Source organism: Cheilinus undulatus, linkage group 8 (genome assembly GCF_018320785.1).
Source record: "Cheilinus undulatus linkage group 8, ASM1832078v1, whole genome shotgun sequence".
In the NCBI taxonomy this organism is placed as follows: Eukaryota; Metazoa; Chordata; class Actinopteri; order Labriformes; family Labridae; genus Cheilinus; species Cheilinus undulatus.
The window spans coordinates 819799-891887 of record NC_054872.1 but is presented as its reverse complement, the minus strand read 5'-3'; the positions used below and the strand labels follow the sequence as shown (position 1 = coordinate 891887).

Here is a 72089-nt window from a genome sequence, read left to right as displayed (position 1 = left end):
TCTCCAGCTTCCTCTCTACTGGTCCTCAAAGTTGTTGCTGAAGGATCAGGTTCAGGTCAGAATTCACCATTTCCCACAGCTTCTTGTCAGCAGCACTGGGCCACTACACACAGTCTGATCTTTCTCAGCAGTCACTGTACAGGTCCAGGTCCAGGTCATCAGATTCCAAAGCACACAGGATAAGGTGTTGATACCCTTTGTGCAACATGAACAAAAAGTTCACTGGAGAATGCATGACATGTAGAAGAAGCTTGGGGGGTGTTGAAATTTTGGGATGCAAGACAATGCTAAACATCCATCACAACAGCATGGCTTCACAGGAGAAGAGTCCGGGTCCTGAACTGGTCTGCCTGCAGTCCAGACCTTTCACCGATAGAAAACATTTGGAGCATCAGAAAAGAAAAACAATCCAGCAAAGAAGACCCAGAACTGCTGAGCAGCTAGAATCCAACATTAGACAAGAATGGGACAACATTCCTCTGCTATGTTAACAGACTGTTGTTAAAAGATGAGAGGATGCTACATGGCCTCGTCCCTTCTTTTTAAGAATATATATATATATATATATATATATATATATAAAATTAAATAATTTATGAGATCTGACCATCATTGACTTATTTACACCATAACATTTTACAGAGACCCAACTTTTTTGGAATCAGGTTTGTTTGTTTAACTCATCCGTGTATTTGTCTGCTCTCCACAATGATGGCTGTTGTAATAACGCTCCCCTGATGGAGGTGTTGTCTTCCAGGCATCTCTACAGCTGTGGATCTGCAGAGAAGGGTCATTGGAGGTCGAACATGTGACCACTCCACACGCCAGTATCACGTGAGGCTGAGAGGAATCAATGGGAGCGCCAACTCCCTGTGTGGTGGCTCACTGATCAGTGACAGCTGGATCCTTACCGCCGCTCACTGCCGGAAGCCGTGAGAAATTACCATCTAAGTTATCCACCTTATTCCTAGCTCCCATGATGCTTTGCATGAAATGTGGGCACAACTTCTGGTCCTTCTGTCTAAACAGGACGTTTCATTGAAACAAGATGCTAAAAGTGATTATTAGAGCAATTTTGAGATTAAAATATGTAAACTTTGTCTGTTACACCTCAAACAGGATAATGTTATTATTTCTCTGCCCTCTACTAGAGAGGACGATGTGAAGAAATGACCTCAGATAACCCAGACTAGCATATTTAGCTAGCTTTATTAGCTTCTCATCAGTACAGAAACAGTAGATCATGTTTTGTTATTATTTCAGTCACTAATTCCTCTTAGAATGTGGAAATTATGTCGATATTACTATCCATGCCCTCAGTTTGGTAGAACTCAGATTTTGTATTAAGAATGAATGACAAGTGAATTTATGTAGAACCACAACCCTGAGGCATTTAGACAGACAACATAACGTTTAAAGGAGACATATTTTACCTTTTTAATACAAGTTTATATTGTTCTCAGAGGTCCCCAAAACATGCCTGTGAAGTTTGTTGCTGAAAAACACTCCAGTATAGGATTTTGGTACGTTTAAAACCCCCTCTATTTCAGCCCCTCTCAGAATGAGCCGTTTCTGTGTCTGTGGCTTTAAATGATAATTAGCTGTCTGACTCCACCCCTGACCACACCCCTCTCAGGAAATGGATGCAGTACTCCTGGTACTACAGACACTTTTATCCAAACCAATCCTCAAACCATCAACCTCCCAGACTGTAGTCAGCAGGATAACCCATCGAGCTATCCAGCATCTCAGCTGGTAGTTGAGAGGATCAGTAGAGGAGGGCAGAACTTTCCTCCAGGTGGGGGAGGGCCAACCAAACCTGGAGGCGGGTGCTTACACTCCTGGTGAGGTCACCAGTAGCTAAATCTGAGAACAGCTTGTTTTAGCACACATTTTTTGAAAGGTGGAGAAAGAGAGGGGGAGAGGGAATGGATTTTTCTGGTATTTGAGGGGATTGTGGACAGGTCAGAGACACATATTTGTGTTAGAAAAGCCTAAAAAGGTGATTTTTGCATAATATGTCCCCTTTAAAACACTGTTACTGAAGACAAATATTTAACTTTGTACTGTTACTAGAACCACAAACAGAGCAACGGGTAAAATCTCATCTATAACTTAGACCTGATAATAAGAACAAAAAAGAAGCAGAACTTACTGCAGTAAATACCTTATATTGCCAAAAGTATTCGCTCACTTGCCTTGACTCGCATATGACTTTAAGTGATATCCCATTCTTAATCCATAAGGTTTAACATGACATGGGTCCACCCTTTGCAGCTATAACAGCTTCAACTCTTCTGGGAAGGCTTTCCACAAGGTTTAGGAGTGTGTTTATGGGAATGTTTGACCATTCTTTCAGAAGCACATTTGTGAGCTCACACACTGATGTTGGACGAGAAGGCCTGGCTCTCAGTCTCCGCTCTAATTCATCCCAAAGGTGTTCTATGGGGTTGAGGTCAGGACTCTGTGCAGGCCAGAAAAGTTGATCCACACCAAACTCTCTCCTCCATGTCTTTATGGACCTTGCTTTGTGCACAGTCATGTTGGAACAGGAAGGGGCCATCCCCAAACTGTTCCCACAAAGTTGGGAGCATGGAATTGTCCAAAATCTCTTGGTATGCTGAAGCATTCAGAGTTCCTTTGACTGGAACTAAGGGGCCAAGCCCAGCTCCTGAAAAACAAGCCCACACCATAATCCCCCCTCCACCAAACTTTACACTTGGCACAACGCAGTCAGACAAGTACTGTTCTCCTGGCAACCACCAAACCCAGACTGGTCCATCAGATTGCCAGATAGAGAAGTGTGATTTGTCACTCCAGAGAAGGTGTCTCCACTGCTCTAGAGTCCAGTGGCGGCGTGCTTTACGCCACTGCATCCCATGCTTTGCATTGCACTTGGTGATGTGTGGCTTGGATGCAGCTGCTCGGCCATGGAAACCCATTCATGAAGCTTTCTATCACTGTTCTTGAGCTAATCTGAAGGCCACATGAAGTTTGGAGGTCTGTAGCCATTGACTCTGCAAAAAGTTGGCCACCTCTGCACACTATGACCTCAGCATCCGCTGACCCCGCTCTGTCATTTTATGTGGCCTAACACTTGGTGGCTGAGTTGCTGTTGTTCCCAGTGGCTTCCACTTTGTTATAATACCACTGACAGTTGACTGTGGAATATTTAGGAGTGAGGAAATTTCACCACTGGACTTGTTGCACAGGTGGCAACAAATGGTACAATTCCTCTCACAAAAGTAAGAGCAAATTCTTAAAAACTGAACATTTAATCCTAATCTGGACACAGGCTGTCCTATGACATGAGAGGTCAGCATGTTTAGTGTTGGTGCAGCGCTAAAAGTCATCAATACTCCACACAGAGTTCATGCACAGATGTCAGGGAGATTCAGAGAGAATGGACACAGAAGAACGACTGTAGGGCTCAGAAATAATAATAATAATAATAACCTTTATTTGTGTAGCACCTTTAAAAACAGAGGTTTACAAAGTGTTTTGACAATAAGCAGAACCATAATTACGAAAAACCATCATAACACAAACAGCAAAACACAACAAGAAAGCCAAAACCCCAACAACAGAGGGACCTATAAAAAAAACTCAGCCAGCATGATGAAAACCCAGCAGAACTTTCAAAACACGAAAAGTTAGACGACATCATGAAATCCCAGATATTTAAGGTTCCAGAATAAAAGTAAAGACCAAGTATTAAAACCCAGAGCCACCTAGACCAGTCCAGGCAACACAGGAACCAACAACATGAAAAGAGCTAAGGACCAGAAATGTAAAAGGATTTAAAATATTAGGAAGAGACGGAAAGGAATCTAAATCAAAACTGTAAGAAGTAAATAAAAACAATTAAAATGTGTAGAGATTAATGAGTCATAATACAGAAATTAAAATGCTAGACAGTGCTAGATATTTATCATTATAATAATCATAATAATGATATTTGTCAGGTAAAGTGAATATAACAGCAAAAGGAGGAGGACACGCGGGGCTCTAAAAACCAAATAGGAGGAGTGGAGATATTGCAATAAGGATCAAACTAAGCATCAAACCAGGCTTTAAGGTCAAATTTGATGGAGAAGATATAAAAGAGAAAGCTGACAAAAAGAGGGAAGACGACATCAAAAAAAGCAAGCCTAAAAATTAGTTTTAAGAAGTGACTTGGAAGATGTCACTTATTCAGCATCCTCAGGCAGGTCATTCCAAAGTCGAGGTGCCCTGAAAGAGAAGACTCTGTCACCTTAGTCTAAAGCCTCGACTTTGGAATGACCAGGAGGCCCCCTGGCCCCCTGGCCCCCCGTGCTTAAAAGTCAAGTTTTTACCTAGTAGGAGAGGGTTTGTAGCTCTATGAGCAGTACGATAGTGCAGCAGTCCAGAACAGATCTCTGTGGGATCCTCCTTTCTCTCTCTGGACTCAGTGAACTGAGCCCAGGTCAGATGAAATAAGGATCAGATCAGATTTTGTCCACACATTGCTGTTTTAAAGCCATAAACAGCCATGCTAATGTACATATTAGGGCTGTCAATAGATTAAAAATTGTATTCGCGATTAATCTCACAAATTCTATAGTTTTGTTTAATCGCAAATTAATCACACTTTTTTTTATCTATTCTAAATGTACCTTACAGTACTATTTCTCAAGATTTAAATACCCTTATCAACACAAATGGACAAAAATGCTTTCTTTATGCAAATGTTTGTTCATGTCAACAACCCAAAACAACAACAGATAAAGTCCAGAAAATTCTCTAGTCTGAGCTCAAAGATACTGAACGCTGCAAAAATATGCTGAGAGCATAACATGGTAAACTCAAGCCACAACAGATGGAGCTACTGACCTTAATGTAACATTACTGAATAATACCACAATGTAGAGTCAAACTTTAGACTTCTAGAAGTTAACTCCTCTGTTTTCAGCAGCTGAACACTAAACAACAGATCTCATCATCACACAAGGACATAAAGAAGTCAAGTCTCTGCTGAGAGCTCAGCAGTAAGGCACAGACACATCTATTGGTGTTTCACTGTTCTGATGTGAGTAAGGTGGACACATCTGCCCTGCTCAGGAGAAAAAGCAAGTCATTACTTAAAAAATGTCTGCTATTATTTATCATATTTTTACTTTCAAACTAAAAAAATGTCCAAATGTAAAATAAATGCCGACAGTAAGAATATTCTTACTGTCTGACTGTCATCAGTCCAGTAGATTTACTGGAATAATGTCAGTAAACACACATGTGAAGCTGCTTTTCAAAACTCATGAACACACAAAGTAAAAGAAGTCTCAGTGGAGAACTTTTAAGGTGTACTAAGAGGACTTAACCATCTCTTCATTCTTCAGATCATAGAAGAGCTACAGATTTAATCTAAAACCATTTTTGTCTTCCTAAATAAAGGAGAGCCACAGTCTAATAATGCTTTCAGCTTCTATTCTGATACTCTACAGAGCTCATTCACTAACCTCTGCTCTCCTGTCACACACCAGCCTCTGCTGCTCTGTCTCCTCCTCCTCCTCATGATGCAGCTGTACATTCACCAGCATCAGACAATCTCCTACAGGGACTGCAGAGTCTTTGACAGTTTTGCAGCATCTTGATTGACTGTTATTTAAATTTGGCGTTTATTCACAGTTCCAGTCGATCTTTTTAGTAAGTTTCGTTTTTTTCCGAATACTTTCATTTTCAAGCAGGAGCTGCGTGGGGATGAGAGCGGACCTTTAGGAGACGTGATCAGACCAGTCAACAGTCAATAGTGCAGCTGTGGAGCCGGTTCATGGCAGATATAATAGCCTGAATAAATGAATAAATCATTCTGGCCCAAAAGTGTGTTGGCACACCGGGAAATGCCCAGTATGCAGGATAGCGAGTCCATCCCTGCAGAGTTGTCTGAGTGTCTCCATTGTAAACAAATCCAGCATGGTGAGGGGGGCGGCTCTCTGCATTAGCGGTGTGCATGGCTAGCGAGTGGTGTGTGCTATAGAAGACTCTACGAACTTCCTGTAACTCCGTTCATGTCAACAGTAGGAGAAAATAACTTCAGTCTTATCTGACACAATCTGAAAGCTGAACCTGTCATTCAGAAGTCTCTGTCCTTTATCCATTTCTACTTGCTTGTACCGCATCACGACAGCGCCACTTCCTGGTCTGGCAAACTACAGCGTCCTTCAGTTTCATTCTGCACCTCAGGAAAAAGTCATATGGACTTTATATAAAGGATGAATAACTTTTCAGATGTCTGCCCGTCTGTACACTTTGGAGAAAAGCGTTTAAGAACTACGGCAGCTCCTAAGTTTCACCTGTTGAGACGGCGGAGCTAAAGTTTAGCTAAGATGCTAATACCAAGCGCAGCACAGCAGACCCGAACATAAACATTTTTCTGAGTTAAAACTCGGAGAAGTCTTCAGTTATCACAACTGTCCCTTTATTCACAGCATTTAGAACCGTAACATGTTGTTAGGAGTGATTGATTTGGTGACATAATCAATACATCTGAGCCCACTGATGTGATATTAAATGGAGAGGACTTCACTGAGCTGGAGATCAGCTGTTCTCCAGTGAATTAATTCAAAAATGAAAACAATCAAGAACGATCAGATACACAGAGAAAGGAAATAACCATGTTGTTGCAACATATAGACTGAAAATTCACATTAAGAGGAATTATGAAAGGAAAAAAAGTATAGAAAGCCATTTTAATTTGACTGCTTTTAATATTATTTTAACCCCTTGTTCTCCTGCACTAGCAGACACACAGCTCTGTCTACCCAAACCTCCTTGTGACTTTAAATTTGTTTTAATTTGTGCTTCTTGGGAAATCTTGATATGTAGTTTGTACTGTTATTGGGATTAATAATGCTAAAGAAGTTACAAGTACAGAATGACAAACATGTACCAGTAAAAACTCATTTTAATATTCATCTCCCAATTTAATGTCAAAGTCAGACACCTGGGCACCTGGGTGTGCCTCTCTACTTTATCCTGCTCTCAGCATTGCAGCTGCAATAACCCTAACAGCACCTGCACTGACAGCAGATGTTGAGAGGCTATTTTCTGCACTCAAGATTGTAAGATATGATTGAGAACACTATCACAATTCATGTCTACACAGAATATTGCAAAGTTTATAATGCATGAACTTTTTTTTTAAAGATAAACACACTCCTGCACAACAGACTTAAGGAGAGGCACCTGGATGTATGCTGTAATGTGGCCATTGATGGTCCAAACCAGAAGTCTTTGAATTAAAAGACTGTCTCAGGAGGTTCTACAAAATGAAACCAAGGAGGACAAAATGTTCTGCCACTGGCTGTGCCTTGTGCAAGTAAATGGTGGTTAAGCTGCCATGTAACCAAACTAAAATGTTAAACAAAGCACATAAAAATAGATGAATATGCTTTAGAATAATACTTGCAATTTTTTTTAATTCATGTAATTACAACTCCTAAAACAGACTGCTAGTAAAACACTTGTTTGAGCCAGTTGAAGGCACGGTACACGTGCACCTGTGAGCCCACTATCAGGTACCACCACCTCATTTTAAGTCAGGAAAAACCCTGATTCCAGTCTTGTAAATCTGGCATCAGTGGGTCCTGAAAATGTTAAAAATCTGGAAAAAAAGCCTATATGATGAAAGGACAGCATATTTATACCTGACCTGTTTGTCGCTCATCACCTCTTTGACAAAGATTCACTAGGGGGATAAGTTGGCAAATGTGACTGAACTTAACAGCATGACATGAAAGCATTTGAGCTTCCAGAGAATGATTTTAGGAACATGGCCCCAGAGGGATTATATCGCATTAAACTGAAAGTCCTGCAGGAGTCTAGCAGAATAATCTAGTCTGTCTCTCTGTCTCTCTGGTTTAGGACTATGATTGCCTTTGTAGGTGTGCATCCAGGTCCTCCAGTCCCAATAAATGGAGAAAGAATCATGGAATACGAGGTCTATAATGATTCCAGTGGAAGACGACATGACCTCATGATGCTGAGGTTACCCAACCCCTCCCTGAACATTACACCTGTACCCCTCCCTACCAACCAGGAGTGTTTAAACCGAGCTCACCTGTGAGATTTAAACCCTCCTCCTCCTCCTGATCTTAAAGTTTAACCCTTCAGAAACCTGAAGCAACACTATCACACCAAAATAAGCATACATCTTCTTTTCTTTTTCATTATGTTTCAGACAATCCATTCAGGTTGCAGGTCACGCCGCCACGACTATGGGTCCAAATAATCTAAGAGGTGAGAGGAATCTTATTCCTTTTATTGTAACAACAGTGCTGTTTAGCTGTTATCAGATGGCACCACATTATTCACCTCCAAATCAACCACATGAGAAATGTACAAAAACATTCCCTTTTAGTCTAAGGAATATTTCTAATATTTCTGTCAGTATAAATGCACTGACATACACTTACAGTTGAAATGCCCATCCATTTCCTCATGTTATGCGGGGCCTTGGACCCGTTGGCAACAGGCTTAGCAAGTCAGCCCAGACATTATTCCTGGGTCTACCCCAAAATCTGCTCCCAGTTTAGTTCACAGGATGGCCAGGAGACCTCCTGAACTCCTCAAATTGCTCCTTTCAAGACATCAAAGCATGTCAGAGCTCAAAGATGTCTGAGCTTCTCACTCAGTCTTTAAGGCTGAGCCCAGGCACCCTACTGAGGAAGCTCATTTTGGCCGCTTTAACCTGCGATCTTATTTGCTTATTAGCCAGAGCTCATGACAGTAGGGGAGAGTCAGTCTTCTGATTCAGCTCTGTCTTCACCACAGTGGTTCAGTAGAACATCTGCTGCTGCACCAATCTGCCCGTCAGTCTAGTTCTACCCTGAGTCGTGAACAAGACCCTGAGATACTTGAACTCCTTCATGTGGTGGAAAGACTCACACCCCACTGGGAGGGAGCAATCCACCATTTTCCAGCAGAGGACCATGGCTCAGTACTTGGAGGTGCTGACCCTCATCCTGACCTCTTAGCTACAAACCACTCCAATGCTTGCTGGAGGTTCCCAGCTGAAGGACAGAACATCATCTGCAAAAAGCAGGGATGAAATTCTGAGGTCACCCTACCAAAAACCCTCCTCCTCTTGGATCTAGTCCATTGAAATCACAAACAGAATAGAGATCAGGGGCAGCCCTGGTGGAGGCCATCATGCACCAGGAATAAGTCAGACTGTGCCTAGGATGTAGGCACGGCTCTCAGTACGGTTAAAAAGGGACCAGAAGGCTTGGAGCAATGACCCCGGGGCCCCATATTCCCACAGTACCTCCCACTTGACCCTCCTAGGGAAACAACTGTAAGCCTTCACTAAGTCCACAGAACACATGTAGACTGGATGAGCAAACTCCCATGATCCCTCAAGAAGTCCTACAGGAGGTCCACTGTCCCACGGCCTGGATGGAACCCGCACTGGTTCTCCTGTATCCGAGGTTCGACAGACAACTGTAGGCTCCTTTCCAACACCCTAAAGTAAACTTTACCAGGGAGGCTAAGGAGTGTGATACCTTACTAATTTGAGCACACCCTCCTTTTTAAAAAGGTGGACCCCCTTTTTCAGCATCTCAGGTTGGATTCCTTCTACAACTGGTGCTTGCCACTGGGGAGGCTTTCGGACCACCTCAGACAAGGATATAAAAAGGTCTTCCATGGATTTACAGACTCTGCATCCTCCTTGAAGGACATGTTGGCTGGGTTTAGGTGTTCCTCAAAGTGGTCCTTGCACTGGCCAACGATGTCCCTAGTCCAAGTCAGCAGTTCTCTGCTCCTACTTTTCTTTTACTTTTCCAACTTTTAGGCCAACTGAAAGTCCTTCTCCGTAGCCTCCCTGAACTCATCCTACAACAAAGATTTTCCTTTCATGATCACTGAAGCTGCAGCGCTCTAGAGGGCCCCTGGGCTAACCATGCCTGGAAGGCCTCCCTCTTCAGCCTGATGGGTTTCAACCATCAGGTTCTAAGGTTTTCACCATGACAGGCACCAATGGTCCTCTAGCTACAGCTCCTAGCAGCTGCTTCCTCAATGGACTACTTGGACGCCATGTTCCTTACCTTCTCAGGGATGCACGAGAAGTTCCTTCATAGGTGAGAGTTAAAGACCTGAAGGACAGGGCCTCTGCCGGGTGTTCCCAGCTCACTATCACTACTAATTTGGGTTTACCAAGTCTGTCTGGCAGCCTCCCTCGTGATCTCACTTGAATTACTGTAGCTTAAGGCCCAGTCCACAGGGAGACGAATTCAGGAGTATACGCAAAAGTCTTTTGTCATATCGGCGTTTCATCCACATGGAAACGGCATTTTGGGTGACTGTAAATGATACTTTTTGAAAATGGGTCCAAGAGTGCACAAATCTGTAAACAATTACCATTTTGTCTCCCTGTGGACGGTCAACCGCATCTTTCTTGAAAGGATTACATCACACATAGCGTAGCTCTTTTAAGACGCCTGCGAGGGTCTGGCCAAAACAACAATGGGAGATTACAGGGTTGCATTCGTGCTGCAGAAGCTACTGAGCTTGTTGTGGCTTTTACCGCAAAAGCTGATGCTCCTTTACCTCCACTGCGAAACGCACACACCATACGTTCTTAAATCCAACATGAACAACCAGAAGGGCAACTAGAAGAAAGTTTGTGTCAGTTTTCTGTGATCTTCTTCTCTCTTCTGGTGCATTTCTGTGGCAGCAACACAGGTTTGGCATATGCACTGCAGTGTTTTCAGTCTTTTTCAGTGTTTCTGTGCTTATGCAGATATTTCCTGAAATGACTCCGTCTTCATGGGAAACTTTTTCAAAACAAAACAGCAATATACCATTTTCGTCTCTGTGTGGGCGGGGCCTAAAACAGCATGTGCATCCTGCCCAAAGCAAACAAATGTGACATCCACATTGAGTACTTTCATTCAACCCATATAAATATTTGTTTTTTGAATCCTTATCCAGGAAACGACACCTCTCCTACACTGCAGTGTGCAGACATCCCCACTGTCGGATGTGAGACGTTGAAGAGCTGTATGCAGAGAAGTGTTTGGCCAATCAACCGCTTCTATGGCTATCAAGAGTGGTTCTGTGCCAAGTCGAATACAACAGATATATCTCCAGTGGGTTTAAAATGCTTTTGAACCTCCAGCCACAGCCATTTACACATTTAAATATTCTGAAACAAACACTGTCTCTCCCAGGGTGACTCTGGTGGAGGAGTGGTGCACAATAATGTCCTCTACGGGGTCACTGCTTTCACCCGCGATGGCACCCATGCCTGTGTTAGAGAAGCCGGATTCATGGATATCTGCCATCCTGACTACATGGCATGGATCAACAGGGTTTTATCTCGACCATAGACATGTCGGTGTCTAGTTAGTGTCAAAATGTCCTGTTACCTAAAAGGCATCTGACACAAATACTAATAAAACATATAAAAATATAAAAATATGAGTTTGTCTTGATTTTCAGTTGATTATCCACAGACAGTTTGTTCAGATCAGTACAATCAACGGTAAACAATGTTTTGGTTTCATGGATGCATTTTTAATACTGAGGAAGAAAAGCTGTTAAAAGAAGCCGGCCTGGCTGATCCTGACACTTTCAACAGCTTTTCCCCCTCATTATTATAAATTCACTTTACTCCTCGCTAGTTTCAGCAAAAGACATGGAGCTCCTCTCGTACTCTCCGTCATTCCAGGGTAAAAACGTGGAAGTAAAAGGGGCTGTTTACCCCCAGATGAGGTTGTGGTCACTTTGGAGAGAAGGATGCTGTATTACTCTGCTCTTTCTGTGATCTTCTTCTCTCTTCTGGTGCATTTCTGTGGCAGCAATACAGTTTTGGCATATGTACTGCAGTGTTTTCAGTCTTTTTCAGTGTTTCCGTGCTTACGCAGATATTTCCTGAAATGACTCTGTCTTCATGGGAAACTTTTTCAAAACAAAACAGCAATATACCATTTTCGTCTCTGTGTGGGTGGGGCCTAAAACAGCATGTGCATCCTGGGGGCTGTTTACCCCCAGATGAGGTTGTGGTCACTTTGGAGAGAAGGATGCTGTATTACTCTGCTCTTATCAATAGCTGCTTCTACATTATGGGGGCAGAGAACAGTCGTGATCACAGTAAGCAGCACAAAACATGAATGAGATACAGCAACAGAACGGCAGCTTCCTGTTGCAGTTCCCACTTAATCCAACATTTCTTTAGCACCTGCCTAGCCAAGACATGTCCCCGTTTAAATATAAAAATGTCTAATCCTTCTGGCTTTGAAACTTTGGACATGCAGTAACTAGTGGAGGGGTCGGAACCTTCTCCAGAAAACCTTTGAAGAACAACAGATTTGAACCTTCCAATGAAGGTGACACAGTTTCTAAGCCTAAGTCTTTGTCTGGTGACATATCTGACTGAGCAACGCTATGTGGCCATCCACTGACATGTTTGATCATAACTTTCCACTTGGTATTTTATTCTGTCCTGTTATTTTAGATTTCATTTTGAGGCATTTATATATTTAGAGCTACAATGGAAAACATATTTTTATTTCTATCTATAGGGGCTATTATCAGCCAGCGATTATTTATTTTTATCCTCCTTTTTTAGTATTTCAGACAACAGAAATGGCACCAGAGGGGCCAGGAGCTGGAGGACCCCTGACTCCAGCGGAGACCTCCGTCCTTTCTAAACCTTTATCTTTTGTACCTTTTAAAAAAGCATACTTGTTTAAGACTAGAGTTGAAATATTTAAATTCTTAAGATCTGTCGAACTGAAAGCCTTTTTTGAAAAGTGTGTTCCTACATTAACTTAAACGCGGAGACAGACACGTCCTCTAAAGAGACATTAAAACTGAAAGTAAAGAGCACCTTTACCCCGCCTGCTCTGAACTCATCGGTTTCCACCTTCTGCAGGCTGGAACAGGAGTCTTATAATGAGGAATTCACTAAACAAAGGCAGACGTTATTCTAGCATTAGCCAGGAAGAAGAAAAGGCACTGTTAGAGCTTTCCAGTGATGACTCTATTGTGATTCAGAAAGCAGACAAGGGTGGAGCGGTTGTGATACAAAATAAAGATTCTTATAGAACTGAAATTTGGAGACGACTAAGCGGCAGTGATTTCTAGTCTCCTCTCCCTTCTGATCCTACTGTGAAGTTTTCTTATGAACTTTCCTCCTTTAAAAATAAGGCATTTGATGATCCATCTATCTGTGGTAATGAACTGGAATTTTGACACAGAAGTATCCTGTCCGCCCTGTTTTATACACTACCTAAAATTCATAAAGGTACGGTTAATCCTGTACCAGGGCAGCCCGTTGCAGCTGGAACTCAGTCTTTAATGGAACCTCTGTCTCAGTATATTGACTTGCATATTAAACTTCCTTCCTATTTAAAAGACACTATGGATTTTTTGAATAAAATAAAAGACATCAGAGACATTCATGAAGGTGATTGGCTTTGCACAGTGGATGTCACCAGCTTATACACTAATGTGCCTCACAAGGAAGGTGTTGAAGCTCTTAATGTCTATTTAGAGAAAAGGCCAACCCTACTCCTCCTACTAAATTCCTAGTAGAAATGGATGATTTGATACTGCACAAAAATGATCTTAGGTTTGAAAATGCCTTCTACCTGCGGTGTCAAGGAGTCAGCATGAGGAGCCCTAGCTTTCCTAACTGACTTGTTTATGTGTAAGTTTGAGGAGGACTTTGTATATGAAAATAATCCCTTTTCTTCTTTTCTGAGATGTTGGTTTCAGTTTATTGATGGTGTGTGTTTTTTTATTTTTAGTTGAACCCAAGCCCAGCTCGAAGAGTTCAGGAAGTACACTGACTCTAAGATGCCCACCATAAAGTTCTCTTTAGAGTTCAATCAACTGTCGGTGTCCTTTCTCGATGTTCTTGTTAATAAGTCTGAACAGCTACAAACTCATGTTTTTAGGCAAAAGATTCAAATAGCTCCTTGGATTGTAAGAGTTACCACCCCCTTCTCTTAGAAATAGCCTTCCTTACAGTCAACTACTGATGCATTTGAGGAACGAGCAGCAGACCTGTAAACATGATTACATGCAAAAGGTTATGAAAAAAAAAATCTTGACAACTGCTGACAAAAAGCTACAAACACTGACAGGCTCACCATGCTGTCCCTTAGATCCTCTGAATCTGATAAGAATAACTTAGTTTGCACCTTAACCCTCTCACCTGCTTCGGATGCTATAAAAAAATGCGTTAGAAAGCTCTGGTGCATCTTATCTAGTGACCCTCAGGTAGGCCATGTTTTTAAGAAACCCCCTATTTTCACCAATAAAAGAGCAAGCAACTTAAGGACAAGGTCATGAGAGCAGACTGCTACAAACCTCCTGATAAAAAACTTTTAATCCAGTTTACCGGGTGGTAATTTCTCATGTTCTAGTTGTATTCAGTGCAATGCTATGATAAGAGGAGGCTCTTTTCCTCACCCGTGTTCGGGTAAGACATATCCATTAAAAACTATTATTCCATGCAAAACTAAATATGTTGCCTATCTTTTAAAATGTCCATGCGGTTTATGTCATGTTGGGAAAACCACTAGAGAACTTCAAGTCTGCATTTCCGAACATTAAAGCACTATCAGAAATAAAGATGAAAAATCTTCAGTGGTTGACATTTGAATGAAATGTGGCATGAAGTATGCACGCTAAGATTTCAAGGTATTGAGGAGGTTAAGATCCTGAAGAGAGGGGGAACAGAGATAATGATTGCTTCAAAGAGAAGCTTTTTGGATACACACACTTCAAACTAACATCCTAAAGGTCTAAATGAGGAGCTCTACCTATGTCTTTTTTTTGTAATGTTGTTATTGGTGCTTGTTTTCGGTGCTTTTGCATTGCTTTAGTGCTGCTGATTATGTCTAGGAGAAGCAGCAGGCCTCTTTATGCTCTTTGTGTCCTCTTACATTCGGAAATGTTAGCTTTTGACAGGGGACTTCTCTCCGTTACTGTTTAGGTCTATTACACTCAGGCTGAGTAGAATTTGCATTTCACCTTACCAGAGGTGTGGACTCGAGCTATTTTTTTACCATCATGTCTCGCCTGGACTTTTGTCTTAAAAGCTTATAAAATATCAACCCTGTGGTGCACAGTCAAGCTCTATACATCTTTCTTTTCAGGACAACCTGGGCTTTAAGAATATATCTACAACAGTAATATCAGTTGGATTATGAAAAAGAAATAGGACTCTAAAGACAAAATAAAAAAACAAATCAGAATTTGAAACTCAAAGATTTTCATTAATAACACACAGTAAATAGCGACTAAGCATTTTCTTTGCACAGACTTGTTCTCCCGTCTCTTGGGGACAAAACAGTGAAAAAATAAACATTCTGTGACTAACGGTTTTCAAAATATCTAAATAAATACAAGAGAAAGTCAATATGTTTTCTTGCAGTTAGATTCATTTGTGCCGTTCCTTTAAGCAGTAGAGAAGCAACTGGTCGACTTCAACTCCCACAATGCTTTGCATCTAGTTGCCCTCATGTTGCCCTCAACAATTATGGCCGAAGAAAGCCAAAGTACATGATCGAAAATGGATTAAAAGTGGACAAAAAGACATTTACTATCGGATCTAACGCCATGGATTTAATATTTAAAGACCCTGAAAAGTCACGGAAGTTTTGGGCTCACTAGAATGGCTTCCTTAAGGGCTACGGAGACAATGGGGGTAGCAAACGATCAGCAAAATGGTCAGCTTTCAGAGGAAATAAAGAGTAAGTGTCTACGACGTACGGTTCAAAAGTTATTAACGTTTTTCTAAACTGTGTTGCTTCTTGTTGTTTATGACAACCCTGTCCTCAGAGACCCCAGAGAGTCAGCCAAGTTCTGGGCTCACTAGAAAATGTTCTGAAAGAGCTACGAATGCATGAAGAACACACATAGAAAGGCACAAAACACAGCTCTCACAGAAAAAAACAAGTGGCTCTGACTTACAGTTCAAAAGTTAGCAAGCAATTTACGAAGGGGTGTGGCTCCGGCATGGATCCGTGCCGCTGGAGCTCTAAGGGTTAATAAATCTAAGTCCACACAAAGAAGACAGACTCTTACTTCCAAATTCAAATGAAAACTTGTATATTATTACTGTTGGGTGTGCTCAGGATGGAGGAATGTGTGTAAAAGAGCGCAGAGGAAGTCCACTGACGTCGCAGGTCTTCAGTAGACTTATTCATAGAGGCGTCCTGTCCTGGCTTGGAGGTGAAGCCTCTAATGCCCTCGTTTAACTCATTTCTTCAGGCGCTTCCTGCCAACGCTCTCCCATACTCGTATTTGATGATGACTTTTGCAATGCGCATCATCATCGACGAGCCAAACACACACAGATCACATTTTGAAATGATGTAAAATTGAGTATTTTATTTGATCTTAAAAGTGCTAATGATAAAAAGTGTCAAAAGGGAAGAAACAGAAAAATGAAAGCAACAAACTGGCAGGGCAGAAGCATCTGTGAGGGGAGCTGCAGGCGTGAGGCAGGGCAGGATTTAGCCATTTGGAGGCCCAGGGCAAAGACCAGTATGGGGACCCTCCCCCTTTAGCTAAAAGCAATAATACTGAGAGGAGAAAAAATAGAAAGCATAACTTTAAGTTAACAGAGTCACAGACCTACCGTAAATGTCAAAATATGACATATAAATACCCAGACACCCGTGATTGATCAGCTCTTTGAAAAGCTTCTCAGAGCTCTAAGTCAGCACATTCTGATATTTTAAAGACTTTAGTCCAGGTGGAGCTTACATAAATTAAAACATATGCTTATTATCAGTGAAATATCTTCTGACACTACAGACATTTTTATGTTGCCTATTGCACCCCATCTAACAACACAACAATCCACCAATTTATGTTTCAGCGTTGTATAGATTGATCATCACATGCCCAGTTTTGGATTGTGGCTCTCATAATAGTATTTTTTAGACAATGTGGCTCCTGGGTAGAATAAGGGTGAGTACCGAGTAACATTATCTTTATAAAACAAAAAACTCCTGTGTGACTTATTGAGGCATTCGCTTCTTGAGCGACACTGTTTTTGTGAAGTGTTTCAGTATTTCTAATGTTTCAATAACAGACTGTCTGGCACATGACCCTCCAGTTTAGGATGGATACCTGATTTGATTTCTGGCTTCTTTTGATCCATTTTTATATTATCATATCAGGCTTTTGGCCACTAGATGGAGCTATACTTATTCAAGACTTAAATCAGAATTGTTCTTCTCTTGGATATCTAGCTCCTTTTCTGGAGCCATGAAGTCATTTGATGTATTAACTTTAATGTGCTTTTATTGAACCTTTATATAATTTTGTATGAGATAGAAATACAAAAAAGTTCTTTGCATTTCAAATGTTTAACTTGTTCTGGAGAGTCATGCCTGGAGTCCTTTAACACTGATCATTTCATGATGTATTTTTGTACTTGATTCATTTGTTTTCTGGTGTATTTATCTGTCTTTGTACAAGGTTTCAATGAGCGGTTGTGTCTTACCCAGCTAACACTAAGAGTCTTATTTTGAAGGATGTACCTGTACTGTTTGAGTTACTTCCTGTATTTAAGGTGCCCTTCTGCTCTTTGTCTACAACGCTGAAGAAGACCTACGAGTCCAAACGCGTCCGCTCTTACTATTAGCCTAAACAGTATTTTGTATGAACATACTGGCAAAGTACATCCAACACAGACCAAAGCACAGAGCCCCCCCCAGTCAACTGTTGGTAATACACTCCTGAACAATCTTTCAAGACTAGTTAGAAAATTGCAAGAATTGACATTTTTAACATTTTTCTCCGGTTTTGACCTTAATAGCTCCTTACTTTGACTTTTGTATCCTTAATTTTAAATTTTAAGTAATATTTTGACCTGTAAAACTCAAAATTTAATTTTTTTCTCTGCTTGTGACATTTTTAACTGATGATTTGGAAGTTTATCTTCCAAAATTCCAAGTTTCATACGAGGACTCAGTACTGAGGAGCTCCACCGTTCTTATTGATCACTTCAAAAATTGGTTTGAGCATGCTTGATCAGTGTTTCCAGGAGGCTAGCGGAAACGTTGCTCCAAGTGGTGAAGATGGCTTCACAAAGGGCATCCACTGTCTGGAACTGATGTCCATTTTTGTAAACTTCCCTTGCCATCCATCCCCAAATGTTCTCAGTTGGATTTAGATCATGGGAACACGCAGGATGGTCCTGAAGAGTGACATTACTCTCCTGGAAGAAGTCCTTTATCAGGCGGGTATTGCATTTCAGTAAATAACTGAAGAAGCTGGTCTGCAGGAACTACGCTTATTTGAGAAATATTTCAAACGTAAGGCTAAATATGTGTAGTCTGATCTGGCCTGAGGAAAGAAAGTTTTGATATATTTTCAGGTCCCTGTTGTCCAGTGCTGAGCAGAGCCTCTGAAGAAGACGCCTGTCTCAGAGCTGCCTGACCACATAGTCACTAACAACCACAGATACTTAGTTTTGACACAAAAATGATGGTAGCAGACGTCTGAGCCAGTCCAGGTTTGGGAGAAGAGTTTCACATCTGATCTGCTCATCTCTAATAGAAGCTCAGGGGTTTGGAGGAAGACACAGAAGCAGCCAGCGGGTCGATACGGAGGCTGCTGCCTCTGAAATGATTGGTCCCTGTGAACGCCAGGGGACGAGTGAACATTTTGTCAGCAAGGTGAATCATTAAGATGGAGCAGCATGTTGTCGTCCACTAAAAATGTCCCTGTCCAAGAGGATGAAGCCTCAGTGTGCCTTAGATAAATCACCTACAGATCTTTGAACGGCCTCCTTTGTGTTTCAACCCACTTTACATTAGAAGGTCTGACTCAGATGACATTTCTAACTTTCTGAATCCCACATTCTTAATTACTCAAGATTAGTGAGAAGATAGTAGCTCTAAGTACTCAAAAAAGAGAGTAATGTATGCCGATTGAATCCTGTTACAGAGGACAGCTACCTCATGAAGAACATCCTGTTACAGAGGACAGCTGCCTTCATGAAGAACGTCCTGTTACAGAGGACAGCTACCTTCATGAAGAACGTCCTGTTACAGAGGACAGCTACCTCATGAAGAACGTCCTGTTACAGAGGACAACGTCCTGTTACAGAGGACAGCTACATTCATGACGAACGTCCTGTTACAGAGGACAGCTACATTCATGAAGAACGTCCTGTTACAGAGGACAGCTACATTCATGAAGAACGTCCTGTTACAGAGGACAGCTACCTTCATGACGAACGTCCTGTTACAGAGGACAGCTACCTTCATGAAGTACGTCCTGTTACTGAGGACAGCTACCTTCATGACGAACGTCCTGTTACAGAGGACAGCTACCTTCATGACGAACGTCCTGTTACAGAGGACAGCTACCTTCATGAAGAACGTCCTGTTACAGAGGACAGCTACCTTCATGAAGTACGTCCTGTTACAGAGGACAGCTACCTTCATGACGAACGTCCTGTTACAGAGGACAGCTACCTTCATGAAGAACGTCCTGTTACAGAGGACAGCTACCTTCATGAAGAACGTCCTGTTACAGAGGACAGCTACCCAATGACGAACATCCTGTTACAGAGGACAGCTACCTTCATGAAGAACGTCCTGTTACAGAGGACAGCTACATTCATGACGAACGTCCTGTTACAGAGGACAGCTACCTTCATGAAGAACGTCCTGTTACAGAGGACAGCTACATTCATGAAGAACGTCCTGTTACAGAGGACAGCTACATTCATGACGAACGTCCTGTTACAGAGGACAGCTACATTCATGAAGAACGTCCTGTTACAGAGGACAGCTACATTCATGAAGAACGTCCTGTTACAGAGGACAGCTACCTTCATGAAGAACATCCTGTTACAGAGGACAGCGGTATTCATGAAGAACGTCCTGTTACAGAGGACAGCTACCTTCATGACGAACGTCCTGTTACAGAGGACAGCTACCTTCATGAAGAACGTCCTGTTACAGAGGACAGCTACCTTCATGAAGATCGTCCTGTTACAGAGGACAGCTGTATTCATGAAGAACGTCCTGTTACAGAGGACAGCTACCTTCATGAAGAACGTCCTGTTACAGAGGACAGCTACCTCATGAAGAACGTCCTGTCACAGAGGACAGCTACCTTCATGAAGTACGTCCTGTTACAGAGGACAGCTACCTTCATGAAGTACGTCCTGTCACAGAGGACAGCTACCTTCATGAAGTACGTCCTGTTACAGAGGACAGCTACCTTCATGAAGAACGTCCTGTTACAGAGGACAGCTACCTTCATGACGAACGTCCTGTTACAGAGGACAGCTACCTTCATGACGAACGTCCTGTTACAGAGGACAGCTACCTTCATGACGAACGTCCTGTTACAGAGGACAGCTACCTTCATGAAGAACGTCCTGTTACAGAGGACAGCTACCTTCATGAAGAACGTCCTGTTACAGAGGACAGCTACCCAATGACGAACATCCTGTTACAGAGGACAGCTACCTTCATGACGAACGTCCTGTTACAGAGGACAGCTACATTCATGAAGAACGTCCTGTTACAGAGGACAGCTACATTCATGACGAACGTCCTGTTACAGAGGACAGCTAACTTCATGAAGAACATCCTGTTACAGAGGACAGCTACCTTCATGAAGAACGTCCTGTTACAGAGGACAGCTACATTCATGAAGAACGTCCTGTTACAGAGGACAGCTACATTCATGAAGAACGTCCTGTTACAGAGGACAGCTACCTTCATGAAGAACGTCCTGTTACAGAGGACAGCTACCTTCATGAAGAACGTCCTGTTACAGAGGACAGCTACATTCATGAAGAACGTCCTGTTACAGAGGACAGCTACATTCATGAAGAACGTCCTGTTACAGAGGACAGCTACCTTCATGAAGAACATCCTGTTACAGAGGACAGCTGTATTCATGAAGAACGTCCTGTTACAGAGGACAGCTACCTTCATGACGAACGTCCTGTTACAGAGGACAGCTACCTTCATGAAGAACGTCCTGTTACAGAGGACAGCTACCTTCATGAAGAACGTCCTGTTACAGAGGACAGCTACCTTCATGAAGAACGTCCTGTTACAGAGGACAGCTACCTTCATGAAGAACGTCCTGTTACAGAGGACAGCTGCCTTCATGAAGTACGTCCTGTTACAGAGGACAGCTACCTTCATGAAGAACGTCCTGTTACAGAGGACAGCTACCTTCATGAAGAACGTCCTGTTACAGAGGACAGCTACCTTCATGAAGATCGTCCTGTTACAGAGGACAGCTGTATTCATGAAGAACGTCCTGTTACAGAGGACAGCTACCTTCATGAAGAACGTCCTGTTACAGAGGACAGCTACATTCATGAAGAACGTCCTGTTACAGAGGACAGCTGCCTTCATGAAGTACGTCCTGTTACAGAGGACAGCTACCTTCATGAAGAACGTCCTGTTACAGAGGACAGCTACCTTCATGAAGAACGTCCTGTTACAGAGGACAGCTGTATTCATGAAGAACGTCCTGTTACAGAGGACAGCTACCTTCATGAAGAACGTCCTGTTACAGAGGACAGCTACCTTCATGAAGAACGTCCTGTTACAGAGGACAGCTACCTTCATGAAGAACGTCCTGTTACAGAGGACAGCTACCTTCATGAAGAACGTCCTGTTACAGAGGACAGCTACCTTCATGAAGAACGTCCTGTTACAGAGGACAGCTACCTTCATGAAGAACGTCCTGTTACAGAGGACAGCTACCCAATGACGAACATCCTGTTACAGAGGACAGCTACCTTCATGACGAACGTCCTGTTACAGAGGACAGCTACATTCATGACGAACGTCCTGTTACAGAGGACAGCTACCTTCATGAAGAACGTCCTGTTACAGAGGACAGCTACATTCATGAAGAACGTCCTGTTACAGAGGACAGCTACATTCATGACGAACGTCCTGTTACAGAGGACAGCTACATTCATGAAGAACGTCCTGTTACAGAGGACAGCTACATTCATGAAGAACGTCCTGTTACAGAGGACAGCTACCTTCATGAAGAACATCCTGTTACAGAGGACAGCGGTATTCATGAAGAACGTCCTGTTACAGAGGACAGCTACCTTCATGACGAACGTCCTGTTACAGAGGACAGCTACCTTCATGAAGAACGTCCTGTTACAGAGGACAGCTACCTTCATGAAGATCGTCCTGTTACAGAGGACAGCTGTATTCATGAAGAACGTCCTGTTACAGAGGACAGCTACCTTCATGAAGAACGTCCTGTTACAGAGGACAGCTACCTCATGAAGAACGTCCTGTCACAGAGGACAGCTACCTTCATGAAGAACGTCCTGTTACAGAGGACAGCTACCTTCATGAAGAACGTCCTGTTACAGAGGACAGCTACCTTCATGACGAACGTCCTGTTACAGAGGACAGCTACCTTCATGAAGTACGTCCTGTTACAGAGGACAGCTACCTTCATGAAGAACGTCCTGTTACAGAGGACAGCTACCTTCATGAAGAACGTCCTGTTACAGAGGACAGCTACCCAATGACGAACATCCTGTTACAGAGGACAGCTACCTTCATGACGAACGTCCTGTTACAGAGGACAGCTACATTCATGAAGAACGTCCTGTTACAGAGGACAGCTACATTCATGAAGAACGTCCTGTTACAGAGGACAGCTACCTTCATGAAGAACATCCTGTTACAGAGGACAGCTGTATTCATGAAGAACGTCCTGTTACAGAGGACAGCTACCTTCATGACGAACGTCCTGTTACAGAGGACAGCTACATTCATGAAGAACGTCCTGTTACAGAGGACAGCTACCTTCATGAAGAACGTCCTGTTACAGAGGACAGCTACCTTCATGAAGAACGTCCTGTTACAGAGGACAGCTACCTTCATGAAGAACGTCCTGTTACAGAGGACAGCTGCCTTCATGAAGTACGTCCTGTTACAGAGGACAGCTACCTTCATGAAGAACGTCCTGTTACAGAGGACAGCTACCTTCATGAAGAACGTCCTGTTACAGAGGACAGCTACCTTCATGAAGATCGTCCTGTTACAGAGGACAGCTGTATTCATGAAGAACGTCCTGTTACAGAGGACAGCTACCTTCATGAAGAACGTCCTGTTACAGAGGACAGCTACCTTCATGAAGATCGTCCTGTTACAGAGGACAGCTGTATTCATGAAGAACGTCCTGTTACAGAGGACAGCTACCTTCATGAAGAACGTCCTGTTACAGAGGACAGCTACATTCATGAAGAACGTCCTGTTACAGAGGACAGCTGCCTTCATGAAGATCGTCCTGTTACACTCATCAGAACAGTCCAGTCTGCATCACTGAGACGACATGCTGATGCTTCTGTAACAGTGTTTTTTTATTAGTGGAAAATCATTTTACTGATGTACTGACAGACTGAAGTCCAGCCTGTTTCACATGCTTTTGTCAAAGAAGGGTTTTCATTATAAATTTCAGGTTGAATGATGAAGGCCTGAGTTGCTGCAGGTCACCAGTGATGCTGTAAGCGTAATAATCTCCTTTTGTCTCCCCTGTACTGTGACAAAAACCCTGCACACCTGATAACAGATAGAGGCTTCATGATGGGCCAATCAGCGTGAAAAGACACAATGGCGTGCACATGGACTTTTCTTGAGCTGACAGGCTAGCACTGCTGTAGATTGTTAATAGTGGAACTTCAGGTTGAATAAAATTGATGCCAAGGCCAGACAGGAGACGTTCAAAACAATTGACTCTGTCTGACAAGCTTTGTGGTTCTATGCTCATGTTTTAAAATGAAATGTGGTCCAGTTCCGATTTAACTGCCGCTTCCCTACAGCTACATCCAAGCTAACGGCTTCTGCAGCAGCAGTCATTGGATACACCAGCAACCTCCCTCAACGATCACAGGCTTATGCCGAAGCAGACCAGCGGGAGAGCAATAACATGTTTCCCTTTATAAAAAGCTTTCAGTGTTGCTCTCTGCCCTTGTTCATAAAAACACATTGTCCAGTTCTGACAAAACCACCGCTGTGGCTAAGTCCATGCTAGCAGCCATTGTATACAACCACTCACAACCAACCCTTCCCCTAACCATCTCAAACTCATGCTGGAGCAGGTCAGCAGAAGGGTGAAGGCATCTTTCCCAACACGAAAAGCTTTAAATGTTGTTTTTGTTCATCTCATACATAAACGTGGTCCAGTTCTAGTCAAACTGATCCAACCCTAAAGCTACGTCTGATGTAATTAATACAATACAATACAATACAATACAATACAATACAAGAACTTTATTTATCCCCGAAGGGAAATTCAATCATCTGGGAATCTCATCTGTTTACTTTAGAATTATAAAGTCTAATAGCTGATGGTATGAAAGATTTCCTAAATCTTTCTGTCCTGCAGCGCAGGGATAGGAGCCGTCCACCACCGTTGTTTCTTTGCTCATTGAGGGAGATATGAAGTGGATGATCCATGTTTCTCAGAATGGCCTCCATCTTGCTCAGCACGCGTCTCTCCACCTCATCCTCCAATGAGTTGAATTTGATTCTGACCACAGAGCCAGCTTTTTTAACCAGTTTTTTCAGACGCCTTGCATCCTTGTGTTTTACACTGCCTCCCCAGCAGACTGCAGCATAAAACAGAACATTTGCCACCACAGACTGATAAAACATCTGCAGCATCTAACTGCAGATGTCTATTGATCGGAGTCCTCTCAGGCAAAAGAGGCGGCTCTGCCCCTTTTTGTAGATGAAGTCTACGTTTTTAGACCAGTCCAACTTATTATCCAGGTGTACACCTAAATATTTATACGATGTCACCACCTCGATGTCCACGCCACGAGTGTTCACTGGCTGAAGAGGGGGTTTGGATCTGTGGAAATCTATGATCATTTCCTTTGTCTTTGAGGTGTTGAGTAGCAGGCAGTTTTTGTGACTCCAGTCACTGAAGGCACTTACCAGATCCCTGTATTCTGCTTCATGTCCATTTCTGATACATGCCACGATAGCAGTGTCATCAGAGTATTTCTGAATGTGGCAGGACTCAGTGCTGTATTTGAAGTCTGATGTATACAGTGTGAACAGGAATGGAGCCAGGACTGTCCCTTGTAGAGCCCCTGTCCTGCTCATTAATGTCCCAGAAACACAGTTCCCCAGCCTGACAAACTGTGGCCTTCCTGTCAGGTAATCTGTGATCCAAGAAACACAGGAAGGATCCACTCCCAACTCCGTGAGCTTGTCTTTGAGTATGGTGGGTTGGATGGAGTTGAATGTGTTTGAAAAATCAAAGAACATGATTCTCACATAAACTCCAGGTTCCTCCAGATGAGACAGGGCACAGTGAAGCATGAAGAGGATGGCATCATCCACTCCAATGTGTTCTTTGTATGCAAACTGCAGGGAATCGAGGTTGTCTTTGACCTCAAGCCTCTGTAGGCCTAGATTCAGCCGCTCCAGAGTTTTAATGATGTGTGAGGTAAGGGCAATAGGTCTGTAGTCATTTAGTTCAGCTGGACATTTGATTTTTGGTACCGGTAAAATACAGGATGTTTTCTATAGAGCAGGCACCCACCCCAGCTGTAGCCTCAGGTTGAAGATCCTGTGGAGAGGTTGACACAGTTGTGCAGCACAGACTTTAAGCAGCCTTGGACACACACCATCTGGGCCAGCTGCCTTCCCAGAGCAAAGTCTCCCAAGCTCCAGCCTCACCCCTGTCTCTGTGACAGAGAAGGGAACAGGTGCTAGAAGGGCTGCAGCTGTGGAGACATGTGTAGGAGACGGAGAAGGAGAAGGAGGAGCTATAGTGGGGATTTCCATATGTTGAGGAGAAGAAGGAGGAGCAGCAGTGGAAGTAGGTGTGTCCACATGCACTGGAGGCAGCCATTACAGTCGGCTTTGAGTACAACTAAGCCCCGCCCATTGTCCAGCTCTGCTCTGTATGGCTCCGAAATCACCGTCACTCGCTCAGTCAGGCAGGCAGACACATACAGACCCATGACGAGTGCTGACCAGAACGACTTGAGGTTATAATTGCTGCCATCAGTGATCAACTGAGTACTGAGATAAAGCCTTGAATGTCAATGTGATATTTCAGTTTTTTTTTTTTTTATCTCTAATAATATTCTGTTTGAACTTAGTCAGGATGGGGTATTGAGTGTAGATTAATGAGAGAAAAGAGGAATTTTAATGACTGTAGCATCAGACACATAAACTGAAATAAGAGAGGTCTGAATGCTTCCTGAATGAACTGTTTTCAAACAGTCTGATGTTGATGTTGTCTGATGTCTGATGAGGATAACAGCTCCTTATTTCCTTTTTATTGCCTGTCAATTTCCCCTGCGGTGAAATCCTCTAAATAGAAGCTCTGAGCAGGCGTTTGCCACCTTGAAGGATGCAATTAAGTCGAGTCAGATGTGAATGCACGGCTCTTTGGACTAAACATATCCTGTTTGAGGTGCTGTAGGTGGGCGGGGGGGCTGACAGTGACAGACGTGCAGGTAGAGGAAGCTGCCAGCTTCACTCTCTGCTCTAAGCACATGTGAGAGGAGGCTTGTTCCTCCTGATTAACATCCTCCAGCTCTTTACGGCTGAGGACTTTAAATGAAGGTTTGATGCTTTAATAAGCTGCCTTTGGCCCTCTGGATATAGAAATGGAAGAAGAAGAGGCTCAGATGATCAGCTGACAGGTTTATGACGAGCTAAGGAGAAGTGACAGATGGACCAACAGCCCTCATCTCACTGTCACCACACACTAAAGACTGCACCCCTAACCCCGTCAGAATACTGCTGGGAACATAACCTCCACATTCAGTCCGAAAAATAAGCCCCGCCTCTCACCTGCCTGTCATGTAAACATGATATTAAAGCGAGCGCTGCAGAGATTCTCTTCATATTTCTAAGATTTACTGACAGTTACAGGCTAGAGGAGATGATGCAGTTGTTTTATTTTCCTCCAAATCTTTGGTCCACAGGTTCCTTCTCTCTCTGCAGCAGATTCCGTGTCCTACTTCCTTCAACCTTCAGGAGGTGAAAATAAAAAAGTCCTCTGATCCTCTGCAGAGATGGAGCGCTCTCACAGCGAAGGTCAAAGGTCAGATCTGGACATTCTGGTGTTTTTCTAGAACCAGAGAAGTTCACACTTTAGTTATTTCACACCAGCTGTCAGCATGTCTGCTTCCTTTAGTACGACTCCTCTGCTACCAAATATGACTAAAATAAACACTGGATCATCCTGATTATATCTGTGAGATATAAATATCCTCCCCTCTCTGTTGAATACCTTAAATCTTTTTGATTCGAGCCAGCAGCAGCAGGAGGAAATGCTTCATAAACGCTGGTGTGTAATCCTCAAACTCTGTCATTTCTCTTTACCAACACTAACAGTGAACACCAGGGGCCTTTAGTGCAAATAATTCAGACAAAATTATTCACATGTAACAAATAAACACAAGCTTTGACACCAGCAACAAAATGCAGCTGATATTTTTTCTAACCGTGGTTGATTTGTTTCAAAGCACAGGTGTCAAACTCATGGCCCGGGGGCCAAATCTGGACCGTAAGATGATCTCATATTTCTGTTCTAACTGTCCCATCAGTCTGAGGTCTGCAGATTTCCTCAAGTATAAAAATGTGAACTTATCCTGATGATTGAAGAAATCCTTGTTAAGTCATCAAATCTGAAAAAGTAAAAGTAAAAATATTTAGATAAGAGGTCAGGAATGTGGGAAAAGAAATTAATTTGTGTTTTAATTTCACATTTTAAATTTAGCATCAGTCAGGACTCAAACTTAGAATTTTGACTTTTATTTCATACTTTGAGCATTTCAACTCATAATTTTGACTTCTCATAAAATATTTTGAGCTTTAAGATTCATAATTGTAATTTCTAAGTGATATTTTGACCTTTTTAACCAATTATTTTGTATTTTATCTCATATTTTCAACTCCGAACTTTGACTTCATAATTCCATATTTTGACCTTTTAGACTCATGATTTTGACTTTCTTTCTAATGTAAAAAACTTTGTTTTTGAATTTCATGTTTTCACCTTTTTGAACTAATAAATTTACTTTTCTCAGATTGTGAGCCTTTAAACTTATCGTTTTAAGTTTTTAAATGTCAAAATCATTGACCATCAGTGCTAAGTTTTTTTTATTTTACTACTGGTTAAATGAGGTAGGCAGTTTCTGGTTGAAAAGGTGACCCTGTTAGGCCCTCAGGTTAGACCTGAATCCAGAATCTGGCCCCTGCTGTGACTGAGTTTCCGGCCCTGGAACGGGCTAATGTTAAAAATATGTGCTTACGTGTGAAATTACCCATTTTTAGTCTGTTCTCTTAAATGTTTAAATATATCTGACACTTCATCGACTAAGAAATGCTGAGATATTTTATATTAAAGTTAATCTGTGTTTCATATCCAGCTGATAAATATGGGCCTGTTGTCTAGTCAGCTAGCACCCTGCTTTACCGTTTTTCAGAAATCTTCAGCAAAAGTTCCGTTTTTTCTTGTGGCACATTCCAGACAAAAACATCACTGAGGGGAGATTCATAGGCAGGTCGGATATCATGGAGATTCCCAAATGAATGAATGGACTTCCGGTTAACCGTACGTATGTGGAAACGAGGGGTCATGCAGGGATTTAGTAAACCTATTTTTAAATGGACTAAAGTGTATGCTTACTGAAAAAGGATCATTAAAAAGTTCATTAAGGGCCTTTTGACTTTTGATTTTTAGAAAATGTAGTCCAGCATTCTGAGCGCTCAGCGCCATGTGCAGAAAAACACCCTTGGCATCAGCTGTTTTTATGCCGCACCTCTCTGCTAGTTCTCAGCTGCTGCTGCACAGGATTTGTTGGCATTGTCTGCATGACTTCTGTGTGGTATTTGCTTGAAATAAATAAATATGAAGCACATCGAGCTATTTTAAAACTACAGTACACATTCCACCAAGAAAAGATTTATTTTTCTGTAACAGAGCAACAATAAGTACTGGCGAGAAGCGCCCTGGAGTCGAGGCCCTGAGCGCTGCCAGCGGGTTAAAGCCGGCTTTAGACACCTAAAGCTAAAATAAAACACGGGTGGACTTTGGTGAAAGGTAGGGGTCTTTACAGTGGGATCATTGAAGGGTTTCCTCCCCACTTTCTGCAGATGTTTTCTCTGCGGCTCCTTCGTCTTATCAGGCAGAGCCTCTGAGGTCCCAGCAAGCGCTCCGGCTCCACGGGGAGGACGATTGATTACAATGTCTGAGGAAATCCGGATGTGTGGAGGAGAGGCAGGGGGGAGAGGATTATCCTGTACCACACTGGGACAGCACACAGCCGCTGACATCGAGGATGATGGGCTGTGTAATCATTGTTTTACAGTATCACCCACAAACCCCACTATAGGGGGTCTGACAGAGCCACCATCAGCCCACCTCCTCCCAGAGGCTCCATCAGGACCCAGGGTCACCCTAATGAAGGGATGGTGCACTAACACGTTCACAGCAGGGGGTCAAAGGAAATGAGGAGGAGTGACATTACTGATGTCCATGATCAGAATATTAAAACTAGAATCCTGATGCTTACAGATGTTCCCACTGAGGGATTTTATCCTACTCTCCATGAAGGAACCTCCTTTAGTTCATTCTTACCGTCTGTTTGACTGAGGGGTAAAAATATTATCATAGCTTTTAGTGCTCTAGTTCCTCCTGATGATCGGATCTTTTCTGCTGATCAGGATTATTGACATAACTGCTGTTAGTTTTACTAATTCACCAATATTGAAAAGAGATTTTCAAGTTGCCCATAAATTTTATGTGTTGTTTTTTCCTCGTACTGTCCCGGTGACGGCGGTCAGCACAGCTGCAGCAAACTTAGACCAGATCGGTTTGAAGGTTGTTCTCAGCTGTGTGGGCTCAACCTGAGGCAGATGGTCTGAGCTGGCACCTGGTCTTTGGGAGGTTAAGCAAAAGTCTCAAGGCCCACCTTATTCATATAGAAATGGACTCTTTATATGATGTTACAGTCAGGTCTGCCATTAGGGGGCATAAAGGAGAGAGCTTCCAGAGTCCCAGCCGACTGTGGGATCATGGAGGTCAGCAGAACCACGGTCCATAGTTAAGTTAAGCTGTGATAACCGACATATTTAACCCCAATACTAAACACTCTTAAGCAACAAAAGTAAGCTTTATTTGTTTGTGCTATGGTGCCATATAGCTTTCTTAAAACATAATCCTCTTAAAATAGAATTACTGTTTTCTTGGTAAAAATGTGGATAAGCACACGGAACTAAAAGAGTAAATTAATGCTGACTTCATGGCTAGGCCGTAATGTGACTAAATATCAGGACGCAAGAAAAAAAAAGATTATATATATATATATATATATATATATATTCTTGTATATATATGTATATATATGTGTATATATATATATATATATATATATATATATATATATATATTCTTGTATATATATGTATATATATGTGTATATATATATATATATATATATATATATATATACAGTTGAAACCAGAAGTTTACATACACTATATAAAAAGGCACATGAACTTTTTTTTCTCACCGTCTAACATTAAATCAGATTAAACTTTTCCTGTTTTTGGTCAATTAGGATTACCAAAATTATTTCTATTTGCTAAATGCCAGAATAATGAGAAAAGGATTTTTTTTAGACAATTTTTATTACGTTCTTTAAAGTCAGAAGTTTACATACACTAAGATTACTATGCCTTTAAACAATTTGGGAAAGCCCAGGTGATGATGTCATGTCTTTGGAAGCCTCTGATAGGTTTATTGACAACATTTGAGTTAATTAGAGGCACACCTGTGGATGTATTTTAAGGCACACCTGAAACACACTGCTTCTTTGTGTAACATCATGGGAAAATCAAAAGAAATCAGCCAAGATATCAGGAAGAGAATTGTGGACTTGCACAAGTCTGGTTCATCCTTGGGTGCAATTTCCAGATGCCTGAAGGTGCCACGTTCATCTGTTCAAACAATTATACGCAAGTATAAACACCATGGGAATGTCCAGCCATCAGGAAGGAGACGGGTTCTGTGTCCCAGAGATGAACGTGCTTTGGTCCGAAAAGTGCATCTCAACCCAAGAACAAAAGCAAAAGACCTTGTGAAGATGCTGGCTGAAGCTGGTGAGAGTGTGTCATTATCAACAGTCAAACGAGTCCTGTACCCACATGGGCTGAAAGGCCACTCTCCCAGGAAGAAGCCATTACTCTAAAAGAAACATGAAAAAGCCAGATTACAGTTTGCAAATGCACACAGGGACAAAGACCTTAATTTTTGGAGACATGTTCTGTGGTCTGACGAAACTACAATTTAACTTTTTGGCCATAATGACCATCGTTACATTTGGAGAAAAAAGGGGGAAGCTTGCAAGCCTGAGAACACCATCCCAACTGTGAAACATGGGGGTGGCAGCATCATGTTGTGGGGTTGTTTTGCTGCAGGAGGGACTGGTGCACTTCACAAAATAGATGGCATCATGAGGAAAGAACATTATGTGGAAATACTGAAGCAACATCTCAAGACATCAGCCAGGAAGTTAAAGCTTGGGCGCAAATGGGTTTTCCAGATGGACAATGACCCTAAGCATACTGCCAAACTGGTTACAAAGTGGCTTAAGGATAACAAAGTCAATGTTTTGGAGTGGCCTTCACAAAGCCCTGATCTCAATCCCATTGAAAATTTATGGGCAGAGCTGAAAAGGCATGTGTGGCTCAGTTACACCAGTTCTGCCAGGAGGAATGGGCCAAAATTCCTGCAAACTATTGTGAGAAGCTTGTGGAAGCATATCCAAAACGTTTGACCCAAGTCATACAGTTTAAAGCAATGCTACCAAATACTAATGAAATGTATGTAAACTTCTGACTCTCAAGAAAATAATAAAAAAATGTCTAAAAAATGATCTCTGTCATTATTCTGGCATTTAGCAAATAGAAATAATTTTGGTAATCCTAATTGACCAAAAACAGGAAAAGTTTAATCTGATTTAATTTTAGACGGTGAGAAAAAAAAAGTTTATGTGTCTTTTTATATAGTGTATGTAAACTTCTGGTTTCAACTGTATGTATGTATATGTGTGTGTGTATATATATATATATATATATATATGTATGTATGTATACAGTGCTTAACAAATGTATTAGACCACCCTAACCCTAACCAAAGTCAGGTTTCTGCCACAGCTGCCCTAAATTAACAGCATTGGTAATTACCAAAATCATTTTTGATGTTTCTGCAATGGTTAATACACCAATATGTAGAAGCTCTTTAACCCAAATGATATTTTTAATGCTAAAATAGAATTATTATTGTTATCCATAAATTTTCAAATTTACTGAGTTACAAAAAACTGAAACAATATTAAAGCGCATTAATATTTCTTGATTAATATGTCAAATTATAGTTATTTACTGTCATTCCTGAACAGAAAAATGAGTTTTAGTGGTTGAATGTTATGCTTGATTCATTTCTGACTTCTCAGAGAAGCCCAGTGAGCCGGCTCAAATTTGGGTGAATCCAGTTTGAAATTCCTCATTCCTGTTCAAAATGGTAAAACATTTTTAGTTTTAGTTTTTAGTTTTAAAAAAGTTTTTGGCAGATATCTAAAATATTTATATTTTTTCGTTTTTATGACAGGTGGTCTAATAAATTTGTTAAGCACTGTAGTGGGCTGTCAATTAATTTTTTTTTTTTCATCTCACAAATTTCACAGTTAACTCAAGATTAATGGCAAATTAATTGCACTTTTGTTCAAAATGTACCATACTGGACTATTTCTCTAGATTTAAATACCCTTATCAACACAAGTGGACAAAAATGCGTGTCTGTTCATGTCAACAACTCAAAACAACGACAGATAAAGTCCAGAAAATTCTCTAGTCTAAGCTCAGAGATACTGAACACTCCAAAAACATGCTGAGAGCATACCATGGTAAACTCAAGCCCAGGGTGTAGCTAGGGATTTTGGGCCCCTAGAAAGAATATTACACAGGCCTCCTTTGCCAGGCAACAAATGTTGTGTAAGTTTTACAAATATATATGTATTTTAATGTAATTTGAAGCATAATTTCCCCATTTATAAGCAACTTTTTACCATGGTTAAACTGAATTTACTTCCATTATTTTGCAGTGCTGGACTAAACCATTTGGACATTATTAAGGGAGAAGCAGAGACCCCCAGTATTTATTTTACTCTAATACAAATTTCAGTCTTTTGACCGATTCATTCAGTCACTTTTGATTTAATATTGACACTAGTTACTAAGAAAAAACAAACCAAAAAAAAAAAAACACTTTTCATTGCAGGCTCCTTAAGGGCCCCTCCCTACTGTAGGCCCGGGTAATCAGTATCCTTTTTCCTCCTGTGCTACGCCCAAGCCCAAGCCCAACAAGGACAACAGCATGGCTAAGGGGGCGGCTCTCTGCATTGGCGGTGCGCTCGGCCAGTGAGTGGTACGAGCTATTCAAGGCCCCGTCCACATGGAGACGAATTCAGGAGTATGCACATACCTTTTCTGTCGTTCGGTGTTTCATCCACGCGGAAATGACGTTTTGGGTGACTGGAAACAATACTTTTTGAAAACGGGTCCCAGAGTGCACACATCCATAAACAGCTACCGTTTCATGTCCGTGTGGATGGCCGACTGCATCTTTCTTGAAACGATTACTTCACACATAGCGTAATTCTCTTGAGACACCTGTGTGGGTCCAGCCAAAACAACAATGGCGGTTTACAGGATTGTGTTCATGCTGCAAAAGTTACTGAGCTTATTATGGCTTTTACAGCAAAATCTGATGCTCCTTTACCTCCACCGCGAAACGCACACACCATGATGTTCTTCATACAACACGGAGGACAACCAGAAGGGCAACTAGAAGAAAGTGCGTGTCAGTTTACTGTGATCTTCTTCTCTCTTTTGGTGCATTTCTGTGGCAGCAATACAGCGCCACATAGAGGCTTGGCACGTATACTACAGCGTTTTCAATCATTTTCAGTGGTTCTCTGCTTACGCGGATATTTCCTAAAATGATCCCGTCTTTATGGGAAACTTTTTCAAAATGAAACGGCAATATATCGTTTTTGTCTGCGTGTGGACGAGGCCTAAGACTCTACGAACTCCTGGTAGCTCAGTTCACGTCATCAGTACGAGCGAATCACTTCAGTTTTATCTGGCATGCAAGCATACGCGTTGAACCGACAAGGGACGCACTTCGACCCGTATTTCCAGTTTTATCTGGCATGATCTGAAAGCTGAACCTGCCATTCAAAAGTCTCTGTCCTTTATCCATTTCAGCTCGCTTGCACTGCATCACGGCGGCACTGCTTCCTGATTTGGCAAAGTTGAGGGTCACCCAGAGCGTGCATGTGTTGATTGTGCAACAAAGAAATTGGTAGAGTTAAATGGGCTGATGTGGAAAAATTGGTCAAAAAGTGGCCAAACAATGGCATAAATGGTAAAAAAGAGGTTTAAAGTGATAAAATAAAATCTGGCAAAACTGGGCAAGAATGAGGTAAAAAATGGTAAAAAGTTTTTTTTTTAAAGGTAGCACAATATGAGTGTTCTGAGCTCTGAGTGTTACTGAGGGTCAGCTCTGACCGTTACTGAGGGTCAGCTCTGACCGTTACTGAGGGTCAGCTCTGAGTGTTACTGAGGGTCAGCTCTGACCGTTACTGAGGGTCAGCTCTGACCGTTACTGAGGGTCAGCTCTGAGTGTTACTGAGGGTCAGCTCTGACCGTTACTGAGGGTCAGCTCTGACCGTTACTGAGGGTCAGCTCTGACCGTTACTGAGGGTCAGCTCTGACCGTTACTGAGGGTCAGCTCTGAGTGTTACTGAGGGTCAGCTCTGACTGTTACTGAGGGTCAGCTCTGACTGTTACTGAGGGTCAGCTCTGACTGTTACTGAGGGTCAGCTCTGAGTGTTACTGAGGGTCAGCTCTGACTGTTACTGAGGGTCAGCTCTGACTGTTACTGAGGGTCAGCTCTGACTGTTACTGAGGGTCAGCTCTGACTGTTACTGAGGGTCAGCTCTGACTGTTACTGAGGGTCAGCGCTCTTAGTGACCTTTCTTAAATGATCTATACTTATCAGCTACAGCTGTTCGTTCGCTCCAGACTCAGGCAGGATTAGTGAGACTGTGCTTTTGCTGAGGGGGTCACAGAGGTAGAAGGAACAACGAGTTGACTTGTAAAACACCTCGCCATTATGGTGGTGCTTTAATGCCGGGCTAAGCATTCAGCACATTCATTTCATCCCGCCATGGCCCAGAATGCATTTGGATGCAGTTACAGTTGGATATTACAGCAGCCGTCAGGAGGAGAGGTGAGACGGAGAGAGCAAGACGAGGGTGAAATGAGTGCAGCCTTCAAGGCGGAACAGTGATAGTGGTAATGGCGGTAATTTAAGCCCCGCCTCCAGGGAGCTGGAGCAGCAGGAGGACATTAGGATAAAGGATGGGGGTTCTTGGGGTTTTAAGGGAAAGACTCGGGTTCAGCTCTGACGTCAGCCATGTAAGGGGGGGAGGAAGTGAAGAAAGGAATGCTGGGAAAAAGACAGGAAGCATGAATTCAGCTGAATCCTTCACTTTTAGAGTTCACATCTTTCTGCAGTTGTCTGATTTCTGCAGAAACACGTGGATCCTGATCCAGTTTAGAGTCAATCTGTTTGTCCTTACTTTATTATAATAAGACAGGAAAAGGAAATAAAAGCCCAGACTTAACTGGTGTTGGATTAACTGGTGACACTTTTTTAAAAATTCTACTCACTTCCCAATTCAACGAATTTATCAGTCAGTTTAGAGACATTAATGAAGAAGAGAAGAGTTAGCTGGGCCACAACGTTTACAGAGAAAATTACATAAGAAACTGAAGAGACTTTCTGAGTGCCTCAGAATGACCCGTTTAGGATCACAGATCTTAAGTACTTTAGTGCAGGGGTTCTCAACCTTTTCAGCCCGCAACCCCCATAATAAAGGTGTCAGAGACCAGGGACCCCCACTGTACCTGAAGGTTAGGGATGGGTACCTTTCACCTTTGAACCGGTACGGCATGGATTCCCGGTACCTGTGAACCGACACCGGTACACAACGGTACAACCCAGTCTCACAAAAATATGTGAAATACTCACGAAGTTTAATCTATTGAGTTGTGTCCATGGACACGAATTTCTGCTTTTTCTCGTGTTGTGCAGCACGAAACTAAATCCCATTCATTTGAATAGGCAGCATCTTTCGTGCTGACTTCACGTTTTCTTCAAGAGCAGGAAAGACGCTATATTGGGTTTTTAATCCGCTCATAAAGCGTAATAACTTGGTATGTATTAACGATAATTCATCGGGTTGCTTTTGTTTTTAATTTTGCTTTCATACGATCATACATTGTTATGATTTCAGAATTTATAATCGTTTTTTTACATGTCAATGTGTTTTTCATACTGTAAGATTTCATTGAAACTCTCTCCGCTTTTTTCCTGTCATCTTGTGTTATTTTTAGACTTATTTTCCAGGAAAATGGCCTGTATTTGCAATTTTTAGCTTCCCTTTAAACTGTAACTACGGTAATCATCACCTCCCATAATTCTCAGTGAGTGTTACGATGAGAACGGAGCACAGAGGTCTGCTTCTCCGTCAGCTTCCTGTCTCTGCAGGGCGTCATGCATGTAAGTATCATGGTTGTTATGATTCTGCATGTTATTTTAAATGTTTACATGAACGCCTTTCTATGCTTCACTAGCGTGGTTTAAGTACCAGGGCAGTAGAAAAAAGCCAGGCTAATGAGATCACTATTATCATCCCAAAGAGTAAAAAGAGTACCTGCGTGGTCGTTTTTCTATCAATACAAGCTAAGAAACTCTCTGTTGATACAGACTCAGTGTAAAGTGGAGTATTACTAATGACCATGAATACTGTCCATTAGTTTTCCACTAATTAAACGTTTAAATGTCCACTGGTCGGACCCCCATGTGTGCCCGGACACTTTATTGTGACGGACGCTGCATTTCATTTAAAGGTCCTCAAATATACGTAAAACCACCGCTGCAAAATCTGCATCAAGGAATTCTATAAGATCATCAGTTTTTTCAGTCTGGGAATTCTTGATATCCTTAATTTTAAAATTGAGCATGAAGATGGCTGAAGAGGAGAACCTTGGAACATTTAGGCTAGAGGCAAACATCTATGCAAAAACTCTATGAAGATGTTACAAGGTTATTAAGGACACAGATGAATAGATTATGATTGAATTTTTAAATTATGGTGAAAGGCTCATTTCAGCAACAGCCATATTTGTTATACAGGGATTGGTATCTTACATAAAAGCACACCTCTTTTAAAAATACTGTAATGTTGATTAAGTTCTTCTTACTACAGTCTTTAAGATTATATAAAATGACACTACACCAGTGGAGTTTCAGAGAACTAAGTGGTCATTCGTTACTTTTCCTTTATTTCTCATCAGTTTTGACAAGTCAGCCTCACAAGATTTTTCTCTTCAAAACAGAGAGCAGCTGAGGACGGAAAAGGAACAAATCCTGGAGAAAACCCTTCACAGGACTCCAAGGGGGCTTGATTCATGTGGTGGAGGTAAGGTTTACTGTTAATATGCACAAACAATCAGCATATCAGATAAACACTTAATTTGGTTATTCAGAATTAGCTGAACTGGCCAAGTATGCCTACACAACAAGGAATGTGACTGGTTAGTTTTGCTCTCAATGTACAGGAATTAAACATTGAAGATAAAAAATAAATAAACCGACAAAAGTATAAAAAAGTAAGATTTAGATGTATACAAGCTATTGTTGGTATTATTTCTACAATGAACAAGTCTATGAGTATTGTTAGTGTGGTTGCAAGATTCACAAAGGATGCAAGGATGCTGACTAGACATGATCAGAATATATAAACAGTTGTATTAAAAAATATTTTTTATAAATATTAGCCTGCTTCAAACCATTTTCTTAGTTAAGTTTTTGTCTTCCAGAACCAGATGTGTTTGGATGGCTTTCAGGGCTCCCCTCAAGACCACCGGCCATCAAACTTTAACATCACAGCAGAGAGCCCTGCTCATATCTCTAGTTCAGTGGGTAATCACTGAGAATCAAAGGTAAGGGAAAAACACTGAATGGATTTTGAAAGTGTTTAATTTTTTTTATGAATTATAGCTTCAAAGTTAGCTATCTAAAATAAACATGTACATACTGTAAGATATTGTAACATAAATGTTTCAGTATCTGCTTTTTCTACTGCTGCACTGAAGCAAAATCATTGTAATGTTTGGTTGAAAACATAGGAACAACACTTTTTTGTTGTCAGCTAACTTATTATGCTTGCACATATAGCGTTAGTCTTGATCCTTTTATAGATGTTGTACATAATACCTGTCTCTGTTGTCTTGTAGACTGTTGCCCAAAAATGTTGGTATAGATATCAATCTTTCTTACAGAAAGCTTGCCATGGGCCTTCCTCCAAGGAGTTATGTCACAGTTTACCTGAGAGCCATGAGGTTCATAATGTAAATATATCAAAGATTTGAAGGTAATTGTTAGTACAGGTCACTTTACTGTTAAAACAGTCACTGCTGCTACCTTTAACCGGTTAATAATCCAGTCCTGTGAACAATGAATACCTGTATGAAAATGTAAAGATGTTCATTTGTCTTGTGTAGATATGGTAGACTTCCTTGCTTATGACTTTTTTCTTCATTTTTATCTTTAGGGTTGTCCTGTACCTTTAGTGTTCAGATTTGTGAGTCTGAATAAAAAGCCTGCACCCCAATCAGGTCTGGCCTCCAACCATGTACGGGTGAGAAGTCTTAGACAGCAAGTCTGTGTCTGTGAGGCGTCAGGTATCTGTGAGGGGTGTGTACTGCAGTGAAAGTTGCTTTAGTAAGTCAATTTAAAGATCTCCCAGAAAATTTAATTTTTTCTTGTAGATGTAAAATGAACACCTGCACTGGATTACAGACTGTTCTCAGCTGTTTTACTCTCTATATTATTAGAACAATTAAATAATTCATAGAGCACATGTGATTATGAAGCGGTATGTAAAGCTGTCAATATTTTTTAAAATAACTTACTAGCGTAAACTTGTATTTGAAACAGTAATGTCCTCCATGACTGCTGCTTGTTCATTTGGTTTACATATGGGGTAGTTCATATGTCAGTTTATGGATCATAACTTCCATAAGAGAAGTTTGATGGATCTTTTCTCACAGTTGGATTATTGGACTACATGCCCATAAATTAGTTTAAGCTGCAGCCTTAATTTGTTTTTATTACTCAGATTTGTACTGTTAAAGCACTGACTGAATCTATATAAAAATCTTTTCACAGCACCATTAAATATTCTCATCAAATAGTAATAGTATTATTGCATTTGTTTTCTCTGCATTATAAGGGCTGCATATGTAAAATAACCTGTGTTTATCTTTTTAGAATTTTGCTCTAAGAACAGAAAAGTTCCTCATTTGTTCACTGGCTGTTGCTTATCTAAACACTTCCATCAAATGTTTTGCTATATTGCATCTATTGTATCTAGATTGCTTCTAACCAGAAATCAGGACAGGACACCCCACAAATTTTTGTGCCAATCCAAGCATACAGAATAATCGTACTGATTTTTGGCCACATCTCATTTACTCTGCTTGGCCTTCATTGTTCTGTGTTTTGCTGCATAATGGAAAGAAATTGGAAAGGATTATAAGAAATGGTAAATGCTAACATTTTTGCTGCTTGTTTTTATCTGATATTGGCTAGCTACACTTTACAGTGATCTAAATTTACTGTCTGAGTTTGTGACGTTCTGAAACTTTATTTAAATTTCAGATCATCCAGCACCAGAGGTTCCCTGTGTTTGGCTCACATACAGTACGTCCAAGGAATGGAGACAGACTGAGGAAATCTCCAGACCAAGGTTTGCCCACTCCACTAAGGTGGTTTAATGTTTTATAAATGTTATATGTTTCATGTAAAAATGTCTTTGTTCCTAGTGCTGGTTGGTTTAAGCTTTCAAAATAACTGTTCTTTCACAAGAAGATCTCTCATCTCTCAGCAGAGAATCACCAATTAAGCCATTATACTGATTTATTTTAAAGTTGGTCTTGTGCTTTTATTCACAAATTACTTTTAGTGCAGAAGGCTGCCTTTCCTCTGTAATTGTTGTTGTTGTACAGCATTGGATTCAGAGCTAGACATGAAGATGTAGAAAGAGTAAAGACTATGGCCATACAAGCAACAGATCAGCATGTAATGATCTGAATTGAATGGATTAATGAGTTTAATATCACTATGAAGTCTTAAATGTTAACAAGATAAAGGAGTTAATAAGATTACTGTAAATGTAATTCTTATTCCTTTATGTACACTGTGAAATAAAATACCACCCTGTGAGCCTTGTGGATGAACAGGTACTTTATCATAGCTTTGACAGTGTCTTCATCTCTTCTCCTTGCATGCTGTCTAGATCAGGTCCATGAGCAGCCTCCTAACAAGTTAGCAACTGTAAGAAGATAAGAAGAATATCTGTGAAGTATTTAAAGTCATGACAGGAGTTTGACACTGACTATAATACACACTAACCTATGCATGTACTTGGATGTCTGTTTTCTGACTTTTGCTTCAGATCAACAGTCAAGCCTGTTTCAGACTGGGAGCGTGATGCGCGTGTCTTGACCACGATACGCGTGGATTTTCAGTTTGATTGCATGTTAACAAGTCAGGGCTTTCAGACTGCCAGCTTCAGTTCAGAGATTCGAAGTCTCGCCTATTTTTTCCATGCACTGCATGCGGCTGGTGACCATATTAGACAGGAAAATGATAAATAGAGAGCAATATTTATATCGCTGTGGCAAATATGCACATAGAATATGTTAACAATGTGTTTCTTGATAACTCTGAGGAAGGCCACAAGCTTAAATGTGCCTGTTTTATAAAGTTGTTCTCTAAAGAGCAACTATTAGTGAAACTTTCTGTCTCCACACTGTTAGAATATAATCACAGGAAAGATAAACACCGTATGAATGCTTTTCTGTTTTTTTTTTTTTTTCAAAGTAAAAGCCCGGTTTAGTATTTCTTTAGAGAAACTCCGTTCACTTGTACAGAATGCTTTTATTTTGAATAGTTCCCGACAAACTTCCTCAATACGCTAAATCAATAAGCATGTAGGGGGGTTTATTCAGGTAAAACTCATGAGGAAGGACAGGGCTTTGAGAGCAGGAAAATGCGGCTGACACGCAGCAAACTCGCGCCCTGTGTGCTGCACCGGCAGGAGCAGGAGCTGGAGCTGACGCGTGGCACACGCAAACAGCAAAACACGCTCCCAGTCTGAAACGGGCGTTAGACTGTCAGAGCTGATACTGTTTATGAAAGAGCACCATGCAGATGCAACCTCACCTTAGGGTCTTCCTTAAGAAATAAGATTATTTATTATAATGTAATCCCTATTGGCCTGTGCACTCCTGCCTTGCTGAGACTGTAAGAACAGTCTTACATCATAGTGATGCTGTAGTGACAATAGTTAACTATCGCTGCACTGATCACTAAATGAAGCCCAGTGGAAGTTCAAGCAGGGGACTGTTTCACATTTATTTATGAAGTTACTGCTTATTCATGTCTCTACCTCTTTTACCTTTCCCTTCCTGCTATGGTGATCAGCTGATTATGGGCATTGACTTTTAAGTAAACATGTCAGATTTTACCACAACTTCATTTGCCTAATGGTGCTGATTTTGTATTTTAAATTCTCTTCTCTTCTGCAGATATTTGAAGTCAAAGCTGTAACTCTCCTACACCCCAGCCATCTCAATTCCATTTCATCAACATCAGGTTCAGCTCATCACAAGTCCTCTGCTCATCTCATCCTGTATCCCTCACCACCACCACCTATGTCCAGACTCTGCCCTGCTGTTGACTTCACTATCCCTTTGATTCCATGAAGACATCACAATTGAGTTTTATCTCTACAGACATTGCACATTTGTCTATCATAATTTTTTTTTACATAAACGATTGTTCGATCAGTCTCGTCAGTCATGAAAAGTGTGATGGACCACTTCCCTTCGTAGCAAGCTCTCTACTGCTGATGGCACGAGACAGCTGGATAGAATAGCTGCTCTCATCCAGCTCCTCGAACAGGTGGAAAAAGGGCTAGATACTGCTACATAAATGTTTACCACCCACCAGAGGTTGGTCCCCTTCAAAGTGACATCACCTTGGACAGTCCCTGCCTGTCTCAGCCCCTAGGACTCACACTTATATGATGATGATCATCATCATCATCATCTGACTGACTGAACTTAACCATTTATTGGGTCTGATTTGCAATTTTGCTGTTAGAGTGATGGTGGTGTATTTTTTACAAACTGTGCCTGGGACCCTTTATAAAAAGCTACAACAGTGACAAAATTATAAGATGACATACTAAGAGATATGAAAAATAACAAGGATGAAAGTCTATTTTTTCCCCGTTTATAAATTTACAATACACCATTTCTGTACCTTAGTTCTTCTATAAATCACGTCTCTTTGTCAAACTGATCCTTTATTCCAAGTTACAGGACCCATAGCTGTGAGACTTGTGTTGTGAAATATTAAAATGCATAATGCTCTTTATTTTTGTCCTGCAGGACATATTCAGTCTGCCAGTAACATCTCAGGATTACTCCTTTTTTGTAATTTAAATGGTGTTGCTGATAGTTTCATTTACACTCACAAAAAACTGTATTTTGATTGCTCTTTCTGTATAATAAAGTGTTTCTATAGATGTATTGTTGCTGTTGTATTTTTTAATCTCAGAACTTATAATCCAACTAATCAAGGTGCCATTGGATCAATACTTAATACTTTATTGGAGGTTGTTTAACATTATATAGAAGTAAAAATTGAAGAGAACTATCCTAAAATTGTTTTATGGAAATAAATGTGATCAACTGAGGCATTTTTGGCAATTAAGACATGCTTGCCTATTTTTCAGTAGATTTCTGCATGGATAACCCCTCTATTATTAGCGTATTATTAGAATCTCAACATATTTGCATCTTGTTTTATCAGAAATATGTTAAATTAATCAACAAAGCAATCCTTTCTTTACATGCTGCTTCTAAGTAGCCTGTAACTGCAACTTCAGCTGTAACAAATATTCTATAGATTAAGTAAATATGTGAAAAATTACGTTTGATATGATAAAACAAGAAGAGCTAGCAAACAAACAGCAATTTGAGAATAACAGCCAAAATATGTGAAATAAGACTAAACCTTTAGTTTCAAAGGTTTTTAGTCAGTCATATGTTATTTCAGAAGTAGTAATGTTTACATAAAGTAAGCAGAAATACGTTTTTATGACCCTGTTTATGGATGTGGTTTGCAAAAATGGCGGACCCCCCCCCAACAGCCGTTTTTAGATAAAACGGCAAAATCTCAGACAAACTGTCACGGGGTTCAGGAAAAAACTCAAAAGGGAGGACCCAAATGCAGATAAAAACAAAAGGATTTAATTAACAAACAAAAGAACTACTTACAACTAAACCCTAGGAATCAAAACTCAAAAGTCCATAAAACAAAACAAAACAAAATCCACTGGGAGCACGAGGAAGCACGAGGAGTAACAAGCACGGGGAAGACATATGCAATAAACCGACACAGACACAGGGAGACACAGAGCTTATATACACAGGGATTGATTAACAATGGCAGACAGGTGTGGACAATCAGACACAGGTGAAACTGGTGAAGGATAATCAAAGTGGAGGGAAACTCAGGCAGGAAGCAAAACTGGAATCACACACAAGGGAAGGCAACTACAAAATAAAACAGGAAACATGGAACCTAGCACAAGAAACACACAAGGACTGAAAACTGGACACAAGAAGCTAAACTACAGAAACACTGAAAACACAGGAGGATACAAAGAACCAAGGAGGGAAACTCAAACACAGGGAGTAAAACTAAAACATGAAACAAAACAAGAAGCACAGGGAAACTTAACATGAAACAGGGAATTAAACTAGACATGAAATACATGGAGTACTACACAAGAAACACAGGGGAAAACCTAAACATGGAACACAGGGAATAACTTAATACAATAAAAAACTAGACACATGGAAAATAACAAAAGCCCAAAATACACAGAAACACAAAGACTATATAAAACACTAAAGGCTGAACAAAGGAAACACAAGGGCTACAGATAACATCTAAGAACTAAACCAAATACAAAGTCAAACTAGAAATCACAGAATACACAAAGGATAACCATAGGAAAACTCAGAACATAATAAATCAAAACCTGGATCATGACACAAACAGTGATATCAGGACTTTAGAGTGAAATAGATCATCTTCTTGTTATATTAATAGTATTTCGGCTGTATGAAATGATTGATATTTGAAGGGGAGTTATGTTTCATGACCCTATTTTGTACCCTAGTTTAGAAACCAAAAAGAACTACAAATATGGCGCTGACTACGTTCAGGCTGCATGCTGCGACTGTAGGGAATTGTAGTTTATTTAAATTTTTAGCTATTATTCCGTTATGGAATGGTTCTAGGACTAAATTCAGGACCCAGTGGGGGTTTACGTGGATGCTGAACACATCTATGTAAGAATTGTTTTATAAAATAACTGTTAAATTGGAGAAAGTGTCTTTTAACCATGTTTTCCACATTGCTGATAGCGCCCCCTGTTGTTCATTGACCCCACATGATAGTTGGGGTCAAGACCTTTCTATTACAGTTGGTCTCATGTCTGTAGTCCCTTTTATTGTTGAGTTATAAGCCTTCAAAAATGCCCTGAGGTAAAGGTTCAAAGGTCATTATCTCACAGCAGGGGTCATGTAGAGACCTCATCTTCTGTTATGTTTCTCCCCATGATAAGACCTTTGCAACGATATATGTATTGTAGCTCTATGTCAAAAACTTAAACATTCCAAAAATCTTGGGACAGGAGAAGAAGTGGAGTGTCAGGGGATGCTTTGAACACCCATCTCCATAAAATTTAGATTTTTTTTTTTATTTGTTTATCTTTTGTTGGTTTATTTGTTTTCATGTTTGTTTATATGTTCTTTTGTTTGTTTTTGATCAAGGGGGGGATTTAGGCTTAGACGATGGCTTGTAGGGCTTTGTTTAGGGTTAGGGTACTTACCTTAAGTCTACATATTCCACTTTTCCTGCACAGATTGTCTGAAACTACTTAAATACTTACTACTGTAATACATTGTCATTCATGAGCCCCTCCACTACATTCACCTTCATCCATTAACACATCTCAGAAGAAAATATATTAGGGCATTTTTACCCAATTTCATTCACTGAAGCTTTTTTTAAATCAAGTTACATTTTTGCCCACAATTAATGATGTAATAAGCTTTTTCTTTTGTAAGTCAGTCTTACAGATAAAACAGGTAGGTTTCAACTGATTAGGCCTATGAGATCTTACTAAAATAATCCAGGTCCTGCTGTATTCAGCCCCACCCAGTACAGTGTTCCCATTAAACTTAAAGTCAACAGAAAGAGATAAACTCAAAGACATGGAGATGTAAGTGAGCATCAGACCCATGTGTTCTTCCTTCTTCATCAATCATCTCACTACTCCTCACATACGTGGTCTGTATGCTTAACAGTATGAAAAATTGTTTAAAAAATGTGCATAGATTCTTAGCAGCTAAAACATAGAAATACTTCTATAACAGGTGCATATCTATCTCGTCCTGTATTTTTTCTAAGCTGCCAACATTTCTTCTTTCTTCTTCCTCCGGTGGGTTGCCAGTCTTTGCTTACACATATTTTTTGTTTAATTTAAACCACTATTTTCCATCTCTGACTTATTTTTTAATCTTTTCAGGAGCAGTGTAATTCAGTAGCATATACTGTATTTCTGGACATTTCTCTGAAATTAAAAGAACATTCTGCACAGTTAAACTTGTGTTTTATGTTTTATTGCATCTTATCATGTTAATATCACACCATGAAATGCACAGTACATATCCAGTCCTTTCAGACACGCAGATTGTCCTAATTCTACTGACTAGAACATTCTGATGACTGTCAAAAGTTAATTTAAAATTCAGCATGTGAATTATGGCTCATCATCGTTTAGCAAAAATAAGTCAAACCTAAGAAAAAGAAGATATTAAAACAAAGTTATATGTTGTGCTAAAGTTCCAGCTGTAACCATAGCTGTAGCCCTAACACCCAAGAGAAGGGCCCTCATGTCATAACAACAATGAACTACAAAACTTTGTAGAAGACTTTCAATGTTTCAGAGAGTGTCTGGGTTTGGGAAGACATTAAACCGTAATGACAATTTAGCTCCAAGTACAGGAAGTCTAACATGTTTTCGAGCATTTTTAAAGTTCTAGATGTTTTCAGGATGCTTTCAGACATGCAGTGAAGTCATATGTCTGAAAAATATTCCACTGGACCATGCGACCTCAATTTGTAAATTTGTTTCACAGTCCCAACTTTTGCCACTTCCTTCTGAGCTCTTCTTCTTGTCATCAAAAGTGAAGAGGATGATACAGCATGAACAATCTCCATCTGTGAAGGATAACAAGATAAAACATCTTAGAGCAGGCTGGGTGAAATTAACGTGTGTGTGTATATATATATGACTCTTAACAGGCGTCTTAATACAAAGAGTGACAATGTTAAATTTTACAGATTTTATTCTGTTAATGGATACAGTAAAGGCAAGATTAGAAACAGACAAAACAGCATTGGCTGTCTAAACTTCAACAGATAAATGTAAAGTACAGGTGGTCAGCATACTTTTTTTAATTCTCCATAGATAGATATTTATTTTGAATGTGTAAAACAGAGTGCAAAGTGGTCATACAATGAAAGCAAATAATGCTCTTAGACAAAAAAAAAGAACTAAAAATAAAAAATACAGTGCATTTCAAATGTCACATGTAACTATTTGATTTCTACATCCAAAAAGAAGTAAACACTTAATTAATGCCACCCCTTCTCCCTAATTCACTAATTTGCTGTTATCAGAATTAGAAATTCATTAACAATTTTATTTCCTTTATCAAATATAAATTTATATAGATTTATGCTTATATACACATACTTATACAAACTTGATTGCTTTTTATTAAATCTGAAATCATTTTCAAACAAGTTTACTTGTTGACTAGTTCAGAGGAAAGTAACAGAGTTCTCAGAAATTAAACTTAAATTATTTTTTGCAATAATCACAGAGTTAAAGGGACTGGCTCTTACATGTAGGAAAATTACAAGAACTGCCATTTTTAGACATTGATTCAGTGTCTCCACTGACTTTGCCTGGATGTTGTGTGCTGAGCCTCATTATTAGAGGAAATTAAAAGTGTGAAAGTGTGGGTTATACTGTTTTTACAAGGTGATAATAAGTGAAATGGTCATAATAAGGCTGATTATTCATTAAGGACATAATAAAGGAAACTTAGCAGGGGTACGCTAAAGTCCCCTCTGTCGTGTCAGTGAGGTGACATCAGTGTTGCATGAAAGCAAAGAAAATATTGACACTTCCATTTCACTGATGGAAAAATAGCACAGTAGTGTTATAAAGGTTCACAATTCACAGAAATAATAGAAATGAAGTTTATTATTAAACTGGCCTAACATGGCTGGACTCATTTGCATTATGAAACTGAAAAGTTATTGTAGGGTTAGCCTTGCACTGCCAGGTATGAGCATAGCTCCAACATTGTCGCTGATTCTCTGTTCCGACCGTGCATTACCGATGGTGATGGACAATGCAACAGCCAGTCAGATCAAAAAAATGTGTGATGCAGCACTGAGCAATAAGAAACGGACAGAATGGAGAAAAGAGCTGGGATATTGAAGCTTCAACATTTCTGTGAATGTGTGGTACCGTTTTGTCAAGAAATGAAACAGCCAATCAGCATCAATTATCAAGTCTTAAACCAGGGGTTCTCGAAGTTTTGATAGCTGAGGGCCAATTTAGGAACCCAACATTAGACTGAGGGCCTCTGAAGGGGAACAAAAATGGAAAAAACAGACATTTAACAAAAACATTTAACAATTGCGGGCCGCCATTGGCCCGTGGGCAGCACTTTGAGAACCCATGTCTTAATTCACTCATGTGCCAGTCATCATCTTAGACCCACCTGTTTTGGTTAGATGATGGTGGCTCTAGACTGATGGAAGTCTGTCTGAAAGGAAGGGAAGCCAGGCCCACCTGGAAGACAGAATCAGTATCAGCTCATTGATTCACAAACTACTACTCAACTGATTGTAGAGCAGGACAAAGATCCAAAAAAATGCTAAAGCTCATCATAGTGACGACAGTCTACTCTGAATGTTTGCAGTAGCCCAGTGTTCATCATTTGGTTAATGTGTTATTTATACTCTCCACAGAACATATATATTGATATTTGGAAATAAAGATGCTGTGACTATGTCTATGTAGGATCTCATTTATCCAGACCATGGTCATCCAAAGCTTGATCAAAAAGAGAAAACTGGACTAGGCTCAGGCTCTTTAAAGAACTTTAACAACATCCTGTTGCCTCTTTTGGATCAAGCTTTGGATAACTGCAACTGTATTACTTATGTCTAAGTACTGTTAAATTATCAAACTCTTATTAATTTCTTTATATTGGTTTGGTGTTGAACAATTGCTTAGTTTGATGTTGACAAACAGGCGATCAGGTCCTATTTTTTTTTTTTTTTGTCATAGTACTGATTCACTGTGTGGTAGTCAGCCTTTCAGCAGAGGGACTGGCTGTAAATGTATGAACATACATCAGATCATTTCAGAGCAGTGGTGAAGAGTAACTGATTACATTTACACACAGTACTGTAACCAAGTAGCTTTTTTGTGTACTTTTTTGAGTCATTTTTAAAGTAATTAAGTAAAGTTTATTTGTATAGCAATTTTCACAGACAGCAGTCAAAGTGCTTTACACAGCCAAAAAAATACAGAGAACACAACTGATGATTATGAAATCACCACATGACCGCAATAGTCATAACAAGAATAGTATAGTATGAAAATAGGAGTAATATCCTTAAAATTACTACTTTTACTTACTGAAGTATATTTCATTGAAGTATTTTGCTTAATTACATTTGAAAAAGCATTGTGTGCTAAGTTAAAAAAAAAAATGACACTAAACGCCACAACCAGGAGTTCCAAGCTTTCTGCCAACAACATGAAAATGACCAGTTTAGCTTTCACAACACATGATGGTCAGTACATGCACATAGCAGAGAATGATTCAGTATTTCCTCCCTAAACAGCTCCTGCATTGTACTTTAGGTTAGGTCAACCTTATAATAAACAACCTAGTTGGAGGTCCATGTTTTGTTGTTGTTGTTGCACATTAAGGAGAGGTCAGATTTTAATGTGAAAGCCCTGTGGGTGTCACAAGTAGCCACTCAGTACTTAGAGTAAGTTTTAAATTACTTACTTTTTACTTTTACTTGAGTAGATTTATAGACCAGTACTTTTACTTCTACTCAAGCAAGCTATAAACAGAGTAACTGTAGACTGTACTTTTACTTGAGTACGACAGTCTGATACTTTTCCTACCTCTGATTCAGAGAAATTCATTTAAGATAGCACTACGACAACTTCTGTGTGCTTATGTGCTTCCACTCTTAGGGAAGTCAGCAGCTCTTCTGCAACAGAGTACATCCATACTAAACATCTGGCAAGACGAACAAAGTCTTTTCTATACCTAAAGGTCTCAAACATAAACACCTTCAAAATTTTCCCTCAGAAAGACCTGAAATGAATCATACATAAAAAGAAAAAACATACATTTAAAATCAAACATAAAATCAATAAAGAAATCTGTGATTACAGTGTAGTCACATGTAAAAAAGGAAGAAATGCTAATTACATTAAATTTAGATTATCTGTCTTCACATGAAGTATAATATTCTGTTAAGATAGGGGTCATAGTTACATTTGACAACTGATGCATTTATTGAGCCCTAGAAGTGGGAAATTAGTTGACCCTCATTACAGGTGTAGAGCGTAGGTCCACAGCCATGTTAATACTTGATCAAACAGTTTTTCTAAAGAAGAGACTTGCCACCATGCCACTCCTATTTTTTCTTTCTACTTTAAACAATTTCTGATTATTTGTATATCAACCATACGTTTGAGTGTTGCAGTTACAGCATGACCTAATTTAGTACATCCTCTACATTTATAATAAACCACAACAGAGAGTACAGTCTAGACCTGCCCTCTTTGTGAAGTGTCACTCCAGTTATGAAGTGGCAATACAAAGATTGACTAATTGATTCTAATGTTAAATGTAACATTTATTTTGGATTGATTCATTAGAATGAGGTAAAAATCTAAACATAAACAGACTGTTATGCTAATACTGTTGTCATCCACAAGTTGCTTTGGATCATTTCACAGCTGACCTCTCTCATTTTACAGCTAAAGTCCTCCGTCTGCCTCAGAGTGTCCTTGCCAGCATGAACATTATTTCCCCCCTGATTAGGACTTTCTGCCATTCATATATTTCACTGGATTGAAAAAAATACACATAAAACTTTGCATCACATTTTAAAGCACATTAATACAGAAAAAATGTGTTTAACTCCAGTAAAAGGGGGTGTGTTGTTAGAACATCAATCCCTGTCAAAGAAAAAACTTAATGCATGAAGTATATTACCACTTTCTTTTAAACAGACTGGGCAGTCATGCTACAATAACTTCAGCCAAACACTAGCCAAAAACATCAAATCAGGTCCCCAACCCATGTGAACTCATAATTTAAAAAAGATTCACTTTGTTAGGGAGAAATCAAGTTTCACCCATTCAGTGTTTTTCTCTTACCTTTGATTCTCAGTGATTACCCACTGAACTAGAGATATGAGCAGGGCTCTCTGCTATGATGTTAAAGTTTGATGGCCGGTGGTCTTGAGGGGAGCCCTGAAAGCCATCCAAACACATCTGGTTCTGGAAGACAAAAACTTAACTAAGAAAATGGTTTGAAGCAGGCTAATATTTATAAAAAATATTTTTTAATACAACTGTTTATATATTCTGATCATGTCTAGTCAGCATCCTTGCATCCTTTGTGAATCTTGCAACCACACTAACAATACTCATAGACTTGTTTATTGTAGAAATAATACCAACAATAGCTTGTATACATCTAAATCTTATTTTTTATACTTTTGTCGGTTTATTTATTTTTTATCTTCAATGTTTAATTCCTGTACATTGAGAGCAAAATTAACCAGTCACATTCCTTGTTGTGTAGGCATACTTGGCCAATTCAGCTAATTCTGAATAACCAAATTAAGTGTTTATCTGATATGCTGATTGTTTGTGCATATTAACAGTAAACCTTACCTCCACCACATGAATCCAGCCCCCTTGGAGTCCTGTGAAGGGTTTTCTCCAGGATTTGTTCCTTTCCGTCCTAAGCTGCTCTCTGTTTTGAAAAGAAAAATCTTGTGAGGCTGACTTATTAAAACTGATGAGAAATCAAGGAAACGTAACGAATGACCACTTAGTTCTCTGAAACTCCACTGGTGTAGTGTCATTTTATATAATCTTAAAGACTGTAGTAAGAAGAACTTAATCAACATTACCAGTATTTTTTAAAAGAGGTGTGCTTTTATGTAAGATACCAATCCCTGTATAACAAATATGGCTGTTGCTGAAATGAGCCTTTCACCATAATTTAAAAATTCAGTCAATCTATTCATCTGTGTCCTTAATAACCTTGTAACACCTGCATAGAGTTTTTGCATAGATGTTTGCCTCTAGCCTAAATGTTCCAAGGTTTTCCTCTTCAGCCATCTTCATGCTCAATTTTAAAATTAAGGATATCAAGAATTCCCAGACTGAAAAAACTGATGATGTTATAGAATTCCTTGATGCAGATTTTGCAGCGGTGGTTTTACGTATATTTGAGGACCTTTAAATGAAATGCAGCGTCCGTCACAATAAAGTGTCCGGGCACACATGGGGGTCCGACCAGCGGGCATTTAAACGTTTAATTAGTGAAAAACTAATGGACAGTATTCATGGTCATTAGTAATACTCCACTTTACACTCAGTCTGTATCAACAGAGTTTCTTAGCTTGTATTGATAGAAAAACGGCCATGCAGATACTCTTATTACTCTTTGGGATGATAATAGTGATCTCATTAGCCTGACTTTTTTCTACTGCCCTGGTACTTAAACCACGCTAGTGAAGCACAGAAAGGCGTTCATGTAAACATTTAAAATAACATGCAGAATCATAACAACCATGATACTTACATCATGACGCCCTGCAGAGACAGGAAGCTGACGGAGAAGCAGACTCTGTGCTCCGTTCTCATCGTAACACTCGCTGAGAATTATGGGAGGTGACGATTACCGTAATAACAGTTTAAAGGGAAGCTAAAAATTGCGAATACAGGCCATTTTCCTGGAAAATAAGTCTAAAAATAACACAAGGTGACAGGAAAAAAGCGGAGAGAGTTTCAATGAAATCTTACAGTACGAAAAACACATTGACATGTAAAAAAACGATTATAAATTCTGAAATCATAACAATGTATGATCGTATGACGACGTAATGAAAGCAAAATTAAAAACAAAAGCAACCCGATGAATTATCGTTAATACATACCAAGGTATTACGCTTTATGAGCGGATTAAAAACCCAATATAGCGTCTTTCCTGCTCTTGAAGAAAACGTGAAGTCAGCACGAAAGATGCTGCCTATTCAAATGAATGGGATTTAGTTTCGTGCTGCACAACACGAGAAAAAGCAGAAATTCGTGTCCATGGACACAACTCAATAGATTAAACTTCGTGAGTATTTCACATATTTTTGTGAGACTGGGTTGAACGGTACCCATTTTCTGTAGTGTGAATAATATGCAATGATCAATGTTATATAACCTCAAAACTTCTGAATTTTCAATATCAAAACACCATCAAATATCAGTGTTTTAAAAAAATGACTCCAACATGAAAACCTAAACTAGAACTACCCACTGTTCTTTCTTTATCTCGTACAAATTAAAACCCGGCCCGCTACCCCATTCCTCTAGTTTTCACTCTTGGAAAAACGTGTGTTGGGTCCATGGAGGGAGAACAAGTTTAAAACAAATGAACAACAGAGTATGGAGTCTAAATAAATAAATGAATAAATAAAGGTATAAAATTTTACCAATTAAAGTTTTATAAATGAAAGTAAACAAACTACTTCCTCAGCACATTTTTCCTCATGCAGTTCTTTTTCCAACTAAACTAAGATGTCATCTTCCCTGGTTAGAGCAGAGTCTGCTCCTCACTCATTAATCAATCATGTGACCGTCCATGCAGAAGATAACCGAGCCTTAACACGAAAAAAACGTCACACACCTGGATCGTGCACACTGGGTCTGCTACCTTCTATTTGTATTTACTGCAAACATTAATAGAAACTGGCAAATTGTTTCATTCAGTGATGAAAATAAGCAGCGAGGACGAGCCTGTGGCGCTGTCACTCCTTCAGAGTCTCTCTGGATCCATCCATCCTGACAGAGAGCTTCATACTGCACCAGCTGTAGAGAGATGGAGAGATGGAGAGCAACTTTTAGGATGCACTCACACTAGGCAGTCCGTACCCTGACTTAATCTGTAATCTGTTGGTACGAGAGAGAGAGAGAGAGAGAGAGAGAGAAAGGGGGGCAAACGAGCAGGAAACGGCGTGAGCTGATTAGCCATGCTTGTTTTATTGATTCAGTTTGCTGCTAACGATGTCATTACTCACGTGTGTGCAATGCTGCGTTCACTTCCGGCATGGAAAATTGACTACTCTTCCACTCTCTTGCAGTCACAAGGATGCGTTTAGGTAACGAAACATGGTACAGTTTGATTATAGGTGAATCAGTACTCGGTAGCACCAACAGAATTTGGTCGGTGCCTATAAAAGCACCGACTTCAGTACCCATCCCTACTGAAGGTGGCTGAACACATCCATGCACATTCTACAAAAGTCATGTGGAGACAAGGCCGCCCATAAAGGGGGATCAATAGGAGAGCTTTCTGGGGCCCAGCCAAACTGGGGGCCCATGGAGGTCAGCAAAACCACGGTCCACTGTAAAGCTGAGCTGTGATGTCTAAACTTTATATTTAACCTGAATAATAACCACTCTTATCAAAGAAACAAATATCTTTTTTAATCATTGGTAAAGTACACAGCCCTCTTAAAATGTAAATCCCTTTTGTTTAAAAAGAATTAAAATGGGTTAAAAATTGCAAAAATGGGTTAGCAATGGCAAAAAGTGGTGGAAAAGGAGGTAAAATTGAATTTTAAAGGTAAAAGAAATGAGTTAGAAGTGGCAAAAATGAGATTAAAATTGCAATAAAAACTAAAAAGGCAAAAATGGGCATAAATAACAAAAGGGTCAAAAAGTGTCTGAAAAGGTTTTCACATGGGCAAAAATGATATCTGAGAAAGGAAAAAAGGCAGATATTGGCAGAAATTGTGTTAAACTGGCAAAAATAGGCATATCAGACGGTGAAATGTGGTTAAAATGGGAAGATTGGGCGTAAAAAGTAGTAAATGGGGTTAAAAGTGGCAATAATGGACAACAGAGGTAACATTAGGCTTAAATGGCAAGAACTGGTTTAGAGGGAAGAAACAAGTGGTGGAAAGGGTTTAAAAAAGCCAAAACAGGTTTTTAACTGGCAAAATGGGTTAAAATTTGGCTACATTTGTGTAAAGTGTCAACAGTGTTATTTAAAAAATATTCTGAGTTTTTTAAGGGAATCTGGAGACCCCCTCTCAGCGTCTCGTGACCCCAAAGGGTGTCCCGACCCCAAGGTTGAGAACTACCGCTCTAGTCCATGTGGTGTATGTCCCATGATGCCTTGCACATGTGAAACTGTCCATCTCAGTCTGACTCTTAGAGATATGATCAGCTGAAGCGTATTCCTCTCTCACCACAGACGGTAGAGCAAACTCAAATATTGATCTGGAAACCTCTCTTCATGTCAGACTCATCAGTCTGAGTCACATTTGATCTGGTCTGATCCACAGGGAGGGAAAAAGAGCTAAATGAAGCCTAATTATGGAGACGATCTTGTGAAAAGGTCGGTTTGTTAATCATGAAGTGTTTTTAAACTTCATCCAGCGGATCGAGGATGTTTAATCGAAGACGTCTGCCCGTCAAACGGAGTAATGGCCGCCGCTCTGACAGCTGTGTGACGCTGATTAATGTAGCTCAATTTTATGGACATTAAAGCTGTCAGGATATCAGAGAAAGTGCTGCATAAATAACTTTGTTTATTCATCTAAAAGGCTCTGTGTGCTCTGAATGAGCAAACATACTGAAGGCAAAGATAACTGAAATCCTCCTGAAGGTTCATGATGTTAAAACGCTGAGAACTCTTCGCAGGTTTCTGTCAGGTGGGCTAAAAGTCGAGGCCTGCATTTCGTGCCACATCGCCGTCATTCATTAGTAAAGAGAGCGGACTGGTGCCATCAACAGCGGTGAATAATTCATCCACCTGAGCAGAGCTCAGAACTTTTTAAAAGGGCAGCATCAGCAGTCCCGTCAGACTTCAGATGCAGAAAGCCGCCACTGACTTCAATTAAAGCCGATCGATACGATGAAGAGGTGAAAATCAGCCGCCGCTTTCTCTGAAGCTGCTGTCTGCCAGGAACTAAAAGTCAACTCTGAATATCCTGCAGAGGCAGATATATTTACAGGACTTTGATCACATTCCTGATATGCTTTTGTTTTGTTATTTGGTATTTGATGAATCTGCCCTGACTCCACGTCTCATCCCTGATCTTCCTCAGAAAACAGGAAATTAACATAAAGCAATAAAAGCAGCGCGTGTTTGACGGTAAAGGGGAAGTCTATCACCTTTTCTGGAGATTATAAGCCGGTATTAATCCATATGTTTGGGTTATTGTCTGCAAATCCCATTAAAGACTCGAATAAACAAGCAGCTACCTCTGCTAGCCTGCTCAGCTTTAAAGAGCCAGTATGAGGAGGTTTCACTTTCACAGCAGCTCAGATGCAGATTTATCTCTCTAACAGGCTCAGCGTTCTCTCAGCAACTGGCTGTTGGATTCTCAATGAACACTTTGTAAACCCCTGAATTGCTCTGCATTTAGACTCTTAAACAGCTTAAATAACACGCAGCAGCATTTTCAGACGGCTGCGTGTTGTCGTGTCTCTCTGTTGTCACCGCCCTGTCCTTCTAGAAAAGTCTGACAACAGCTTTTCCTCTTTCTCTGCTCATCATGTTGGCTGTGTTCATGCATATGGTCTCATTTTTTACAACACAGTTTCTTTTTAGGCAAATCTTTGAGTTAAAATTTTAATTGCTCTAATACACGGGGGTCAAACTCAAGGCCCGGGGGCCAAATCCGGCCCGTGGTGTAGTTATACCGGCCCACCAGATCATATGATATTTTTACTATAACTGGTCCACCAGTATGAGGTCTGCAGATGTACTCCAGTATAAAAATGTAAACTTAACCTTGATGATTTAAAACATCCTCACTGAGTCATAAAAATTAGAAAAAGTACAAAGTATAAATAATCTGAAAAAAGTCAGGAACGTGGGGAAGAAATTTGTGTTTTCTCTGTATTTTCAATTTTGCATCTCACAGTTATGACTGAAAGTTATGGTTTTGACTTTTTATCTCACATTTTACCTTTTAGATTCATAATTTTAAATTTTAAATTTTAAATCTTATTTAGACCTTTTAAAGTCATGATTTTGACTTTTATCTCATCTTTTGACCTTTTTCAACTCCTAACTTTAAATTTTATCTCATTTTTTTTACTTTTTAGACTCATAATTTTACATTTTATTTCAGTTTTTTCACTTTTTAAAATCATAATTTTGACTTTTTACTCATGTTTTGACATTTTATTAACTCCTCGCTTTACCTTTTATCTCTTTTTTTTTACCTTAAAAATGCATGATTTTTAATTTCATTTAATATTTTGACATTTAAAACTCATGATTTCGATGTTTACCTCATATTTTGGTTGTTAAAAATCATGATTTTAAATTTTATCTCAGTTTTTGACTTTTAAATTTCATGGTTTCAGTATTCTATCTCATATTTTGCCTTTTAAAACATTATTTTGTTTTTTAAAGTCATGTTTTTACCTTTTAAAAATTAAAAGTTTGACTTTTTGTCTCAGATTTTGAGTTTTTAACGTATCATGTTCACCTTTTAATTGCCAAATCATTTCTCATCTGTGCAAAGTTTTTTACCCCTGTTATTCATTTCTGTTGAAAATGAGGTTGACCTTTTATGGTTAAATATCGACCCTGTTAGGCCCTCAGGTGGACCCAAGTTCAGAATCCGGCCCCTGCTGTGTTGAGTTTGACCCCCCTGCTCTTAAAGGTCAGGGGAACACTGTGAAACAAATTTACTACCCATTAAAGCCATTAAGGACAAAAATGTCCACTTTTAAAAAACTGTTATAAAAACTTAACAGATCAATATTTTTTCTGCTTTCCTTGCCTAAATCTCTTAAACAACTTCAGCTGTGCTCAAAACTACCAAACATTCAATCATTTTGAGGATTTTAACCCTTTAAATGCCAGTTTGATGACTTAAAGTCAATGTTGTTGTTTTTTTAAATAAAGTGAAAATATGTGAAATCTTCCTTAAACCAAATGTTGGATGGCTGGGGCATTATTTCTAAATCCAGCTTAGACATGTCCATGATTAGCCAAAATATTGACTTTGACGCATTTTTAGTTTCTGTGGAGCATCTGATTTAAAATGTACTACCCTTTTGAGTCACTGGTGGACAAAAACGTCCCATTGACTCCCATTCAAACCACATTTTTTGATGTGGTTTGACATTTTCCATTGAGGGGTAAAGTGCCTGATTTTGCACAAGCATCTTGTACAAAATTAAATGTTAGGTAGATTTTATAAGTTTTACTTACATTTAAGCACAAATATTGCCCGATAACTACATTTTCATTTTAAAATGGACCCAATTTTAACAATATGTCTTTACAATAAAATCAAATGAATGATTTTATACCTTATCAATTTCTCTTTGTATATTGAAAAGCTTCCTGCAACCCCTCATCACTGTCTCACGACGATTCATTGAACTGAGCTGGAAAAAATCAAAATAAAAGGATTCTACAGAAATGAGGGCAATTTCTCCACAGGAATTTCAAACCAGGCTTTTACTTTGAAAAGCACACACTGGAAGTGTAACCGTCCTGTATTCTTCTGTCCTGCAGCATAAGTGAACAGACATTCTCTGGGTGGGGGGAATGTGTGTCCATTAACCTGAAGAAGAGGTCGACTGCGACGCCTTCTTATCAAAGCTTCTAAATCTAATTTCTCTGTGCAAGCTTTTAATCAGTCGCCTTCTAATTTACAGTCAAGAACCTGACACGCCAGATGGATTTGTTTCACACATCCATGTGGAAAACCTTTACAGATATACAGCGTTTAGGAAAGCATTGAGCCGCTGAAAAAACAAACAAAAAAAAAAAACTTGATTGGATTAACATTCTGTCTGCTTTGTCAGGTTATAATGTGTGAAGATGACTCAGAATAGTCTGCTCTGCTAATATTGACCTTTGGGTTTACCCCAATATTAAGCCCACTGATGTTTAGCATTTTTATTAATGATCTGCCTGAAGGCTGTTGATACAGACCTTTACACTTTAGCAAAGACACCAAACAGAGATCATCATCATATATGAACAGGAATGTTGGTGGCTTCATCATAATAAGCTCCCTCTGACATGAGTGTGGAGTCGAGTCTCCTTGACTTTGATTCAGCCTGTTGCTTTTTTGGATAAAACCCAGGGGGTGGCACCACTGTCACATGCTTGAGCAGCTTTTTGCTCAGTTTTAATAGTTTGACAGGATTCTCACATTTAAAACTGGTATTGTTTTGTGGTGCCAGCATCATGCTGTGGGGATGCTTCTCAGGGTAAAATAAATGCGGCAAAATATAGAAAATCCTGGAGGACAATCTTCTTCAGTGTGACAGAGAACTATGGCTTAGAGAAGACTTATTTTCCTGTCAGACAATGAGGCGTCGCATTCAGAGAAAGCTTTTATGGAGACTGTATTTCACAATAAAAGGAAGGAAAAACCCCACATCCCAAGCTTCAGCATCAGTCCATCCTCTGCCCTGGATGATGTCATCCTCTGAAGTGAATCAACAATCCATCCTTGCCTTCAGGACGCTCAGTCCAACCTTAATGAGTGTTTGAGAAAGAAAAAGAGGAGATCAAAGAATAATACTGAGAAATAAAAGATAATATTCACATTTAGACCATTTTCATGTAAATACTTCCCCTGCTGTTCCTCTACAGCTCATTATGATCACATGATCTCAGACATCTCTACCAGATGGCCTTTGTGGGAGGCTGTAGAAAAATAAAGACTCTCTGAACACAGCATAGGCCTCCTGAGGAGTTTGAAGAGTTTATCTCTGTGACGCTCTGACCCTTCTCTCTCTGATAGTGTAAAGTTTTTATGGCAGAGAGCTCTCATCCATGTGAGAGGAAAATGGAGCAGAGAGCGTGTGAAGGCACCCAGCCGTCCTCTGACAACACCAGGTCGTGTCATTACTGCCTCCCTGCAGGACGGGGAGCATCCAGACGAGCGTCCTAATCAGAACATGGACTCCCCGGCTCAATCATCGCTGTCAGAGGCAATAATTACTCCGCCGTCATCTTAATTAAAACTTAGCTGCCTAATTAAGAGTCATTGTTTACCTTGCAGGGGCGGCATTGATATGCATGTCATCACTCTCTATTCCTGGCTCTGCTTGGCCTTCCTCCGCTGCAGGCTACCCGTCTGTCACTCATCCCTTCTTTTATTGATGCTCTTTCTCCATCAGAGGCTGCAGGGGAGCCTCCACCTCCACCCAATTATCCCTGTTTGCTGATTGTCCTGGAACGGATGGGGGCGGGGCACTTTGATGTGTGGGCACCTTCCCAGGAGGTAAGACGAAGAGAGGAGGGGGAGACGGGGGTCAGGGTGATGCTGCCAGAGGGACAGGTCTGAGAGTGGTGCTCATTTCAGCAGCTATTTTAGGTTTAATCTGGTAAAACATGAGATGATGTAAGACCGACTTTAGGCAAGGTTTGACCCCCAACAACCAGGGGAGGATGTCCCGTCACTAATTACTATAACATTGTGGTGACAACACAGTTTTTAAACATCTCACAATCGAGACAGAGCCTCCCTCGTCTAGAATCATAACCATCAAACACGTTTGGTATTCACAGTTTTGTTAGACTGACATCTGGGAATATCTGCAACAAAAATATTACCAAGTGGTGGACTTGGCAATCTCAGGGCCCTAGGCAAACACATACATGGGGGCCCCTCACATCAATTGTTCACCCCCTTTTCACCTCTGAATTATCACAGAGAAAATCTTACATTTAACGTCTTTTTCATCAGTTTTTCCACAGCAAAGATGTAAGGACACCTGAGACTGCATTAAGACAGAATCATGTAGTTACACACATCCACTCTACCTTCAGCAGTGTTCTATGAACTATGAAACCTCCTCTATGGTAAGACCTTTGAGTTCATCTTTAATATCACTCATATCAGCCATGGTGTAGCTCTATAATACTCAAATTTTTCAGTATTAGTACACAGAGTTGGCCGACAAGACCATGACTCAGCCTTCCTGGAAGTAGTAGTACTAGTAATAGTACTATAGTAGCCAGGAAACCAGAGCAGTCGGCAGCAAGGAAGATGCACTCTTGAGTTAAATCTTTGAAATGTAGTGTTGTTTCGCAATTAAGTTGACAACATACACTATATTGCCAAAAGTATTCACTCATCTGCCTTGACTCACATATGAACTTAAGTGCTATCCCATAGGGTTTAATCTGACGTGGGTCCACCCTTTGCAGCTATGACAGCTTTAACTCTTCTGGGAAGGCTTTCCACAAGGTTTAGGAGTGTGTTTATGGGAATTTTTGACCATTCTTCCATAAGCACATTTGTGAGGTCACACACTGATGTTGGATGAGAAGGCCTGGCTCTCAGTCTCCGCTCTGATTCATCCCAAAGGTGTTCTATGGGGTTGAGGTCAGGACTCTGTGCAGGCCAGTCAAGTTGATCTACACCAAACTCTCTCATCCATGTCTTTATGGACCTTGCTTTGTGCACTGGTGCACAGTCATGTTGGAACAGGAAGGGGCCATCCCCAAACTGTTCCCACAAAGTTGGGAGCATGGAATTGTCCAGAATCTCTTGGTATGCTGAAGCATCCAGATTTCCTTTCACTGGAACTAAGGGGCCAAGCCCAGCTCCTGAAAAACAACCCCACACCATAATCCCCCCTCCACCAAACTTTACACTTGGCACAGTGCAGTCAGACAAGTACCGTTCTCCTGGCAACCGCCAAACCAAGACTCATCCATCAGTTTGCCAGATGGAGAAATGCGATTGGGCACTCCAGAGAATGCATCCCCACTGCTCTAGAGTCCAGTGGCGGCGTGCTTTACACCACTGCATTCGACGCTTTGCATTGACCTTGGTGATGTATGGCTTGGATGCAGCTGTTACCATGGAAACCCATTCATGAAGCTCTCTACCACTGTTCTTGAGCTAATCTGAAGGCCACATGAAGTTTGAAGGTCTGTAGCCATTGACTCTGCAGAAAGTTGGCGACCTCTGCACACTATGACCTCAGCATCCTCTGACCCCGCTCTGTCATTTTACGTGTCCTACCACTTGGTGGCTGAGTTGCTGTTGTTCTCAGTGGCTTCCACTTTTTTATAATACCACTGACAGTTGACTGTGGAATATTTAGGAGCCAGGAAATTTCACCACTGGACTTGTTGCACAGGTGGCATCCTATCACAGTACCACGCTGGAATTCACTGAGCTCCTGAGAGCGAGCCATTCTTTCACTAATGTTTGTAGAAACAGTCTGCATGCCTAGGTACTTGATTTTATACACCTGTGGACATGGAAGTGACTGGAACACCTGATTTACATTATTTGGATGGGTGAGTGAATACTTTTGGCAATATAGTGTAAGTTAAAGGTAACAAAAATAGTCAACAAGTGGCAAAAAATGGGTGAAAGGGGTCAAGATAGGTATGAAATGGCAAAAACTGGGTGAAAAAAGGCAAATTGGTTATAATAGCAACAAGTGACAGAAAATGAGTGAAAAGTGACTAAAATGGGCAAAAAGCAGCAAAGAGTGGCAGAAATTGGGATAAAAAGTGGCAAAACTAGGTCAAACTGGTAATAAAATTGAAGGTAACAAAAAAAAAAAACGGTCAGGAAGTGGCAAAAAATGGGTTAGAAGTGACAGAAAATGAACAAAAAGTGACCAAAAAGCCATAAAGAAGTGACAACAACTGGGTGATTAGTGGGTGATTAGTGGGTGATTAGAGGCATGGCGTGGAGTATCTCTGGTCTGAGCCAGGCTTAGTGTAGCCATGCTGTTGTGACAAAAAATGACAAGAAAGTCTGCAGACCAGTCCAGAGAGCATGAGCACAGGAAGCGGCTTCAGCTGTCTTTGTGGAAACTACAGTTGACATTTTCATTCTTGTCTTTTTAACAAAAATGAACAGAGAGCAAAGATCTGTTTTTTAGCCTGTTGGAGGACATGATGAACATTTCCTGTGATGTTTGTCGACTAACAGGACCCTGCTGCAGAGCTTAGATGGGAGGAGGGCAGACAGCGGTCAGGATGGGGTTGCTGTAGAGGAGGGGGGGTCTGCAGAGAGTTGTGGAGGTGATGGGGTGTGCGTGGAGGAAATGTTGTCAGCTCAAATGTCCTCATCATGTTTTTTTATTGAGCGAGGCCGAGGCGCAGACCTGTTACGATGTTCACACTCAGCTGTTAAAATCAAAAACACTCTGCTGCTGCTCGCCGGGTTTTATGGAGTCTGCAGGGAGGACGTGATGTTTTTTCTCCATATTGAACACACAAACATTACTAACTGAGTGCAGGAATGAATAATCATCCTCATGTGGCTGTAAAGGCAGCCAAGCCGAACAGCTGTAATATAAAGAGGATGATTTGTGCTCTTTTATTCACTGGCAGTGTGTTAACATGTCACAGACTGAATCAGAAAAAGGTTGTCTAACAACACATTTCAGCTTTTTTTCAGTGATATTCAAAGTTTTTATGGTGATTACTGCATTATTAATGTTTTAATGATTAGTTTTGGTGCTTGTCAGATTTAATCTGGGTCAGAAAATAAGTGTAAGAGTGGTTTCAAGTTTTAGAAGAGGAAGTCAGGCCACGGAGTCAGCACTGCCATAACTGAGATCAGCTGATCTCACACCAGCCCTCATCAGCTGATGGTCAGCTGGTTTGCTTCTAAGCTGCTATTGCCCAAACACACTCATGCCGCCTTATTTAAACTGCACTAGCCTGCATACTCTTTGCTGCTACCTCTGAAAGTTACTCCTCACAGCCCTCCTCCACCCCAGCTCCTCCTTTATTCTGCTTCTGAGCCAATCAGTGTCTGTCTGTTGTCACTGATGTCTGCTCTGCTCTGGGGTTTTTGCTGCTTCTCTCCCTGCCTGAGCCTTTCTGTGTAGATATGGTAAAGGCAGGAAAAAGTTCCTCTTGGTTGATGCTTTCCACCTACACCCATGGAAAGGCAGGAGGGTCCTAGAGGAGCCACGGCGACAAATATAACTAAATTATAAAACAATAATTGCAGATTAACAACCAGTAATAAAGAAAATTATTTATAACTGCAAATCATGTGTGTTTCTTGACAAACTAGTCCTTACTGAACTAGGATTTCCCACTCACCACAGCACTGAGACCGCCCTCCTCAAAATAACCAATGACCTCCTCACAGCTGCAGATTCTGGACACATCAGCCTCCTCATTTTCCTTGACCTAACCGCTGCCTTCGACACAATATCCCACACCGTCCTCCTTGACCGCCTGTCTCACCATCTTGGCATCACTGGTACAGCTCTGTCCTGGTTTCACTCATATCTCTCACAAAGAAAACAGTTTGTTACCATCGGCACCTCTCACTCATCCCCCGCCCCAGTTAACCAGGGCGTGCCTCAAGGATCTGTTCTTGGACCTCTCCTTTTCACCATCTACATGCTTCCCCTTGGACAGATTATTCACAAACATGGTCTCAGCTTCCACTCTTATGCAGACGACACCCAACTCTATCTCAGCACCAAACCATCCACCCAGCTCCCTCCCCACTCCCTGGTAAACTGCCTCCACGACATCAAAGCCTGGATGACCTCTAACCAACTCAAACTCAACAGCAATAAAATGCTCAATGTGGACGGGACCTCCATCTGTCCGTCCTCCGAGGTCCGAAACCTGGGCGTCATCCTGGACTCCACCCTCTCCTTCCAGTCCCAAATAAAGTCTGTCACCAAATCTGCCTTCTATCATCTCAAGAACATCTCCAGAGCACTTCTCCAAACACTGCAGCAACAAGAGCGCATGCAGGCTAAGTTAACAGACTTGGAAGCACGCGCACGCAGAAATAATATCCGCGTCTTTGGAATTCCCGAGGGTGCGGAGGGGAATAATGCATGTGAGTTTTTGGAGAAGTTTATCAAGTCAGAGTTAATACTCTCAGACATTGATCTCAAAATACAACGTTGTCACAGATCTCCTGGCCCAAAACCAACACCGCAGGCTTCTCCAAGATCCATAATTGCTTGCTTCCTCATCTATAGAACTAAGGAGCTGGTGCTGAATACCGCATGGAGGAAAAAAGATATATATATTAATGGAAAGAGAGTCTACTTCGACCATGATTACCCAGCTGAAATCATCAAGAAAAGGAAAGAATATGGCCCGTTGAGGAAGGCGCTGAAAGAAAAGGGGCTTAAATTTCAGACCTTGGCACCCGCAAAACTCTGTGTCTTTTATGAAGATGGGCCGGTAACATATATCAATGCTAAAGAGGCAACAGAGGAGATGCGACGAAGAGGGACTTTAGCGGCCGACGGAGAAACCCACGAGAGCACGACACCTCCCGGTACACATCAAGCATGTGCAGCTCCTGCGATCCCCAATAAGCACGGAGAGAATTCGTGGGAGATCAGCGGCTCCACGTGAAGTCGGAACAGGACCATAGACCTGGAACAAGCCCGAGTGAATCTGCAAAGATTCCAGCACACTTATACACTGAAGGAGAATAAAGTCTGAAGTGCAGCCGTGAGTAGATAATCACAGACCAAAAATATATATATATGTTTGACTTATCACGCTGGAGAATTAAATGCAAAGGACAATTGGACATGGTGTTTATCTGGACTAAAATTCGTTTTTTACCCCAGCCTATTTTCCCTAAGCCTGATATCAGGTCTCTGGTGTCCTGAGTTACCAGTACTATTAGTTACATGTTTCGGACCTTGCACTCTGGGACACATAACCCGCACTAATGCCACCCACTGTGTGTTCTGATATTACTCACTTGAGAATGTTGGCACACACTTGGAGGGGCCCTTCCTTAGAAGGCTTCCCCTCCCCATTTAGAAGAAACTTTTTTACTTCTTTTTTGGAGGTCACTCACAATTACCTGTCATATATCGTTGCACAGACTTTTTTTGTTTATATGTTAGGTCTACTGGGGAGAATCGTATTAATTTGAAATTTAAGGGACAGGATGTTAAAGCAGGAATATAATGTAATAACCTTAAACATTAATGGCCTTAATAACCCCATTAAAAGAAATAAACTATTATCCAAGATGAAAAGAGAGAAACAGCATATCATTTTTTGGCAAGAAACTCATATCTGTGACAAGGAACATGAGAAATTAAAATGTTTAGGTTTTAAAAACACCTTTTATTCATCTTATAAACGTGGCCGAGCAAGAGGGGTAGCAATACTTATCTCAAATAAAATTGTATTCCAACTCTCTAAACAGATAAAAGATCCCGAGGGAAGGTATCTTCTGGTAAAAGGGTATATTGATCATAAAATGGTGACACTTTTTAATGTGTATAGACCCCCTGGCAATGACAGAATATTTATCAAGAAAATTTTTGATTTAATAGCTGAAGAGACCTCAGGAGTTCTTATCTGTGGGGGGGATTGGAATATTCAATTACAACCTTCTCTTGATTCCACAAACTTAACAAAGAGAATAAACTCTGAGACTCTTACTGTCAAAAAACTCCTCCTTGAAGCAGGTTTGATGGATATTTGGAGGGAAATGCATTCAACAGAGAAAGGATAAACTTTTTTCTCCCATTTTCATGGTGTATATTCAAGAATTGATTATTTTTTTATACCCAATTTAGAGAGACATAGAGTTAGAAAAATGTGAAATAGGAGTAAAAGATATATCAGACCATGCAGGTGTATATTTATCCCTACATCTGGACACTCCAGTCCAAAATACTACTTGGAGACTGAATACTAGCTTATTGAATGACCCAACATGTAAAAGTTTCATTGAAAAAGAATTTAATGATTACATAGAACACAACGACAATGATAAAGTATCTCCTAGCACTGTATGGGATGCAGCCAAGGCTGTAATCAGAGGTAAACTCATAATGTGGTCCTCAATTAAAAAAAAAGAAAAACAGAAACAGTTAGAGGAACTAGTACGGGAATTAAAAAGTCTTGAAACAAAACACATGGAATGTAATGATCCCAAACTATTAGATCAGATAAAACTGACTAAGCAAAATTTAAATCAAATATTTGACAGTCAGGAGGAGATGAAGACTAAATTTGCCAAACAAAGATATTACGACAATGGGCCAAGAGCTAAAAAACTACTAGCCTGGAGGATCAAAAAACAACAGGATGAGAGAGCCATACACAAAGTTAAAGATACTAAATCTGGTAGAATGTGTTTCAGACTGGAGGAAATACAACACTGCTTTGACAATTACTATAGGGACCTATACACACAAACAGCTGCAGCTGATCCCTCAAATATTGTTAATTTTCTAAATTCATTGGACCTGCCAATGATCGGTATCAAACAGAACAATGCTATGATGTGTGAGATAACAGAAAAAGAATTAGACAACGCCATCTCAAGACTTAAAACAAATAAAATGCCAGGTATCGATGGATACCCGGCAGAATGGCACAAGCAATTTAAAGCTACAATATCACCCATATTATTAAAATGTTTTAATTTCACGCTGAAAGGGGGAGAAATACCTATATCTTGGAAACAAGCAATAATTTCTGTTATTCCTTAAAATGAACAAAGATAAAACCGAATGCAGCTCCTACAGACCAATATCTGTTCTTAACTTAGATTACAGACTCTACGCTTCAATAATCGCAAAAAGATTAGAAAATATAATTCCAGATTTAATAGACGAGGACCAAACAGGGTTTGTTAGAAATAGGCAAACACAAGATAACATAAGACGGGCTTTACATTTAATGGAGTATATGAGTAAAAGCAAAAGTAAATCAGTTGTCCTCAGCCTGGATGCCGAAAAAGCGTTTGACTCAGTACGCTGGAAATATTTATATTTAACAATGCAACGTTTTGGATTTAATAATTCGGTAATCTTATTCCTAAAAAACATATATCACTCACCTACAGCCAGAATAAAAATAAATGGTAATTTATCTAACCCTGTGCCACTTGAAAGAGGCTGCAGGCAGGGATGCCCCTTAAGTCCAGCTTTGTTCGCTTTGTTTATTGAGCCACTAGCTCAGGCAATTAGGGAAGATGAATAAATAACAGGAATATGGATTGGGAAGACAGAGTTTAAGACGTGCCTATGTGCAGACGACGTATTGGTCACTCTTTCCCAGCCTGACTCAAGTCTACCCAAACTATTGTCCCTTTTGAAAACATTCGGTCACTACTCAGGCTACAAACTAAATATACATAAAACACAAACTATTTCATACGACTACAGACCTACAGCACAAATAAACAACATTTGTAAGTTCAATTGGGACAAAGAGGCTATTAAATACTTGGGAATTAATATCCCAAAAGACTTGAGCAAGATTCATGCCATTAACTTCTTAACAACTACTAAAGAGATAAAGGCTGATTTGAATAGATGGACTTTATTACCGTTAGACATAATTAACCGAGTCAATATAATAAAAATGAATATATTGCCAAGACTACTTTTCCTTTTTCAATCAATACCTGTAGAAGTACCACCAAAACAATTTACAGAGTGGAAAAGAACGTTCTCTGCATTCATCTGGAAAGGCCTAAAACCACGGGTAAGATATAAAACATTAGAACTTCCAAGAGAAAAAGGAGGATTATCCCTACCAAACATGGAGAATTACTATAAATCAGTACACCTCAGATGCCTAATCTACTGGTGCAATCCATGTTACTATGCTAAATGGAAAAATTTGGAATTAAGTCAAGTCGATATACCCCTACAGACATTATTGGGAGATAGAAATCTTTATTTAGCACAAAAAGAAAAGCTAAACTGCTGGACCAAAGCATCACTTAATGTCTGGTTTGGTCTGTGCCGAAAATTGAAATTGGAAAATCATATTAAGGAGCTACGATGGGTGGCATTTGACAAGGACTTTAAACCTGTCCAGAAGGATGATCGATATAAGCAATGGTTATTTAAAGGCATCACAACATACAGTCTAATTTCTGATAAAGGAAGATTTGATACTTTTCAGCAACTTCAGGACAAGTATCAGTTAGAGACACAAGACTTTTTCAGGTACCTTCAGGTCAGAACCCACTTTAATAGCAAAATTAAAAACACAGAATATAGCAACACAGACCTAATCAATATTCTGAATGATGCATACAAAAATAAATTCACTAGTAAACTGATAGCCAAAACATACTCCAGTTTACAATCATACAATGAAACTTCTACACTGTATATTAAATGTAAATGGGAAAAAGAAGCTGAAATAATTATCCTAGAAGAGGAGTGGCTGAAAATCTGTAAAACACAGTCAACAACTTCCAGCTCAGACAGCTGGAGGGAGTTTACATGGAAAAATATGATTCGATTTTTTATCACCCCAAAAATGAAGTCACAACAGAAAGATCAACCAGGAATCGGACAATGTTGGAGGGAGTGTGGAAACATGCTGGCAGATCACTTCCACATCTTCTGGGACTGCCACATTATACAGACATACTGGCTAGAAATAGTAGAACATATGAATTGTATTTTGGGTTTTAAGGTAAAATATGATTTTTGTACAATATATCTTGGAAATATTTCTCCCACAGGTAACCCTAGTTTGATTAAAATTATGTTGGCGGCCAGTAAAAAAGCACCAACAAGAAGGTGGCTTACTAAAGAACGCCCAACAAAGGAGGAATGGATAGATATTGTTAATGAGATATATAATATGGAAAGATTAACTTTTTCCCTGAATTTATGTATGGACACATTTACTAATCACTGGAGGAAATGGAACAGTTATTTTAAAAAAGAGGCCCCTTAACACAATATAATTATCAGAATTACATACAAAAATGGGATCATTTAAGAAACAGAGGATGTTAATTATGCAGATGTTTAAACACATAAATATGTAAGTGTCCGGGGTCAGGCCAGAATCTCCTGTCTCCAGGGTTGCCACCTTTCAGACAATTAGGAAGAAAAACTGTATTTTTTTTTTTTTTTTACACAAAGTGGATACTAAAAGCTAAAGATATCCTTTGACCCACTTTGGTTTGGGATCCATAAAGTTTACGGAAAGCTGTAAAGGGTGTAAAAAAAAAAAAACTATGATTTTTGGGCAAATATGGAGGCTGGAGTTCTGGCCTGTAATCAAAGACAAGTATCAATACATTAATGAATTAATATTCAACGCATATGTACCTTGGTTCATGTTTCAGCATATGAATTACTTTCAATGAATGTAATTTATTTAATAAATTATGGAGCAAAGTTGTGCCCCCTAGCAAGCACTAATAACCTCAGTAAAGTGACAGAAGTCATTTATAATAGTCAGGCTGTCTAAAAATGTAATTTCTGCGTTTGCTTTATGTAACTAAAGGGACTCTTTGTCTTTGTTTTAATGCATTGAAGTGACTTAAGTGGACACGGTGTAGGAGAACATACGGGTTGAAAAAGAAACGTAGCTGAACCTGAATCCCCCTTCTGTGGTTATTTCAAAAAAAAAAAACAAACAAAACAAAAAAAAAAAAACACTTGTAACCCATTGACCTTAACAACTCATTCTTTCTTTCTTTCTTTCTTTCTTTCTTCTTTAATATTCACGTTATGATTGAACAGTTTCATTTCTGTGTAAGTCTGTGCTATCCTATGTTTTTTCTATCCATTTATTTATCCTATATTAAAAGTGTAACCCAATAAAAAATAAGTTACCAAGAACATCTCCAGACTCCGACCATCACTCCCTGATTCTGTGGCTGAAACACTCATTCATGTTTTCATAACCTCCCGCCTGGACTACTGTAATGGTGTCCTGTCTGGAGTTCCCAGCAAAACCCTGGACAGGCTTCAGTACGTCCAAAACTCTGCAGCTAGAGTTCTCACCCACACTAGACCCTGGCAACACATCACTCCGACCCTCATCCACCTCCACTGGCTCCCTATCAAGTCCCGTATCAACCACGAAGTCCTCCTCCTCACATACAAATCTCTCCATGCCCTGGCTTCTAAGTACCTTTCTGATCTCCTCCATCCATACACACCATCCTGCAACCTTCGATCTTCAGACACCGGCTTACCTTCCATGCCCAAAACCAAACTCTGAACCTATGAAGACAGAGTCTTCAGTGCTGCAGCCCCCACCCTCTGGAACACTCTTCCTGCAGACATCCGTAGCGCTCCATCTCTGGACATTTTCAAAAAATGTCTCAAGCCACACCTGTTCACCACAGCCTACAGTCTGCACTAAACCACCCCTTACACTCATCCTACCCCTCACATAGTTTGTCCATGTATATGTGTTCCTGTAAAGCGACCTTGGGTTTCTTGAAAGGCACTATATAACTTCAAGATATTATTATTATTATTATTATTATTATTATATTTGTCCATTTAAACTTAAGTTTGATCAAGTCTTCATTTTAATCTTGCATTTTCTGTAAGAAGAGGACCTCGACTTCCACCCTTGAGGAATGGGTGAAAATTGGACCCAAAATGTGCTCTGATATCTGCTAGTGTATAAGTATGTTTAGTGTTTAAACTTAAAAGTGGCATCCAACCAGAGCGTGTTCACTAGCTCAACTCTGTAGACAGAGTTTGATTCAGCACTGCCTTGTAAGAGTGTGTGTATTTTCTGTGTTTATGACCTTGTCACCCGGTGCGGTGCGATGGAAACCCTTGCAGGCAAGGGCGGTAGCCAGGGCCCCCTGGAAACACAGACTGGTTCTGTGAACATGGAACGTCAGCTCTCTGGTGGGAGGTGGAACCTTAGCAGCTAGATCTCCTCCACCCACAGCTCTGGAAACACACTCCTGGAGATGAGCTGGATGCTCTTTTACTCCAGAGTTGTCCTGGGTGAGAGGCGCCGGGCGGGTGTGGGGATACTCACAGGCCCCCAGCTGACAGCCTCTGTGTTGTTGCGAGTGGACAAGAAGGTCGCATACCTGTGGCTCCAGGTTGTGGGGAGCAAAGCTCTGACTGTTGTGGGTGCATATGCACCTAACAGCAGTTCAGAGTACTGGCCTTCTTGGAGTCTCTGGAAAGGGGGCCTCCTGGGGACTACTGGGAGATTTCAATGCTCAGGTAGGCATTGACAAAAACACTTAGCGGTGCTTTGTTATTGGACTTCTGTGTTAGTCATGGACTGTCCATAACAAACGCCATGTTCGAGCACAGGGACGCTGATAAGTGTACTTGGTACCAGAGCACCCTAGGCCAAAGATCCATGATTGACTTTGTGGTTGTTTCATCAGATCTGTGGTCGCATGTTTTGAACACTTGGGTGAAGAGAGGAGCAGAGCTGTCAACTGATCACCACCTGGTGGTGAGTTGGATCAGATGGCGAGGAAGGCTGCCAGGCAAACCTGGTAAACCTAAATGTGTGGGTGAACTGGGAACTTCTGGTGGAAGCCTCTGTCTGTGAGGTCTTCAACTCCCACCTCCAGAAGGACTTCCTGTGCACCCCAGGGGAGGCTGGGGACATGAAGTCTGAGTGGTCCATGTTTAAAGCCTCTGTTGTGGAAGCAGCAGCTAGAAGTCGTGGCCA

General features: G+C 40.4%; 3 long non-coding RNA genes across 4 annotated transcripts; 2 read left to right on the top strand and 1 right to left on the bottom strand.

Moving 5' to 3' along the window:
- Positions 1-37511: 37511 nt before the first annotated feature.
- On the top strand, positions 37512-38810 carry LOC121513071. The gene is made up of 4 exons (XR_005992169.1): positions 37512-37594; positions 37995-38117; positions 38457-38548; positions 38729-38810. It is a non-coding gene; the product is annotated as an uncharacterized LOC121513071 (long non-coding RNA).
- Positions 38811-38850: 40 nt separating this feature from the next.
- On the top strand, positions 38851-42009 carry LOC121514305. The gene is made up of 3 exons (XR_005992275.1): positions 38851-38898; positions 39838-39925; positions 41769-42009. It is a non-coding gene; the product is annotated as an uncharacterized LOC121514305 (long non-coding RNA).
- A 3930-nt stretch (positions 42010-45939) lies between these two features.
- On the bottom strand, positions 45940-51428 carry LOC121514248. 2 transcript variants are annotated; one of them, XR_005992272.1, is made up of 4 exons: positions 51344-51428; positions 50822-50944; positions 48126-48196; positions 45940-46545 (listed from the first exon to the last, which is right to left on the bottom strand). It is a non-coding gene; the product is annotated as an uncharacterized LOC121514248 (long non-coding RNA). The 2 variants fall into 2 exon arrangements; XR_005992273.1 differs by having other exon boundaries at positions 50822-50963; positions 51344-51413.
- Positions 51429-72089: the final 20661 nt, after the last annotated feature.